The sequence below is a fragment of the Camellia sinensis genome, chromosome 2 (assembly GCF_055761805.1).
Source record: "Camellia sinensis isolate YWXY chromosome 2, ASM5576180v1, whole genome shotgun sequence".
Classification (NCBI taxonomy): domain Eukaryota; kingdom Viridiplantae; phylum Streptophyta; class Magnoliopsida; order Ericales; family Theaceae; genus Camellia; species Camellia sinensis.
In genome coordinates this window covers 145,339,721-145,411,809 of record NC_138962.1, presented here as the reverse complement: position 1 = coordinate 145,411,809, position 72,089 = coordinate 145,339,721, and the positions used below count along the sequence as shown (strand labels likewise).

The following is a 72,089-nucleotide window of genomic DNA, read 5'->3' as shown; positions in this document are numbered from 1 at the left end:
AGTTACTAAGATGTTGATTGGATCTAGGAGTTTCTAGAAGTTCTGTTAGAAGAGCACTTGATCACTGCTATTTCTAATTGGAACTCTGGCAATGTCGCAGGAGAATCCTTATCTAGAAAGGAAATTCATATGTGTTTATGTGGTTCTGTGCTTATGTAGAGTGAATTAAGTGTTGTCCATTGTATTAAGACGTGAGTGAGTTAGCTTCAGCACATTTGAAAATGTGCTAATCTCTTATGTTACCTTTATTAGGATGTCAGGATGTAGACGTAGTGGTGGTAGGCATGGCAGGCCTAGACAGTATGAAGTGTCGTTACCGGATCAGATTCTGACACAAGCAGAAGGGGTTGGTCAAGCCAATGTGGCCAAACCAGTTGGTCAGTAGACCATGAGCGCTTTGGCCCGTGAAATGGCAGAAGCCTTACGAGAATCCATGGACATGCTCAAAGCTGAGAATCAAGTCCAGGCCTAAGTAGCGAAGACAGGGTCGTCTTTCTTGAAGAGAGAGTTTTTCCAGTCGAATCCAGATGAGTTTTTGGGAGATCTTATAGAGCCTTTGAAAGTAGATGAATGGCTTGAGTAAATGGTGAAGACATTCAAGATGCTTGGCATCAAGGATGATGGGCTGAGAGTGACCTTGGTATCCTCCCAGTATTGGAAGTTCATGCGAGGACGCATCAAAATGACTTAGGAGGCCTTTGTCAACGCCTTTTAGGATAAGTTTTTACCTCCCACTGTTAGGGAGAAGTTGAGGGAGCAGTTCTTGAAGCTCAAGAAGCTTAACAACCCGATGGCTGAGTTTGAGGCCACATTCACTAGTGTGTCGAGGTTTGCACTGGAATTGGTAGCGATAGAGGAACGCCGTTGCTTGGAGTTTGAGAAGAGGTTGAGGACCAAACTCCTTTTTAAGGTGGTCACATCCATGATTAGGGATTACAAATGTCTTGTGGAGGCGGTGACTCATTTGGAGACCGTGATCCTGACAGAGAAAGAATAGATGAGGGGCTCCAGGCAGAGGAGTCAGGAGGTTCAGGTAGAGAATCGAGACAGTACAAGATAGAGGAGTTATAACCCACCGCAGTCCCAGGCAGCACAGTCTAGATCCACCTTTCTTGTGTCGAGTTCGAGTTCAAAGAGAGGTAGTCAAGGTGGTTTCACTTGTTTTAAGTGTGGCCATTTGGGTCATAAGTCTCCAGCTTGCCCGTATAGAGGAGGATGGTAGCTGTCTGCATTGTCTATAACTCGTTCTCAAAGCCAGAGTCAAGAGAGAGGGCAGTCGCCTACCTGTTATCAGTGTGGGCAGTCAAGTCATGTGAGGAAGTTTTGCCCTCAGTTGGGTGGCACAACTGGTGCATCTGGTCAAAGGCAAACACAGAGTCACTAGCTTGCATAGTCAGCATAGGCCTCGAGAGCCAACCAAGGAGCCTCTTCGGCTCAGTTAGTGCATCAGACTTATGCTCTGAGGAGTGAGCTGGTAGAGCAGAGACCTACAGGGCATGTGTATGTTGTTACCACGCCAAACTTAGTGCCAGCCCATCGGTAGTGAGATGTAACTTCTTGTTAAGTAATTCTATTGCTAATGTGTTAATTGATACGAATGCATCCCATTCTTTTATCTCGTTTGCATTTGCATCGACATTGGGGTTAGAAGTGGCTTGGCTAGCATCCCCACTCAGTGTAGAGTCACCAGTTGGCGGTGAGATTATGTTAGATCAGGGATGTCGGGCTTGTGAGATAGAGTTTTCCGGTCATCGACTGCTTTATGCATTCGTGTTGATTGATATGTCAAGTTTCGATGTTATACTGGGTATGGATTGGTTGTCATCCTATTGGGCTGTTATAGTTTGTTACCGGCAGAGGGTTACTATATATACCTCGAGTGGTGATTGTTTTTATTTCTTGGGGGACAAGCTTGATAGAGCGTTACCGCCAATGTGTGATCTGCGTGGTCAGGGAGAGCTTAGTCTCATTCTAGTTACATTCTTTGGTGTTGAGAGTGATATGGTTCTAGTTGAGTTACCGAGAGTAGTTTGTGAATACCTGGATGTCTTTCCTAAGGACCTCACTAGTTTACCACCTCACCGCGAGATTGAGTTCTCTATTGATTTAGTGTCTGGTACAACACCAATTTCCATGGCACCGTATAGATTTGCACCCGCTGAGTTGAGTGAGTTGAAGGTTCAACTCCAAGAATTCTTAGATAAGGGTTTTATTCACCCTAATACTTCGCCTTAGGGAGCACCGGCTCTCTTTGCCAAGAAAAAGGATGGCAAGTTACGACTTTGTATTGATTATTGAAAATTGAACCAGGTAACTGTTAAGAACAAATACTCGATGCCCCGTATAGATGACTTGTTTGATTAGTTGAAGGGGTCTTGTTGCTTTTCTAAGATAGACCTGAGATCGGGTTATCACCAGTAGAGAGTGAAAGAAGAGGATATCTAGAAAACGGCATTCCATACGCGGTATGGCCATTATGAGTTCTTAGTGATGCCTTTTGGGCTAACCAACGCACCTGCCATGTTTATGGATTTGATGAACCAGATCTTTCGTGAGTTCCTAGACCATTTTGTGGTTGTTTTCGGTGATGATATCTTGATTTACTCATCCTCTGAGTAGGAACACAAGGAACACTTGCGAGTTGTGCTTGAGTTTCTTAGAGCCCACAAACTGTACACTAAGTTCAAGAAGTGTGAGTTCTGGTTGAAGGAGGTGAAATTCCTAGGGCATGTGATTTTCGAGGAAGGGGTGACTGTAGATTCCTCTAAGATCGAGGCAGTGCAAGATTGGGAACAATCTAAGAATGCCTTTGAGATTTGTAGTTTCTTGGGATTAGCCAGGAATTACCGCTGTTTCGTGAAGGATTTCTCTAGATTAGCCTCACATTGACTAGACTGACAAGGAAGTGAATCAAGTTTGTGTGGAGTGAGATTTGTGAGAAGTCGTTTCAAGAACTTAAGATTAGACTTACCACTACTCCCATGTTGATCATTTTGGAGAGAGGTTTGGGCTATTCCGTATATTTTGATGCGCCACAGGAAGGTGTGGGATGTGTTTTGATGCAAAAGGGGAATGTAGTAGCTTATGGCTCACGTTAGTTGAAAACACATGAGAGGTACTATCCTTCCCATGACTTAGAGCTAGCAGCTGTGATCTTTGCTTTGAAAATTTGGAGGCATTATTTGTATGGTGAGAAGTTTGAAATATTTTCTAATCACAAGAGTCTGAAATATCTATTTACACAGAAAGAATTGAATCTGAGGCAGTAGAGGTGGATGGAGTTTATAGAAGATTATGACTTTGAGTTGCATTATCATCCAGGGAAGGCCAAGTTGTGGCTGATGTCTTGAGTAGAAAATCCATTGGCAGTGTAGCTAGTATTGCCATTCGAGAATGGGAAATGTTGGGCGCTATTGGCGAGTTTGACTTGCAATTTGGTGAGTCCATTGAGTCGGTAGCTTTGTTTACCATAGTTGCTCAACCTACACTTGAGAGTTGAGTTGTAGAAACCCTCTGGGAAAAGATATCTAGTGAGAATGTAGAGAAAGCCTTAAACGTGCATTCTGACTTGAGTGTTAGATACCTCGACTGTCTTGCCGTGCCGGAGTCTTATCGAGAGGAAGTACTCCGAGAGTTTCACCATTCACGTTTTGCGGTGCATCCGGGAGGCACAAAGATGTATCGTGACCTTAGTCGCTACTTTTGGTGGAGGGTATGAAGAAGGATGTAGCCGTGTTTGTATCGAGGTGCCTTACTTGTCAACAAGTGAAGGCCAAACATCAGAGACCAGCGAGTTTGTTGCAACCCTTGCCTATAGCCGAGTGGAAATGGGAGCATATCACGATGGATTTCGTTGTGGGCCTTCCGAGGATTCAAGGGGGTAATGATGTGATTTGGGTGGTAGTTGACTGATTAACCAAGTCGGCCCACTTTATACCTATGCGCGTGAGTGACTCGGTAGATTATCTTGTCGACCTTTATATTAGGGACATAGTGAGACTTCACAGGGTCCCTGTGACTACTGTTTCGGATAGAGATCCACGTTTCATGGCTCGGTTGTGGCAGAGCCTACAAAATGCCTTGGGCACGAGATTAACTTTTAATACTGCGTATTATCCTCAGACTGACGGTCAGGGTTGTGTTATTGACTTTGAGGGGTCATGGGAGAGGCACTCGCCTTTAGTGAAGTTTGCCTAGAATAATAGTTTCTAGCCGAGTATTAGCATGGCACCACTTGAGGCCTTGTATGGCCAACTATACAGATCTCCTGTATGTTGGACTGAGGTGGATGATGCACCTATGATAGGTCCAGAGTTGGTTTGGGAAACGATTGAGAAGATTGCACTTATCCGTAAAAGGTTGGTTACGGCTTAAAGTCGTTAAAAGAGCTAGGCCGTTATCCTTTGAGGTAAAAGATCACGTATTCTTGAAGATATTACCTTGACGGGGTTTAATGAGGTTCGGGAAGAGCGGGAAGTTGTCTCCTAGATTTATTGGGCCTTTTGAGATCCTAGAGCAGATTAGGAAGGTAGCTTATCGTTTGACCTTGCCGCCACAACTTTCCAAGGTGCATGACATGTTTCATATCTATATGCTTCAAAAGTATGAGCCGGATCCATCACACATGTTGAATTGGACCGAGTTAGAGGTAGATGGGGATGTCTCATATGAGGAGAGATCGGTGAGAGTCTTAGATACTCGAGATCAAGTCTTGGGAGGTAAGACGATTCCTTTGGTAAAGGTATTGTGGAGACATCACGGGGTTGAGGAAGCAACTTGGAAACATGAGTTGGAAGTCCATGAGAAGTATCCGGACCTATTTGTTAATGTTTGAGCATGTATTAAAACTTTTGTTGTGTTGATTTAATGGAAACATTGTACATGTTTTGGAAATGTGAATTGTATATTCAGTATTAAGAACTCATTTATCTTGTTTATGAGAATGGATGACCAATGGATGGGTCACAGTGATGAATCTAGACTACTATCATTGCTGCAAATGGGTTTAAACATGGTTCTGATGTTTAATTTTAGGGGAGGAGGTTATAGCGACTTTGGTCTAGACCCGACCTGTTGATGTTTTGAATTCGGGTTTCACTGTCTTGTATGGTTGTTCATGTCTTGCTTCCCCTTATTTCTCATTGAGTTTGGCTATTGGGATGTGTTAGTTGCGTTCGGAACAGGTTGATAGCTTGTTTTTCAAACTGTTGGTGCCCAGAATTTCGCTTCTTCGCTCAAGCATCACTTCTTGGCTCGAGCGGTCTTCATGAACTCTCAGTACTTTTGCATGTTTATAGAAATACTGGAAGTAGGCAGTCTTGGCTCGAGCGACACTTCTTATACTCAAGCGGTGGTCTTCTGTTTGCAAAACTATTGGAACTTTGTATTCTTCACTCGCGAAGCTTCTTGCGCTTGAGCAATGCAACATTTTTGTATCTGTATGCTCGAGCGACACTTCTTGTGCTCGAGCAGTCTGCATGTATATCAATCCATAAAAATCACTTTTTACATCACTTTATCATCTTTCTCTCTTTCTCTAAACATTTCAAAACCCTAAGTTGAGACTCTCTCTCTCTCTCTGAACTTACATTCTCTCTTCAAATACACCTAGATCCATTGGTTTCTCTACCCTTGTGCCTTTGAGAAAAAGGTAGAGCTCACGTAGGGCTTCGTTTTCATCCGAACAAAGTTAGGTTTCGGCGTCTTTGAAGTTTCTCCACTCTCTTTCATTTTCTAAGCTTGAGGTAGGGATTCTTCACACTCTTGTATGAGTTTTACCTTAATTATTTGCTATTTCATAAAATTATATTGATTTGGGAGGTTTTTGGTAAAACCTATGGTTTGAAATCAAAATGTAAAAAATGGGTTTTCAAATGGTTTCTTAGAAATGGTTGTGGTTATGAAACTGGAGTTGATATATGTTGAAATGAAATATTTTTCATATTGAAATTGATTTTCAAAGAGAAATGGGTTTTGCCCTAAAACGTAAATGATTGTGATTGTAAAGAGAAAATGGAATTGATGTTGGGAATTATGAAATTGAAATTATGTTGATGATAATGGTGGAGTTGGATATGTATTATCACTCCCATCTCGAGATTTTGGAAAAGTTTACCTTTATGAAATTATTTATCTATGTAAAGATATCTGTTTTGGGCTATCAGTAAAGGATAGCTATGAGTGTTGTAGAAATTGCATGAGAATTAGATGAACTAAAACTAATTTCTTATCCATTTGCATTGAGCATTGTTAGATACTAAATACATTATAAATGTATATGATATTGAGAAATTGGGTGAATGTGGGAAAGAGATGTGTATCACCAAAGCAAATTGGCCTGTGTGTCCAGAGTGAAAGTCCCAAAAAACGCGCATATACATGGGTGCCGATTCTCGTGAACAAAATATCCATAAAATGGCAATAGTAATACTTGTATAGGCTATGTTTACATCGGTGCCGTTTGACAATGTCCCACGGACGAAATATTCATGAAAGGTTGTATTGGTTTGAGATTTCCCCTTGTTTTCTATTGTAAAGAAAATAATTTTGAGAACTGTGATATAGACTTGACATTATATGACTTAAAATATATATATATATATATATAAAATATTTTGGCATGAGTATTGCATATGCATAAAACCTTATGGCTTTGTTAAAATTTATACATTGTGTTGGATTATTTCTACTAGATTTTGGCTCACCCTATATGGGAAAACCATTTTTAGGTGCTGGTGATATATCTTCGCCAAGGCAATAGCTTAGGAGGACCGCAGAGCTGAAGGCTCATTTTTGTTATTCTTTATTTAATTCTGTGTAAGCCCTGGGCTTTATCTGTATTGAGTTTTGAGCTCACTTTTCCTATAACCAAGCATCGACTTGGAAAGATGTAAGCCATTAAGGTATTTGTATAACTGTGTAGTCTTTTATTCCTCTTCAACCGTAAATGGTACATGTTAGAGATTCAGGGTTAAGACTTGTGAATGTATCATTGCGTGTGCTATCTTTTGTAACCATTAACTCATATGACTGGAAGGATATCTTATTACAATATGCATTGTTATTTAATAGTTGTCATGGGTTGGATTATTGTATTTATTTTGGGACGTGACAATATTTTTTAAAAGTCATGAAGAGTCCTATATAAACCAACTATCTCTTTATTTTTGGAGTTGAATACTCAAAAACAATATATGTACTTCCAAGAGTCCTATATAAATATAAACAAACTGTCACTTTTCTTATTAAAAATAAAAATAAAAAAAAGAAAAACCATCTCGCTATTTTTTACATTGATGATGATTGAAGAACAAAAAATAATTACTCTTTCTTATTTTCTGTGTCTGTTTCTATATTGATATACATAATATTTACAATTGTCTATCATGGATCAAATTACTGTGAATAATTTTGGTTGAATCTTAAAGTTGTATGCATTCATTTGAATATAGATAGAAGAAAGCGCATGCATTTTTAAAAATAGAGATTTAACTATGTTTTTCAATTTTCAATTTATATTTTCTCAATTTTGGTGATTAAAGATACTGGAACTTCTTCATATTTTATATTTAAATTATACTTTTACACAAAAACCTAATATCTAATAATCTAAATAGAATTAAAAAGTTAAATATTGGTAAAAAAAAATATAATAAATTCAAACATGATACTATTTTTTATTATTATATTTTTTTGTTATTATTATTATTTAATATTAATAATTTTTTTCCAAAAAGAATACACAACAAATTATTTTCTAAGTGTATTTAGATTAAGTGAATCTAAATCTAAAAGTAAAATTAAAAAATAAAAAAGTATTAAATTAAGTGAATCTAAAAAAATAAATAAAATGATTATTAAAAAAAACAATATCAAGACAAAAAATATGAAAACCAAAAAATTCAAAACAAAATTTTGAAAAAACAAACCAAACCAATCGCTATAAACCCCTCTCTCTCTCTCTCTCTCTCTCTCTCTCTCTCTCTCTCTCTCTCTCTCTCTATTTAGTTTTTATTTTTTAATCTTTCTTCAGTAATCTCCAATTTTACACAAATTATTCACAAATTCCTTTTAATTTTTATGTGAATTTAATAATCTAATTAAAAAAATGGTGCATACACACAAAAATGTAGCATGAAACATCTACATTATGACCTACTATTTAATTATGAATAATTAATTTCTCATTCTTACTTGTATTATATTATTACAAAAAATTTCACATATTACTTTTGTGATATCTTATATATGTCAATGTCAACTTATATAAATATATATATATATATATCAATGTAAATTTATATATATTACTGTACTCGTACATTGTTAATCTGTAATGCTATATTACCATCGGGTACTTTAATTTTCTAACATGTATCACTTTAATAATATAGTTATATTTGTTAGGAAAAAATTGTGTAATTGTGTATTATTCTCCTATCAATTTATGTTCAATACATATATACATCATGTCATAAAACAAGCGTCCACAACAAATATTTTCAATAACAAACTAAGACTTTGCAAAACACCTCCATCACGACAATAATTGTACTTTTTTTCCCCTCACAAAATAAATCACATTAGTAAGGGAAAATAGATTTTGAAATTTATAACAATACGATATCGCCTCAAACTTTTACTCATCAAAATATTTTTATTACAATGAGTTATAATGGTGAGTAAGAAGAAAAACAAAAAGATGGTGCAACAAAAATTACAGAAGATCTGTTACAACATACTTTTCAAACAAAGTTAGACAAGTTAAAGTAGAAACTGTCATATCTGTTGTGAAATTCAAGAAAAACAATGTGCCTCATATACACATTTTAGTCAAATTATAAGGAAAAAATCAAATGATGCACAAACATTATTGCAGCAACTCAATGATACAAAAAGTAAGTACATCAAATAAAAAAGTTTTGATCAATTTTTGTTATATGCTGATTACTTACAGATGCCATAATAAATTATTTAACTTGACAGTTTTATGAAAGTGACACTACAAATACTTATAAGTATGGATCTATAAACATCGTGAAAATAATTATGAAATTCTTGTATCGATCGAAATATTAAGTTATAATATCTTTCTATTTTCTTAAAACAACTATTCCACATTTTCTACAGAAATGAAAATATACTAATGATTAATGTTATATTTTTCATCATGCAAGATATTCGTGACATAGGAAACAAAACTCAACAACTCTTGATGTATAAAAATATATTACATATTGATATTAATGCATTCTTACACATATAGTATGAAAATAATATGCAATAGTGGGTTTAATGGATTTGTATTATGAGATGAACTATTAAACAAAATTGTGTAATTGTGCAATTAATTTCATACCTTCAATTATATTACAGGTATGGATTATGAAAAATTGAAGTGGGAAGTTGATAGAAATTTTTTTTGTGTAATACTATATATTTAAAGGATTTGCTTATTCTTTATTGTTTAAGATAAGATTGTGATCATAACAATCTAGCTATAAATTAATATTTATGTTTATAAAATTTCTCATTTATCATTGAAATTGTTACATCCCGAAATAAATACAATAAAACATCCATAATGATAAATAAATAACAATATGTATCAAAGTATAATATTCTTCCATTACATAAGACTCAATTACACAAGAAGGTGACACATGCAAATATACATTCATAAGTCCTAACCCTGAATCTATAGCATGTGCCAACAACAAAGATATGAAATAGAAGTTAAACAGATAATTGAAATGCCCTAAAGGCTACAACTTTCCATGACTGTACTTGGTTACATCAAAATGGGTTTAAACCCAATACAGATAAAGCCTTAGGCTTATACAAAATAATTACAATAAATAAACAAAACGAAACTCTTGCTCCAATTCTCCAAAGATGCTGCCTTGGCGGAGGCATCTCACCAATACCTGAAAATGATTTTTCCCATATAGGGTGAGTCAAAGCCCAGTAGAAATAATCCAACACAATATATGAATCTTAACAAAGATATAAGGGTGATATGCATATGCAATGCTCATGACCGAAAAGTCTCATCTCTCTTTTTAACACCATGCAAAGTCCGGGTTATTTCACAGTTCGTCATTCATTTTCATTACATTAGAAAACAATGGGAAAATCTCAAACCAGTACAACCTTTCACTGATATTACGGGTATTTCGTCCACGGGAATTGGCACCCATGTATACGGGCGTTTTTCGGGACTTTCACCTTGGACACACAAGCCAACATGATTTGGTGATACACACCTCTTTCCTACTTTCACTCTTTTTCTCAAGATCTTATACATTTTCAATGTATTAAATAAGCAACAATTTTCAATGCACATGGATGAGAAATTAGTTTTAATTCACCTAATCCTCATGCAAATTCTACAACAATCATAACTATCCTCCATCGATAGTCCAAAACAAATATTTCTAAATAGATATAAAATCTTCAATATAGATAAACTTTTCAAATTTCAAGATGTGGGTGATAATACATATCTAACTCCACCATCCATATCCATATCCATCTAATTTCACATGTCCAATGTCAATTCCATTTATTTATACAAACTAAACATCTGAGATATTTGGAGCAAAACCCCTTTTTCTTCCAAAATCCATTCCAATTATCAAAATCAATAATTTTATCACAACTTAACATCATTTCCACTCCCACAACCATTTTCAATACATTCATTTGAAAACCCCTCTTTTAATTTTAAACCAAAACCCTAGGTTTGTTAAAAATCCTCCAAACCACAAGATTGTCTCATAAAAACAAATATCTATGCTAAAAATCATAAAAGAGTGTAGAGGATCCCTATCTCAAAGCTAGAAGACGAGATAAACACGGATGAAACTCGGATGAAAATGAAACCCAACTCTACTTTGATGAAAACAAAACTCTAGGTGAGTTTTACCTTTTTAACAAAGAGAGTAGAGTGTAGAGATCAATTTTAGAGGAGAGAATGTGAGTTTTAAAAAGAGAGTGTGTAGATCAAGGGTTTTTTAGAAAGTTTTGAGAGAGATAAATGAAAAAGTGATGTAAAAAGTGACTTTTACAGACTAATATATGCACAGTCGTAAGACACAAAATATGTGACCGCTCAAGCACAAGAAGTTGACACTCAAGCTTAAAATACAAATTCCCAATACTTTTACAGACAGAAGACCAACACTCGAGCGTAACAAAAGCCACTCGAGCGCAAGAAGATTTGCTCGAGCGTAGAATACAACTATCACACCCCAAACCCGGGTAAGACCGGCCGTGGCCCACAGGGAGCCCAAGGCATACGTAAGCCTAAACATGAACCCAAAATTACAAAGAATAAATATGACGATAGCCCAAATTTAAATAAATTAAAACCCAATCCACTGACATGTCACAAGTATAAATGGTAAAACCAGCCATAACCAACTTCCAAAAATATATACTAAATGGGACACAAACCACCCATAAAATAAAATAATTCTAAATCAAACCCGACCACAATGTATGCACAAAACCCGACATAACAAGCTAAAACAAAATAAATGAATGTCCTAGAGGTCCATGCAATTGAGTCCCCGCAACACCATGAGTCCACTCTAAGTCTTTCTAACACTTGAAAATGATAAACAACTAAGTCAGCTGATAGCTCAGTGAGTAGCAACATGGATAGTAAATACAGTTTTGAAAACAGGGTTCAATTCTAAAATAAGATATATATCACATAAATTAGATTGGCATACAGTTTTGATAAAGATAATCTATTTCAAAAAGAAGGTTCTACAGTTCAATAGTTAAAATACTCATTCTGTCAAGAACATGATAAATGACATTTTTCCACTTAAAACATATTACAACATGATCATCAATAATTTTCTGGGTACCAAGAACAACAAGTAATATGCCACAAAGTTCTCAAGGCAATAAGCCCGTTAGATCCAATATCGAACTAAGAGTCATTCTCAGGGTGGCAACCTAGGCCATTTCTCTAAAATGATCCGATTGAAGGTCACCTAGCCTTGCCTAGGTCTTTTCCTTACAATCGTTGAGCACTAGAGTCATCATGACCCAACCCGAATATGTTCGCTAGTGGCCAGAGTCATCACACACAGTGGAATAATTTCCTTAGACTAAATATACAAATGGTCCCAATAATCAATACAATTTAGTTTCGCAAGACATGGTAGTTCACCATTATAAACATGAGACCAAACAAATAGTTTATAGTATGCCAAGTTTACACATGTTTCAAAAATAATTTAATTCCATTGATAATATAATAGATTATCAAAACGGTTTAGTTCTGAAACAACATTTTAATTTTCTAACAGTTCAGGGTAGGGGAACATTTATAAAAATTTGTAGCATGCAACTACTCACCTGAAAACAGAATAATGTAATCCTCGAGTAGAGTATAAAAGTCCAACTAGTTTCCTGAACCAAGTATGAAAACTACATATCACTACTAATTTAAAAATACTAAAGAATAAGAAACTAAGTAATCCCGAACTAAAGCGCACTAACACGGCTCAACCCAACTCACCGTACACTTAAATATTACGTAAGCTTATGTTCTTCAATGTCTAAAATCACTCAAGACATGGGTTCAAATCGAAACTTAATTGAAAGTAACTTTAAGATAAAACAGAATTTTAAACAAGTTTTACCAATCTAGTTGCTAACTTTGAAAATTTAAAAACCCACTCTACGTTGTTCGAAAAATTCCAAAACCCTCTAGATATCAAATAATATATCATAAGCTTCAAATCCAATTGGTTTTACTCGATCTACTTATCAAAATAATTATTTACAATCAATTATATCCAAACAGACCGCTTTCTGCAGCATTTTAAAGAAATCAATTGTTCTCTTTGTATAAATGAGCAATCAATGCAAGGCAAAAAATGTAAGAAACAAGACTCATAACCGGTTATAATGACGCTGATTTTGATAATTTTTTGATTTATACCCAAAGAGAACGACACTTCCAAAATTACTATTTTACACCAGTTTTCTAGACAGATTTGAACACACCAGTTAATATGGATTTTGACTCCCAAAAATTATAAGAAAATTCTGATATGCAATTCAATATGTAATTAATCTACTGTAAAACGTTCAATTCAAAATTCATCTGTTTGATATGGTTTCTTGATTTTTAAAGTTTGTGTTTGTATGTAGAATTTTTAGACTAAGCACTACTACAAAAATAGTTAAAGATCACACTTTGACAAAAAGAAATATCTCACTTTTATTGAAAGTGTGATGAAAAAAATTAGATTAATATTTTAATCACACTTAATTTGATTGAGTGTGATAATATTTATTTTTTATGTCATTTTTTCAATTAAGTGTGATTATATATACATTTTTTTAATCACACCTTCTAATTAAAGTGTGATTACAAATATACTATTACATTTTAATCACACTTTTTAAATAAGTGTGATTATATATATATATATAATCACACATTCTAATTAAAGTGTGATTATTTATATATTTTTTAATCACACCTTATAATTAAAATGTGATTATATACATTACTACTTTTTAATCACACTTTTTAAATGAGTGTGATTATATATATATATATATATATATTTTTAATCACACATTCTAATTAAAGTATGATTATATATACACTATTACTTTTTATCACACTTTTTAAATAAGTGTGATTATTTATATATATTTTAATCACACATTCTAATTAAAGTGTGATTATTTATATATTTTTTAATCACACCTTTTAATTCATGTGTGATTATATATACACTACTATTTTTTAATCACACTTTTTAAATGAGTGTGATTATATATATTTTTTAATCACACATTCTAATTAATATGTGATTATATATACACTATTACTTTTTAATCACACTTTTTAAATAAGTGTGATTATATTTATATTTGTTAATCACACCTTCTAATTAAAGTCTGATTATATATGCACTATCACTTTTTAATCACACTTTTTAAATGAGTGTGATTATATATATTTTTTAATCACACATTCTAATTAAAGTGTGATTACATATACACTACTATTTTTTAATCACACTTTTTAAATGAGTGTGATTAAATATATATATATATATATATATTTAATCACACATTCTAATTAAAGTGTGATTATTTATATATTTTTTAATCACACATTCTAATTAAAATGTGATTATATATACATTACTACTTTTTAATCACACTTCCTAAATAGGTGTGATTGTATAAAATATTTCAAATTGATTTTTATAAAAAATATACAATTTCCAAATTTTTAATCACACTTAATCTGATTGAGTGTAATAATATTTATTTTTTATGTCACTTTCTAATTAAGTGTGATTATATATATATTAATCACACTTCTAATTAAAGTGTGATTATATATATATATATATATATATAGGGTAAATTACACTGACACCCCCTGAGATTTATGTTTATTATAGTTTCCCCCATCACGTTTTGGAAATTACATCTCTCTCCCTGAAGTTTAAAGTTTCATTACAGATTCCCCCATCAGCAGTTTAATTTTTTTTAATTTTGCCCTCACTAGGTAAATTATATTGACACCTCTCACATTTTAAAAATTACAATCCCCTCCCTAAGGTTTAAAGCAAGATTACCAATTGCCCACTCGGTTAGTATTAGTCAGAAAAAAATTCATTGAAAAAAAATTAATTGAAAAAAAAATTTGATAGTAAAATTTGTTAGTAAAATTTTTGTTTAAAAACTAACATAAACTCATTTTTTGAATTTACGTTTTTTCCTCAAATTTACAAATTGAGACAACCATTTATAAATCAAAAAAATTATCAAACAAGTTTTATGACAGTTTTTTAAATTTTTGTAAATATAAATTGAAAACTGAAAACGAAATTGTTACCAAACAGGCTTTAGATGGTAAAAATGTCGTAAAATTAACAAATAATCAAATAAGTTACAAATATAAGAAATGACTTATCAAAAGATTCTTAGGCTATGTATGGTTTGATTTTTAGAAAAAAAAATTAAAATTAAAAAGTAATTTGGTTAAGAAATAAAAAATAAAAATAAATATCATTTTTATATAATTTTTATCTTTCGAGTAATTAGAAATAATTTTTTACAAATTAAATTGAAACAGCCATACGTATGTATATAACCTGCCCAAAAATTAAAATGATAATTATTTTTTACCCTTAAATGATAATTATTTTTTATTTTTTATTTCTTAACCAAATTAATTTTTAATTTTTAAAAAAAAAATTCTACAAATCAAACCATATATGGCTTAAGAATATTTTGATAAGTCATTTCTAACATTGGAAACTTATTTAATTATTTGTTAATTTACGATATTTTTACCATCTAAAGCCTATTTGCGCCGTTTGGTAACACTAAGGGTGTGTTTGGTAACGTTTATGTTTTCAGTTTATATTTACAAAAATTTTATAAACTGATTTTTGTTTATTTTTAGAAAAACATAAACTACAAACGTGTTTGGTAATTGACAAAATGTTTAAAAAATTTTAAAAATATAAAAAAGAGTGAGAAATGGCAAGTGGTGGCAAGTGGCGGCGAAAAACGGTGGTGGAAAGTGGTGACGGCGGGTGGTGGGTAGCTGGTGGGGGTGGGTGGTGGTGGAGGGCGGGTGGGTGACGGTGGCGGGTGGTGAGTGGTAGTGGCAGGTGGGTGGCGGATGGCGGGTGGTAGTGGGTGGTGGCGTGTGGGTGGTGGTGGCAGGTAGGTGGCAAGTGGTGGGTGGTAGTAAGGGGGTAATGGTGGGGGTGGTGGTGACGGGTGGGTGGTGGGTGGTGATGGTGAGTGGGTGGGTGACGGTAGTGGGTGGTGTGGGTGGTGGTGGTGGTGGGTGGTGATGGCAGGTGGGTGGCGGATAGCGGTGATGGCGGGTAGGTGGCGGGTGGTGGTGGTGGTTGGTGGGTTGGTGGGTGAGAAATGGCAAGTGGTGGCAAGTGGCGGCGGAAGACGGTGGTGGAAAGTGGTGATGGTGGGTGGTAGGTAGCTGGTGGTGGTGGGTGGGTGGGTGATGGTGACGGGTGGTGGGTGGTAGTGAGTGGGTGGTGGTGGTGGTGGCAGGTGGTGGGTGACGGATGGCGGGTAGTAGTGAGTGGCGGCGGGTGGGTGGTGGTGGCAAGTAGGTGGCGGGTGGTGGTGGTGGTGGTTGGGTGAGTGACGGTGGCGAGTGGTGGGTGGTAGCGAGTGCGTGGTGGTAGTGGTAGTGGTGGCGGGTGGTGCGCGCAAGCGGGTGGCGGATGACGGGTGGTGGTGGGTGGTGGCGGGTGGGTGGTGATGGCAGGTGGGTGGTGGTGGATGGTGGCGTGTAGGTCTTGGTGGTGGTGGTGGGTGGGTGGGTGGGTGGGTGACGGTGGCGGGTGGTAGGTGGTAGCGAGTGGGTGGTGGTGGCTGGTGGGTGGTGAGTGGTGTTGGCAAGTAGGTGGCGGGTGGTGGTGGGGGGGGCGGTGGATGGTAGTGGTGGGTGGATGGCAGGTGAGTGGTAGTGGTGGCGGCGAAGGGTGGGTGGTGGTGGCGAGTGGGTGGCTGGTGGTGGTTGGTGGCGGCGGTTGGTGGCAGGCGGTGGTGGGGGGTGGGTGGTGGTGGCGGAAGATGGTGGTGGAAAATTGTGGGGGGTGGTTGCTAGCGTTGGGTGGTAAAAAAAAAAAACTCAAAACTCAAAACGGAAACACATTTTTTGTGTTTTCATTTTTTGGCCAAATTTATAAACTGAGACCACTGATTCATAAATCAAAAAATTTACCAAACATGTTTTTATTTGAGTTTTTAAAATTTTTGTAAATATAAATAGAAAACTGAAAACGTAAGTGTTATCAAACGGCACCTAACGTTTTCAGTTTTCTATTTATATTTACAAAAATTAAAAAAACTCAAATAAAAACTTGTTTGGTAAATTTTTGATTTATAAATCAGTGGTCTCAGTTTATAAATTTAGCCAAAAAATGTGTTTCCGTTTTGAATTTTAAGTTTTTTTTTTTTTTTTACCACCCAACACTAGCCACCACCCACCATCATTTTCTACCACTGTCTTCTGCCACCACCACCCACACCCTACCACCACCTGCCACAACCACTCACCACCCACCACCTGCCACCACCACCCACCTGCCACCCACCCACCAGTCATCACCACCCACTTGCCACCACCACCCACCACTCGCCACTACCGCCCACCACCCACCTGCCATCCACCCACCACCACCCGCTACTATCATCCACTGCCCGCCACCACCACCCGCCACCTACCAGCCACCACCACTCACCGCCCACCAGCCACCACCCACTACCACCACTAGCCACCTGCCACCCACCCGCCACCACCAGCCACCAGCCGCTACTACCACCACTCACCTGTCACCACCCACTCACTACCACCCACCACTGTCACCCACCCACCTACCCACCACCGCCACCACCCGCTATCCGCCACCCACCTATCATTACCACACACCACTCGCCACCACCGCCACTATCACCACCCACTTACTACCATCCACCACCCGCCACCGTCATCCACCAATCCACCATCACCCACTCATCCACCATCACCACCCGCCACCACCCACCACCACCCGCCGTCTGCCACCACCACCACCCACCCACCACCACCCACTCGCTGCCACCCGCCACCGTCACCCACCACCACCACCCACCCGCCATCCGCCACCCACCTGCCACCACCATCCACCACCTGCCACCGTCACCCACCCACCCACCACTACCACCCACCCGCTACCCACCACCCACCGTCACCACTTTCCACCACCGTCTTCTGCCGCCACTTGCCACCACTTGCCATTTCTCACTCTTTTTTATATTTTTAAATTTTTTTAAACATTTTGTTAATTACCAAACATGTTTGTAGTTTATGTTTTTCTAAAAATAAACAAAAATCAATTTATAAAATTTTTGTAAATATAAACTGAAAACGTAAACGTTGCCAAACAGACAACCATTTCATTTTCAGTTTTCAATTTATATTTACAAAAATTTTAAAAACTGTCATAAAAACTTGTTTGACAATTTTTTTTTATTTATAAATGGTTGTCTCAATTTGTAAATTTGAGGAAAAAATGTAAGTTCAAAAAATAAGTTTACATTGGTTTTTAAACAGAAATTTAAAAATTTTACTAACAAATTTTTTTTTCAATTAATTTTTTTCCAATTAATTTTTTTTCAATGAATTTTTTTTTCCAACTAATACTAACAGATGGGGCAATGATACTTTAAACCTTTGGGAGGAAATTGTAGTTTCTAAAATGTGAGGGGTGTTAATATAATTTACCAGTGAGGGCACAATTAGTATTTAAAAAAATCAAATTGCTGAGGGAAATCTGTAATGAAACTTTAAACCTCTAGGAGGGAGATGTAATTTCCAAAACGTGAGGGGGAGATGTAATTTAAAAAAAGTTCAACACAAATGATTATTATCAAAATATTAAACTTTAATATAATATAATAAAAAAACATTTAATTCCTTGAAAAGTCCAACACATATGATTATTATCAAAATATTAAACTTTATTATAATATAAAAAAGGAAAAAAAAAAAGACATTTAAAAAAAAACATTTAAAAATCACAATTCACATATATAGATAATTGTAAACACAATCTGTGCATAGCACGGGTGATATGCTACTATATATTATATATTATATAAGGAAAATGAGATTTTTAACTCACAAGCTTTGTAGGAGCTCCAATGTGTCAATCTTAATTTTCTAATTTTTTGATTTAAAAAAAATAAAAACTCAACATTTATTGACTTCTCCCAAGTCTTTTTGACTCCCATACACACTCTTTCAACTTCTCCCATACCTATTTAATTATTTTGAAAATAATAATTATTCCTTAATTTATGAATTTCAAATGGAATGATAACAAAAATATTTGATAATCTCTCTATTCTAATTTCTCTCTTCGATTTCAATTTTTTGTGTTGCACTGGTGGACTAATTTATACATCAAAATCTTACTCAAAGCATCGAACAACTAACATTCACTACTACAAAAACAGTTAAAATCACACTTTGACAAATAAAAATATTTCACTTTTATTAGAAGTGTGATTAAAAAAAAATTAGATTGATATTTTAATCACACTTAATTTGATTGAGTGTAATAATATTTATTTTTTATGTCACTTTTTAATTAAGTGTGATTATATATATTTTTTAATTTCACCTTCTAAATAAATGTGACTATATTTAATTTTTTTAATCACGACTTCTAAATAAGTGTGATCTATGTGATCAAAAAAATTTGGGGGGGAGGGGGGGAATATTTACCGCCTAATTTTATTTCATGTTTAATTTTATTATTTTTATTTATTTATTATTTCTCTGTACATACACCGAAGGAAATACCCATCAACACTGTTTTCCCCTCTTTTCCACTCTCTTATTGTCTTGAACCCTAACCCTATCAAATAGAAAGCAGTGAAGGTTGAGCGAAATCAGAGGGCAACGGTGAGCTAGCGGGGGCTGCGACGACGACTGTACTTCACTCTCACTCTCATTCTCACGACAGAGGTATGTCTTCTCTTCCTCTCTCTCTCTCCCTCTTGCTCTCTTGCTCTCTTGTGCCGCCAACTACACTCCCTCGAACGGCAATGCCTCTTCATGTCCCTCTTTCGCACAGTGAATCGTGAGCGTCACTGATCATGACCCTCTCTTTGGTCACTGCCCTCTACCCTCTGCCCTCTCTCTGTTGGTCGATTTTCAAGCTGTGGCCTTTCTATCTCAGATTCAAGTATGATTTTCTTGACAGAAGGCACGGAAGGGTTTCTTCTTGCAAGTCTTTGATTCGTTGCAATCAGTGTACGTTTTGATCTCTGGTAAGGGTTTGAATATCAGCTTGGATAGTGTTTCACTTTCTTCATCTCTTTGTTCGTGTCTGGTAAACTCTCTTTGAATATATATCTATACAGTATTATATAAGAGGGAGTTGATTATGCTATAGTGTTAGTGGCTCTCTGGGTTCTTCAATATGACACGATGAGAAAGTAGAATTTTAATGTTGCATCTAGTCCTTCAGTCTCTTTGTGGGTTCTTCATATGACACAACGGGGCCACGAAATATAGAGAAATTTCTAAAATTAGGGTTTCTCCCAAATTGGTAGAAATTCATTTTGTTCCTTCCTAATTGAAAGGATTTTTTTTAGAGGAGAACAATTATTTGTCAATTAATTCCATTTCTTTTGCTTGTGATGACCAAATATATATCTTTAGGACTAGACTATTTATTCTTATGATGTTTGCTGAGAAACTCTTCACTTCATGCTCTTATTGGGTTTTTTGACAATAAAATTGAATTTTTTCGTTGACTTAAAATGCTTATGAATACACTTCATTCTAAGACATTCTCTCCTCATGCTTTGAACCTAGTGTCATTACAAAATATCTAACTCTCTTACTCCTGTTTTACTATATACACAAGTCCAAAAAGGAGATAATATGAGATTCTACATTTCAATCACTTCCATGTTTTTCCTTGGAAAACCAATTGAAACATGAGTATTTCATATTTTTTCTAAGTTCACAATTATTTTTTTTTTTTTTTTGGGTTTGGGGGTCATAAATTGTTTTATTTTTTTTGGCTTGTAGGGCTATGGCATGGTTGAATAAACTGCTGTAGGCACCTATGGTTCCAATACTGCAAAGATTTGTGTAATTATTCCCCCAGGGGACTTCAAGCTCCAAACATGCAAGCTAAAGTGGTACATTTGGGTTTCTAATTCTTTGTTGCTTGCCTCCTAGGGCTAGTGAACTTTTGCTACAAAGACTTGCTATGAATGTTAATAAATTAGTTTTCTTTAAAAATTTTATTAAACCTTTGACATTGGGAAGTTTTAGATGCTTAAGAATAATTTTTCTTAAATTTCTTTGTAGGTATAGTTATCATTTTATAGGTTGTTCAAATTTGTTGATTTTGAGTTTGTGTTCCTTGTGATTGAATTTTTTGTTTGATTACTCATGGTATGTGTTCTTAAGGGCCTGTTTTGTAAGTGCATGGATTTCAAATGTAACCATGTTCCTTTTGTAAATTTTGCTTGCTGCTCATCTATGTTTGACATTGGGGAAAAGCTGTGAAGAATAATGATATCCTCAAACATTATAAAATTAGGTGAATTTTTAATTATTGATGGTATGAAAATTTGTGTGTAAAAGAAAGTGTTGATTTTGTACTATATATTTATATATATGGGGCCAGCAGGATTTGACTGAAATCAGTGTAGAAATGTTGTTCAAATTGAAACATTGTGTGTACTCTTAGTTTAATTTCTTGGATTAAGGTTGATTAGGTTCTGTTATTTATTATTTGTGTGTATTCTTTTTTATGAGTCTCCTTGTGGATTACAACTCTGGGATAATTTGCCAGAATATACACAAGTTTCTCTCTCAAATCAACTAGTGGACAACCACATCCATTGTCGACTTTTGAATGCTTCAATTTGCAAGGTATGCTTATCCTTAATTTGGGTGGTTTTAAAATCCTTGAAACTGAACTTGATGAAGTGTGAGTTGAATGGATTAATTTCGTACTAAAGAATATGAGTTGAAATCCAACATGTAAGTATGATATAACTTCCGTTCTTTAAATTGCTAGTAAATAATTTTTTTAGTTGGTAAGGAATATATAATCACTTCAAGAACATAACAAATTTCATAAAATGTGTAAATTATACTTCATACAAAAGCATTTGTACAATGGAAGATAGTAAACTCAAGTACATCTTAGGAAAACGCACAACCTTCACAAAATATCACTCTTACACTCAAGAGTTTGAGATTGCTTCACACTAGATCAGTCTTGTATATCACTCTTGTATTGCATGACACCCAATACAATGAATATAAGGATGAACCCAATTCGAAATATGATAAATAAATAGTTTGTAATTTTTTTATTTTGCCTTTGGCATCATTTGATTTTCACGAATAGCAATTAGAAATAGACAAAGTTGGGTAGGTAATAGGTTACAAGCCAAATGTTGACTACCCTAGATACATTGTTCTCAATAAGAGTACAAAGTCAATTTAGAGTTATCTTTAAATATAGCTTCTAATTTGTGATTCTAAAATTGAAATAATATGAGATGGTAGCTTGAGACTCTCCATGAAAAGTTATTTATTGAGTAATGGTAAGAGTATATTTATTCTTGCATACGTGAACTATGTACATATTATGGAACAACTAAAATCATCTTGATTTATTGGGTGCTATGATCATAAATCTCCAATTTCTTTGGTTTGGAAGGCTATGTTACAAAACAGGCTTCTGAACATCACTGTCTTTAGAAATTATATGTTTACCATGAATAAATAATTTATTTAATTTTTTTAATGATTTTTCAAATATCATATGGTGGTTTTCTATGTTTTTTTGAAGATAGCATGTCCTTAAACATTTAATAGAAATTATATCTTCAGTGTTTATTGTTATCTTGCTTGAAAAGTGTGATTAGCGTTATGACGGTTATCCATTTTATTTTTTATTTTTTGTTTAGCAAAAGAAAATTTTATTGATGAAAAGACCATGAAAAGCACAACGCATGATACAACAAAAAAAAAAATACATATTGCATCATAGCAAAACCCTTTTATCTTAACTAGGTTAGCATGAAAGGCAAGCCCAATCAGACGCACTTTGCTATGATGCAATATGCACTTCTCTCTTTTCTATGATTGTTATGCATGATAGTGTATTCACGACTTTGCTTTGTGTATGGACAAATTACCATGAGTTAATTCTGGTTAAGTTGAAAACAAATTTGGGTCATGGAAGTTATATAACTATTCCAGACTTTCCCTCCTTTAAACTTGTTCTCTTTTGTGCTCTTTTCTTCTTTCCTCTTTCATCATTTCATCTCTTTCTTCTCTTTCTATCCACTCTCTACTTATATCTGAAAACAGATACACCAGCACATAATTCTTAAAATCTTGGTGGAATTGCTCAACACTCAAATATTGGAACTGTGGGGGATTGTTCATTTGTTTAGTCTTTTGGAGTTGACCCATCTTGACTTGGTATATTAATTGCGTTTCTTTCTCTACCTTGATTTGAGTTTTAATTTTTGTTGAGATTTAGTTTAGTTTACTCTCTCTATTGATGTGTTGCTATAATAATTTTTTGACAAAATCTTTTCAATGCTATGATTTACTAATATGTGTTTATATATACTGTTCAATCATGCTCCATATGTATATGTCATATTTATATATGGTAATACAAATATTTTATATTAGTAATAATCAAATTTGTTATTTCTTTCTATTGATGCAGGGGATGAAGAGTCAGCGTGATGATCAAATGTTCGATTTTGTCTTTTGCAAGACAAGAACAGTCTTTACAAAAATAGTACGTTTTTTCATATGCTTCTAACGGTTTCTAAATTAATTTGTTTTTTTATTTTTCAGGTCAAAAATTTATTGGAGAGATGCAAAATATGGTCAAAGAATTCAAAAACTTAGTTTTTTCAAGTTTTTTTTTTTTAATATATGTAATCACAGTTAAAAACTTTTTATTAATTTCTTTGTACATACTTTTGAACATTTAACTTTTATTTATGAAATATATGACGTTATTCCATTTAATATATGGTTGTGATTCAAAATATAGTATATAGTGTGTATTATATTCTTCAAATGCGCGTACAAAAATAATATTGATTATTCTTCAAATATGTCGAATTTTTTTTTTAATCACATGTTTTATTAGTTATTAATCACACTTAAAAGATGTGATCTAAATGTTATTAATCACACTATCTAAATGATTTTAATCACACTTAAAAGGTGTGATCTAAATGTTTTTAATCACACTTAAAATGTGTGATCTAAATGTTTTTAATCACATTTAGAAGGTGTGATCGAAATTTTTTTAATCACACTTAAAAAGTGTGATCTAAATGTTTTTAATCACACTTAGAAGGTGTGATCGAAATTTTTTTAATCACACTTAAAAAGTGTGATCTAAATGTTTTTAATCACACTTAGAAGGTGTGATCTAAATGTTTTTAATCACACTTAAAAGGTGTGATGAAAGCATTTTTTAATAACACTTAAAAAGTGTGATTAAAAATGACCCCTTTTAATCACACTCCCAAAGATCACACTTTAATAAAATTTAAAAGGTGTGATTAAAAACATACATCACACCAAAAAAGTGTGATTTTTATCTGTATTTGTAGTAGTGAAGAATTACACCCATTATTTCTCATCACCAACGACTGACTTGGCACCCAAACAACACACTCGTTTCTCCTATTCCTTTCCAGTAGCAAGCAGATTACACACATGAACCATCACAATATATAAATATAATAAAATAAGACAATACCTTAGAGTTGTTGAGCCACAATGATGCTAAAAGTTCTTTTCTCTCCCTCTCTCTTTTCTATCTCTTGCTCTCTCTTTCTCCCTCACTCTCACGTTGTTGCTTGGCTACTGCTATATATTGTATTAGGCAACCTAGGGTTACTTTATGTATCTAAACAAAAATGCTCTAAATTATTATCTTTTGTTTTATTTTATTTTATTTTCTCTCTGCATTAATTTAAATAAAATACAAATATTATTAGATTAAAATATGCTTATTAATTTGTCACTTATTTTTTTTTTAATAATAAATCTGGCTTCTAAATTAAAGACTTTCATCATAAATTTACTTTAGGCTTAAAATTAACTAAAAAACCCTCCAATAATATTTAATTTGCACTTAAAGATTCACAAGCAAAATATTTGAGATTGTAAAATAATTATTACTTAATTATTTATTTGATTTGTATATTCGTGTTCTCACAACAACTTCTCAGTACTTTTGCAGACCTGCAAACTACTGAGAGTTCACAAAGACCGTTCGAGTGCAAGAAGTGACGCTCGAGCGTAGGAGCAAAATTCTGGCAACAAAAGTTTGAAAAACAAGCTACCAACCAATTCCAAACGCAACCAATACGACTTAATAGCCCAACTCAAGAAGAAATAGTGGTAAACAAGGCAAGAACAACTATATAAAGAAAAGAAAGCCGAATCCAAAAGTCTAACGGGTAGGGTTTAAACTAGAAACGCTATATAAATTTTTTAACAAAGTATGTATTTGTTTCTTACTTAGTTGTATTTTAGATACAGATCAATTTATCCATACAAGTCTCCATACTTTGTATACATATCATATACCAATTTAAGAGACACGCATAATTACAGTATTAATAGTTAATGAAAAATCACGTATCACGTTCAACACACATGCCCAACTACTAGTTTTATAAAAAAGTGTGAGTCTCCTGAAGTGTCTACCTAGAAATAATTGACAATAATTTGAATAGAAAGACCAAGTGTAGACCGCCCGAACTCGCTCCGTGCGCAAGGGCGTGAATTGGGTTCATAGCTACTACAGTTCGGACTCCTGTCACGGTTTTGAATTTAGTCTCACAAAGTGCAATGTGAAACTGATAAATCACCAAAGAGTTCAGATCTGGTAATTGGTTTTGAAAAATCAATTTTAAACAAAAAGCGCTAAACATAGACTGCTTTGCCAGATTTCAGAGTCGCCACCTAAATATTTTGTTTTGAGAAATTTAGGAAACCCTGACTCGTGCCTAAGGCCACATGTCCGTCATCACTAAAGTTTTGCCTCAGCTCGGGAACTTGGTACGAGAGGGAAAGGTCCTAAAATAAGCACCCCCGCTCGCCCGATCAGAGGATCGGCCTCTACTAAGCATGATATGTTGTTTTTGTAAACACATGCGTTCTTATTCCGATTATTAGCCTAGTTTTACTATGTGATGGGCACAACACACAAGTATAGACTAAATCACTCAATTTGGAACAAAGCATCTCATGTTTGTTTTTCGAAAATGGTTTGAAGTTGCTACCCTCAAGTAGGCTAAAGTGTGGATTTGCCACTCTTAAGTAGGCTTAGAAAACATGATGTACCACTTCACAAAGTGGGCTTAAAACTCACATTTTGTTGAATTGTCCCAATTCAAGCAATAAATCCTCCATCCACAGGCATTCAAGCAGTTAATCACTTAAGCACATAGCCTCATGGAAAACATGCTATCATGGCAACACTCACACTCATGTAAGATGCTAAAGCGTAAACACTTACAGTGTACTCCGAGCCAAAACAAAAAACTAGTTAGAAAACAATGCATCCTCCTAACTATGTTAAGATGCCTAATGCAACACATGCAAAAATGTAACTAAATAGGCTCGGCTATCTATGATGGCATATGAATGCAACACTTGATAACATACGATAAACACGTATTCAAGTAATTGTATTGAAATACAACGCAGTTTGTATGATGCGCTGAGCCCGGTGCATACAAAACAAATGAATGATGCAAACATGCAAAGCATAAGGATACTAATTGAAATATGCTATAAACTAACCATTGTAAGCGGTTAAATAAAAGGGAGAAAGACGTGGGGTTGGAAGACATGCATACACACACACACCCTTATTACAACATTTTGCCCTCTCGACGGAGGGTCCGAATAAGCAATCTAACTAGCTACGCTAAGCTAAGCTACTTATTTCAAACCAACTAATTAACTACCTTAGCTAATTAATTATTATAACACAAATTGAATAACTAGCTAGTCTAAGCTACTTAGGACAAAGTACTTTAAACTAATTAATTACAACAACATGTAATTAACTACATCTAGCTAACAAATCGATAAATGGCCTCGCGGGCGAGGGAGATATGCATGCTCGATTGCGTCCTCCCGGAAATCCACCGCCTTGCCTCAAGACCCCTCTGTTTGCACTCTTTAGACCTCTGAAAATTGTGCCAACTTCCAAATTGCTTCTTTCTAATCTCAAGAACACCTTGAGGGGCCATCGGCCAGAAATAGCGGTAACCGGCTAGTACTTCCCTGAAATTCCTCCTATTGCTGCAACAGAGCATAAACAGAGGCAAGACAGTGTATTTGCAAGGAAATGTATGCACTTCCACACTCCTTATCATATCTCAAGCTCAAAAGAGTATGGCATTTGACTCTCGGGCCACCAACCAAGCATTCTCAATGCATGATGGCCAAAGAATCAAGCTTGTGCAAGCTTTAGTGAATGCACACATAAGACTCGAAAAGCCTCCACCCTATCATGCACAATCAAGGGCGTCGATGACCAAGAAATGTGACATGTTTCATCACTATAAGTATGAAACGTCCCACATTTCTTGTATTTGAATTAACGTCCAATCCAAACACATGCAATGCAACACACACATGTTATCTTGGCATGTTTTACTTGATTCATTTTGTTTACACATTTTAAATTACCAATTAATCCTTTAACCGATTAAATCCAATAGTGAGAGTCCTCTAATTTTGAAAGAGAATCTAAGCCACAAGCACCTTGAGCATGGAAGAAGCTTCATGCCGTTGGTTAGTAGAAACCCTCAAGAGAAGGCTAAAACCATTAGGCACAAACGCCTCAATTTCGTGCTCAAACCAACAAGGGCTTAAGACCACTTTCGAAAGTGATATAACAAATGAAAGATGGAATGCAATGGCACATATTCCAGCACTGAAATAGGATGTTGAATGACATCAAAGCATGAAAATGATGCATGCAAGACACGCTCAGATTCGAAAGCATTAAAGCAAGCAAAGAGCATAACACTATAGGCATACAATACTAAGCCTAAACGACCAAACCAACCCCGGACAGAGGTTAAACATGCCAAATCATGTTGAAACTTAAGCTCAAGAAGTAAGAAAAGCATGCTCATTTGATGGCACACAAATAAGGCATAAATCTCAACTCTCAAAAAGCACTTAAAGAGTGATTCAAGTGGAAGTATGGCAAAGATATAAGCTCTGAAATTACATACCAAATGATACCATATCACACAAACATCACAAATAAGGCATGCTAGGGGTCTCAAAACACAAGACTAGCAAAGCCAACTATGCCAAAACAATGCCAAAAACATGCTGGAGTGTAACCAAAATAAGCTAGAATGATAAGGCAAATTACCAAGTACACTAGGTTAATGAGCATGATGGCACTACAAGTGCAATAACCAAGCAAGAGGTGACCCAATCAACCAAAATCAGAGTTAAAGCATGTCAAATAATGGCCAAAAACATGCTGGAGTGAAGCCAAAACATGCTAGGATTATAGGCTAAGACATGAAGCATGTTAGGCTAGCAAGTAGGATTACACTACAAGTGTATGAAGCATGCAAGAGATGACCAAACCTGCCAAAAATAGAGTTATAGCAAGTCCAAAAAGTCACAAAAACATGCTCAAACTAAGCCTCAAGAATGGAGAAATACATGCTTATTTGGTGAGCCATCAACACATGCAAGTAAGACAAGAGGAGGGGGAACTACCCCCTCCTATTTGGGACCTCAAAACAAGCTTTCCACCACTAAAATTCCTCTGGAATTCAGTGGTTAAAAGGCTAAAACAAGATTGTTTGAAAGGCTTTAAAAAGGAGCACAAAGCAAAGCAAAGCAAAATAAGCCACAAAAGGGGACAGACAACCCCTAACTCAAACAAGGCCTCAAACAACCATTTTAAGCACTTAAAAACAAAGGTTTTTGTAGTTGAAAGCTAGGCCTAAAATAGCATGCAAAGGTGGCTAAGTAAGCAACTAAAACAAAGCTTCAAAGAGAAGATGGCTTACCCTTGAAGCACAACAACCACAGCAGCACTTCTAAGCCAAAACCATCTTTAAAAAGCTCCAAACAAACCTCAAGAAACCTCAGCTCTAAGGTAGCAGTGTTTGATCAAGAGTCCCTTTGCAAATGCACCAAGAATTCCCACTTTCAAGCCCTTTTAAGCACAAAAACATATATATGTGTATATATATATACACAGAGAGAGAGAGAGAGAGAGAGAGAGAGAGAGAATTCTAGAGAGAGAGTATATTTTTTGCTCTAAAAAATCTGAACCCCTAAGAAGGGGGAGGCACCTCCCCTTTTATAAAAATGCAAGCAAGAGCTTGCTTGAATCCCTCCTTACACATGTAGGGAGGATGCATTCTATGCCCAACAGCTAGCACAGCTGGCACCAAAAATATCTGCAAAAATAGAAAAATGGCCGCCGATCACTTAAAGTGGTCGACTGACTACCTCCCCTAGTCGACCGACCACCTCAAGTGGTCGACAAGGGAGAAAACTGGTCGACAGGGGAGAAAAGGGGTCTATCAAGAGAGGAGAAGGTGGTGGCAAGTTGCCGACCACTTAAGGTGGTCGACCGACCACCCACCCTAGCTGAACGACCACCACAAGTGGCTGGCAAGGAGAGAAAGTGGTCGACAAGGAAAAAAAGTGGTCTACACCTCTGCTTCTCCCTCCAGGAAAAGGGGGCACCAATGTTTGGTTTAAAACAAGTACAAAACCAAGAGAGTTCAGAGACTCAAGAGGCAAGGTGCGCAGCCGAAAACTCCAGGGACTCCAAACGAGCGCGAACATAGGCAATCACCGAACGCTCAAACGATGACGTCCAAGTCTTTAGGACGGTCAAAAATGGGGTGTCTACACCAAGGTAGCGTTTCGTTTAGTTTTAGAATCATGATTTGAGAATGAAATTGTATTTTGAGTTTGTGAGTTGTTGAATCATAATTTGAAAAGAGAAAATTTGTTTGGTTATGAGTTTTGAAAAGAATTTTGAATTTTGAAATGAGTTTTGAAATAAGAAAATTTGTTTGGTTATGAGTTTTAAAAAAGTTTTCAAAACTAAATTCAAAAACTTATAACTCATAATCAAACACACAACTCAAAACTCTATTGAAAATTTTATTTAAAGCTCATAATCAATTTTTTTTCATAATTAAATTAAAAAAAATAAGTTTTTTATTTAAAAAATTTGTAAAAAAAAATCAATTTTTTTTAAAATATGTAAAAATATATATTATTTTTTGTTAAAAAAAAAATTCAACTAGTGCTTTAAAATTACTTTTGATTGTATATTTAATTGGAATTTTTTTTAATTTTTTTGTTTTAAATTTTTTATTTATGTTTTAAAAGTTATTGTGGCAAATTAATTTTTTTTTAAATTTTTTTTGGTTAATTTTAAATAAATGGCCAAATAATTTGTCATTTTGGTATAAATTTTTTTTTCTATATTTAGAAAATATCAAAAAGAAATATAATTTTTTTTTTTCAAATAATAGGTTGTAATTGCAAAAAATAAAATAAAGCACTGTTCTGGTCAACCGGGCAAACGATTGGCCGGACATCCAAGAGTCGGATGTTCGGGCAGACGATCGGGTAGACCCAAAAATTTAAAAACTCTCTGGTTACCAAACATATTTTTAAATGTGATTTGGAATAATATTTTGAAAATTATAATCAAATAGAGAGTTAGAATATGAGGATGAAATCATGATTCTAGAATGGAACCAAACAAAGCCCAAAGTGAGACTAAACTTAAAGTGTATAAATCAAATTATTCAAATTAAAAGAATAAAAATAAAAATAAAATTTGAGTCGACGTAGATGAATAATTAACCTTTATTATTATTATTATTATTATTATTATTATTATTTGTTTGAATCACATAGTCATTGGCAACTACTCATTCGTTTGCTTATGTTCACTTCCCCAGTAAACACGGATTCTCAGATTTCTTTTTTCTTAAATGAAAACGACCTTATTTTCCTTTGCATTAAAATTATCAAACCCACTTGTCTCTTTTCATTTTCTTAAGATCGAAGAAAGCCACTTGAAATATAAAAACTGCATTACGTCATTTTATAAAATCACTGATGCAAGTATATAAAATGACGTGTTTGACAATTATCATAGCTTGAAAACGGAGCATTTATAAAAATTTCTAACAGTTTAGGATAGGGGAACATTTATAAAAATTTGTAGCATGCAACTACTCACCCGAAAACGGAATAATGTAATCTTTGAATAGAGTATAAAAGTCCAACTAGTTTCCTAAACCAAGTATGAAAACTACACGTCACTACTAATTTAAAAATATTAAAGAATAAGAAACTAAGTAATCCCGAACTAAAGCGCACTAACACGGCTCAACCCAACTCACCGTACACTTAAATATTACGTAAGCTTATGTTCTTCAATGTCTAAAATCACTCAAGACATGGGTTCAAATCGAAACTTAATTGAAAGTAACTTTAAGATAAAACAGAATTTTAAACAAGTTTTACCAATCTAGTTGCTAACTTTGAAAATTAAAAAACCCACTCCACGTTGTTCGAAAAATTCCAAAACCCTCTAGATATCAAATAATATATCATAGGCTTCAAATCCAATTGGTTTTACTCGATCTGCTTATCAAAATAATTATTTACAATCAATTATATCCAAACAGACCGTTTTCTGCAGCATTTTAAAGAAATCAATTGTTCTCTTTGTATAAATGAGCAATCAATGCAAGGCCAAAAATGTAAGAAACTAGACTCGTAACCGGTTATAATGATGCTGATTTTGATAATTTTCTGATTTATACCCAAAGAGAACGACACTTCCAAAGTTACTATTTTACACCAGTTTTCTGGACAGATTTGAACACACCAGCTAATATGGATTTTGACTCCCAAAAATTATAAGAAAATTCTGATATGCAATTCAATATGTAATTAATCTACTGTAAAAATTTCAGTTCAAAATTCATCTGTTTGATATGGTTTCTTGATTTTTAAAGTTTGTGTTTGTATGTAGAATTTTTAGACTAAGAATTACACCCATTATTTCTCATCACCAATGACTGACTTGGCACCCAAACAACACACCCGTTTCTCCTACTCCTTTCCAGTAGCAAGCAGATTACACACATGAACCATCACAATATATAAATATAATTGTACGGGGAGCAAATATTCCGGCAAGCCCGTACTCCTTTCTTCCAAGCTCCGTTTCTGTCTGATCACCTGCGAGCAAATAACGATGAGCTGCCCGGCGGTGTGTGGCCGGAAAAACCCTCCGACGATCAAGTTAGCACACACCTTAGGATAGAGAAAGAGAGAGAGGAGTGTTTGAGTGCAAGAATTTCCTTACAGAATGTTCGTCTGTCCGTATGGGGGGCGCTGATATGCTTATATACCTTCTGCACCCCATATCCACTCCCAGTCATCTCCTGACACGTGGCTCCGCTATCCCATCTGTCAGCATAAACCTTGCTGAACATCACCTAATCTCAATTACCTGCCTTCTCAGCTGGAGCTCGGCAGCCGAGCTTCTCTATCCTCGGCCATGCTGCGCTTCATGCCCAAGTACTCCAACAGCTAAGCTCAGATGAGGACCGAACTCGGCGGCATCTCGGCAAAGCCGAGCTCGGGACTACTCTCATTTGTCTGCGGTCGACCTACCTGCCGAGCAAACAGGTACCTCGGTCCAACCATGCCTTTCCTGGCGACAGACTTTTCACCTGACCGGCTTCGCAACCACGGATCCTTGCAGCTCGGTCAATCAACATGCTGCCTTAACCGAGCAGCTTCCATCAAGGCCGGGCCACAAAACTTGGCCCAACACCTGTTCAGCCCAAATCTGTCTGGCACAACACTGTCAGGCCCAAATCTGTCCGGCACAAATTCCGTATCATTAATCTCCCTCTCAATTGCCCCTTAATTCCGTCCGCTGAAGCGTGACTGGGATTACTTATCCTGACCGGGGTAATGCTTCCTCGGTTCTTAGTCTGCAAGACGGTGACCGCACCAAGAAGGCGAGCAAGGTCCGCTTCACGACTTCCTTCTTGGCGAGCAAGATCAGCTCGGCCAAAGAACTCCAAAGAAGGTGAGCAAGGTCCGCTCCGCGACTTCCTTCTTGGCGAGCAACATCAACTCGGCAAGGAACTCCAAGGAAGGCGAGCAAGGTCTGCTCCGCGACTTCCTTCTTGGCGAGCGACATCAGCTTGGCGAGGAACTCCAAGGAAGGCGAGCAAGGTCCGCTCCACGACTTCCTTCTTGGCGAGCAAGATCAGCTCGGCCAAAGAACTCCAAAGAAGGCGAGCATGCGACTTCCTTCTTGGCGAGCAACATCAGCTCAGTCAAGGAACTTCAAGGAAGGGGAACAAGATCCGCTCCGCGACTTCCATCTTGGCGAGCAACATCAGCTCGGTCAAGGAACTTCAAGGAAGGCGAGCAAGGTCCGCTCCGCGACTTCCTTCTTGGCGAGCAACATCAGCTCGGCAAGGAACTCCAAGGAAGGCGAGCAAGGTCCGCTCTGCGACTTCCTTCTTGGCGAGCAACATCAGCTCAGTCAAGGAACTTCCAAGGTCGGCGAGCACGGTCCACTCCGCGACTTGCTTCTTGGCGAGCAACATCAGCTCGGCAAGGACCTTCCAAGGTCGGCGAGCAAGGTCCGCTCCGCGACTTGCTTCTTGGCGAGCAACATCAGCTCGGTCAAGGAACTTCCAAGGTCGGCGAGCAAGGTCCACTCCGCCACTTCCTTCTTGGCGAGCAACATCAGCTCGGTCAAGGAACTTCAAGGAAGGCAAGCAAGGTCCGCTCCGCGACTTCCTTCTTGGCGAGCAACATCATCTCGGCAAGGAACTCCAAGGAAGGCGAGCAAGGTCCACTCCGCGACTTCCTTCTTGGCGAGCAACATCAGCTCGGTCAAGGAATTTCCAAGGAAGGCGAGCAAGGTCCGCTCTGTGACTTCCATCTTGGCGAGCAACATCAGCTCGGTAAGGAACTCCAAGGAAGCAAGCAAGGTCTGCTCCGCCACTTCCTTCTTGGCGAGCAACATCAGCTCAGTCAAGGAACTTCCAAGGTCGGCGAGCAAGGTCCACTCCGCGACTTGCTTCTTGGCGAGCAAGGTTCGCTCCGCGACTTGCTTCTTGGCGAGCAACATCAGCTCGGTCAAGGAACTTCCAAGGTCGGCGAGCAAGGTCCGCTCCGCCACTTCCTTCTTGGCGAGCAACATCAGCTCGGTCAAGGAACTTCAAGGAAGGCAAGCAAGGTTCGCTCCGCGACTTCCTTCTTGGCGAGCAACATCAGCTCGGCAAGGAACTCCAAGGAAGGCGAGCAAGGTCCGCTCCGCGACTTCCTTCTTGGCGAGCAACATCAGCTCAGTCAAGGAATTTCCAAGGTCGGCGAGCAAGGTCCGCTCCGTGACTTGCTTCTTGGCGAGCAACATCATCTCGGCAAGGAACTTCAAGGAAGGCGAGTAAGGTCCGCTCTGCGACTTCCATCTTGGCGAGCAACATCAGCTCGGCAAGGAACTCCAAGGAAGCAAGCAAGGTCTGCTCCGCCACTTCCTTCTTGGCGAGCAACATCAGCTCGGCAAGGAACTCCGGTCTTTCCACCAAAATGATTGTCAATTGCCCCTTTTCCTCGGCCTTCTGACTAACGACTTCCAAAACCAAACTCCCTAGATCTCTTCCACGGTTGTTCGCACCGCCATCCTCTGAGCTTTCCACCGGGATAGAGCATCTCGGCTAGAGCCTTGAGTTGAGCAAATCATCAACTCGTTTGGTCGGAGTAAATCCTCTCGGCTGAATCTTCTGAGTTGAGAAAATCATCAACTCATTTGGCCGGAGTACATCATCTCGGCTGAATCTTCAGAGTTGAGCAAATCATCAACTCATTTTTCCGGAGTAAATCATCTCGGCTGAAACTTCAGAGTTGAGCAAATCATCAACTCATTTGGCCGGAGTACATCATCTCGGCTGAATCTTCAGAGTTGAGAAAATCATCAACTCATTTTTCCGGAGTAAATCATCTCGGCTGAAACTTCAGAGTTGAGCAAATCATCAACTCATTTGGCCGGAGTACATCATCTCGGCTGAATCTTCAGAGTTGAGCAAATCATCAACTTATTTGGCCGTAGTAAATCATCTCGGCTGAAACTTTGGAGTTGAGCAAATCATCAACTCATTTGGCCGGAGTACATCATCTCGGCTGAATCTTCCGAGTTGAGCAAATCATCAACTCATTTGGCCGGAGTAAATCATCTCGGCTAAAACTTCATAGTTGAGCAAATCATCAACTCATTTGGCCAGAGTACATCATCTCGGCTAAAACTTCAGAGTTGAGCAAATCATCAACTCATTTGGCTAGAGTACATCATCTCGGCTAAAACTTCAGAGTTGAGCAAATCATCAACTCATTTGGCCGGAGTAAATCATCTCGGCTGAAACTTCAGAGTTGAGCAAATCATCAACTCATTTGGCTGGAGTACATCATCTCGGTTGAATCTTCAGAGTTGAGCAAATCATCAACTCATTTGGCTGGAGTAAATCATCTCAGCTGAATCTTCGGAATTGAGCAAATAATCAACTTATTTGGCCGGAGTACATCATCTCGGCTGAATCTTCAGAGTTGAGCAAATCATCAACTCATTTGGCCGGAGTAAATCATCTCGTCCTAAATAGAAAAGTTCTTCAGCAAAAGTAATTCACTTCATGGCCGGGGTGTTTCTCTTCCCTCAAAGTCCTCCAAGTGGTATGTTCCTTCGCTCGCCAAACCGATTATATTGTAGGGTCCTTCCCAGTTTGCCCCTAGCTTGCCTTCCCCCGGCACCAGTGTGTTGCCCATGACCTTCCTTAAAACCCCATAAGATAGCCGTTGGAGCGCCGGCACCCTTTTAGTCTCCCGTCGGCGAGCTCGATCCCTCAAGACAACCCGTAAGTCACCTGAACGAACGGAGTAGGAATATCTCGACGTCGTCGCTGGACGCAAAGGATGGTAGGTATTATCTTGCACGCTAGACTTCTTTACAAGCGCGTCTGAACCTCCCACCCTGTAACTTCTGGCGATAGAAAGGGAGGGAGTATGCCACTGGCTCTGACTGCCTGAACGGCGTGGTTGGGTGAGCTTACTGTGGTCTCCCACTCCAGTACACCCTTCCCATTGACATGTCGTTTCAGAGCTTCCATCTTCGTCGCCATTCTTTGGATGACGGCGTCTTGGTCCCTTAGCTTGTGTTCCAGTCGCCTAGCGTGCGATTCTCTCCGCCGCCAGTGACCGTTTGGACTCCGAGAATGACCAAAGCTTCTTCCGCGCTTATCTCGAGCGTCTCTTGAATGTCGTCCTGGAGAAGTCTCCAGGTCCGCCATAGGAGGAATGGCTGGATGTCCTTCTCTCCGTCTGCCTGACTCTGGGGTAACTCTGTCGATGGCAGACAACGGAATCTCGTCGTTGTTCGCCATGGACGGCGATCAGATGAGCCTGGAAGATAAGGTTTTGTCTGTCAAGCTTCCCACAGACGGCGCCAATTGTACGGGGAGCAAATACTTCGGCAAGCCCGTACTCTTTTCTTCCAAGCTCCGTTTCTGTCTGATCACCTGCGAGCAAATAACGATGAGCTGCCCGGCGGTGTGTGGCCGGAAAAACCCTCCGACGATCAAGTTAGCACACACCTTAGGATAGAGAAAGAGAGAGAGGAGTGTTTGAGTACAAGAATTTCCTTACAGAATGTTCGTCTGTCCGTATGGGGGGCGCAGACATGCTTATATACCTTCTGCGCCCCATATCCACTCCCAGTCATCTCCTGACACGTGGCTCCGCTATCCCATCTGTCAGCATAAACCTTGCTGAACATCACCTAATCTCAATTACCTGCCTTCTCAGCTGGAGCTCGGCAGCCGAGCTTCTCTATTCTCGGCCATACTGCGCTTCATGCCCAAGTACTCCAACAGCTAAGCTCAGATGAGGACCGAACTCGGCGGCATCTCGGCAAAGCCGAGCTCGGGACTACTCTCACTTGTCTGCGGTCGACCTACCTGCCGAGCAAACAGGTACCTCGGTCCAACCATGCCTTTCCTGGCGACAGACTTTTCACCTGACCGGCTTCGCAACCACGGATCCTTGCAGCTCGGTCAATCAACATGCTGCCTTAACCGAGCAGCTTCCATCAAGGCCGGGCCACAAAACTTGGCCCAACACCTGTTCAGCCCAAATCTGTCTGGCACAACACTGTCAGGCCCAAATCTGTCCGGCACAAATTCCATATCATTAATCTCCCTCTCAATAATAAAATAAGACAATACCTTAGAGTTGTTGAGCCACAAAGGTGCTGAAAGTTCTTTTCTCTCCCTCTCTCTTTTCTATCTCTTGCTCTCTCTTTCTCCCTCACTCTCACGTTGTTGCTTGGCGACTGCTATATATTGTATTAGGCAACCTAGGGTTACTTTATGTATCTAAACAAAAATGCTCTAAATTATTATCTTTTGTTTTATTTTATTTTCTCTATCCATTAATTCAAATAAAATACAAATATTATTAGATTAAAATATGCTTACTAATTTGTCACTTATTTTTTTTAATAATAAATCTGGCTTCTAAATTAAAGACTTTCATCATAAATTTACTTTAGTCTAAAAATTAACTAAAAAACCCTCCAATAATATTTAATTTACACTTAAAGATTCAAAAGCAAAATATTTGAGATTGTAAAATAATTATTACTTAATTATTTATTTAATTTGTATATTCGAGTTCTCACAACAACTTCTTAGTACTTTTGCAGACCTGCAAACTACTGAAAGTTCACAAAGACCGTTTGAGTGCAAAAAGTGACACTCGAGCGTAGGAGCAAAATTCTGGCAACAAAAGTTTGAAAAATAAGGTACCAACCTGTTCCAAACGCAACTAATACAACCTAATACCCCATCTCAGGGAGAAATAGTGGTAAACAAGGCAAGAACAACTATATAAAGAAAAGAAATCCGAATCCAAAAGTCTAACGGGTAGGGTTTAAACCAGAAACGCTATATAAATTTTTTAACAGAGTATGTATTTTTTTCTTACTTATTTGTATTTTAGATACAGATTAATTTACCCATACAAGTCTTCATACTTTGTATACATATCACGTACCAATTTAAGAGACACACATAATTATAGTATTAATAGTTAATTAAAAATCACGTACCACGTGCAACACACATGCCCAACTACTAGTTTTATAAAAAAAGTGCGAGTCTCCTGAAGTGTCTACCTAGAAATAATTGACAATAGTTTGAATGGAAAGACCAAGGTAGCATTTGGTTTAGTTTTATAATCATGATTTGATAATGAAATTGTATTTTAAGTTTGTGAGTTGTTGAATCATAATTTGAAAAAAGAAAATTTGTTTGGTTATGAGTATTGAAAAGAATTTTGAATTTTTGAAATGAGTTTTGAAATATGAAAAATTGTTTAGTTATGAGTTTTGAAAAAAGTTTTCAAAACTAAATTCAAAAACTTATAACTCATAACCAAACATATAACTCAAAACTCTATTGAAAATTCTATTTAAAGCTCATAATCAATTTTTTTTTTCATAATTCAATTCAAAAAAATAATTATTGAAAAAAATAATTTTTTATTTAAAAAATTAAAAAAAATCCATTTTTTTTAAATATGTAAAAATATATATTATTTTTTGTTAAAAAAATATTCAACTAGTGCTTTAAAATTACTTTTGATGGTATATTTAATTGGAATTTTTTTAATTGTTTTGTTTTAAATTTTTTTTTTATTTTTTAAAAGTTATTGTGGCAAATTAATTTTTATTTAAATTTTTTTTTGGTTAATTTTAAATAAATGGCCAAATAATTTGTCATTTTGGTCTAAAAAACCATTTCTATATTTAAAAAATATCAAAAAGAAATATAACTTTTTTTTTCAAATAACAGGTGACAATTGCAAAAATAAAATAAAGCACTGTTCTGGTCAACCGGGCAGACGATCAGGTAAATCCAAAAATTTAAAAACTCTCTAGTTAGCAAACATGTTTTTAAATGTGATTTGGAATAATATTTTGAAAACTATAATCAAATAAAGAGTTAGAATATGAGGATGGAATCATGATTCTACAATGGAACCAAACAAAGCCCAAAGTGAGACTAAACTTATAGTGTATAAATCAAAATATTCAAATTAAAACAATAAAAATAAAAATAAAATTTGAGTCGACGTAGATGAATAATTAACCTTTATTATTAACCTTTATTATTATTATTATTATTATTATTATTATTATCATTTGTTTGAATCACATAGTTATTGGCAGCTAGTCATTCGTTTGCTTATGTTCACTTCCCCAGTAAACGCTGATTCTCAGATTTCTTTTTTCTTAAATGAAAACGATCTTGTTTTCCTTTGCAATAAAATTATCAAGCCCACTTGTCTCTTTTCATTTTCTTAAGATCGAAGAAAGCCACTTGAAATATAAAAACTGCATTAGGTCATTTTATAAAATTAATTTAGTGTAAAAGGGGGTGAGCTTGCAGCACCGATGCAAGTATATAAAATGATGTGTTTGACAATTATCATAGCTCGATCAGGTGATCTATGCCGTCCAAGACGAATACCTTCAATTTCAATCTTGTATCGTAGGAATTTTTTCATATCAAATATGACTGTTGGGCCGCCGCCCAACAACACTCGAATGGAAATGCATGGACGATACATAAAATGTATTAGAATTCTTCAATTCAGGATACAGGGCACAAAAAAATTTAGTCAAAGATGGGGTTGCAACTCCTTAGAAGGTGTGGTACAAATCAAAAGTTGTGAGGGTGCAATTCTATATTTGTGTAATTTTTTTATCTGTTCTACTAAAGAGCAAGTTCCCTTTTTTTTTTTCTTTCACTTTTCCAACTATTTAGTCGAGTAAAACTTAAAATTTTAAAATTAAAAAAAAAATCACTGAAGAGGAAAAAAATTACCAAAAGAAAAAATGCCAGTACAAACCTACCCAACTTTGACATTTTCAAATATTATTAAATAATCTCATATATTCTTGACAAATGAAAAATCGCAACTCAATGCCAATCATTGAAATCCAACTGTACACAGCAAATATTTTCACATTGTTCAAGGTTTTTCATGGAACAGAAAACCAATCAGTGGTGCTTAATTTCAGTGCTTGCTTTGTTTTGGCATCACCACTTCTTGCTGTTTGCTTTTGCATAAGGTATTTTCTCTCCAGAAAGGGAACGATGCCTGTGGCTCAGATCTTTCTCTCTGCGTTCATTTCGACGCTGTTCAACAAGTTAGCCTCTGGTGAGTTGTTGAACTTTGTACGCCGAGAGGGGATTCATTCTCAGATTAACAACTGGACTGGAATGCTGTTGAAAATTCAAGCTGTGCTCAGTGACGCAGAGGAGAAGCAACTGAAGGATAAAGCTGTGAAATTGTGGCTGGACGATCTCCAGGATCTGGCTTATGATTTGGATGACATACTGGATGAGTTTGAAACCGAAGCTCTACGACACAAGTTGACCACGGACACACAGACTCAAGCCAGCACCAGCAAGGTAAGAGCTTTGCTTCCCAGTTGCTGTACTGGTTTTAGTCCTCGTGCTGTTATGGTTAATTCTCAGATGAGGTCCAAGATAAACGAGATAAGCTCCAGATTCCAATATATTACTAAACAAAAAGGCGAACTTGATTTAGAAAAGGTTAGCAGAGAGAACTCTGTGAAAACTTGGCAAAGGCCGGACACTACATCCTTAATACATGAACTTTGCTTTTATGGTAGGGATGAGGATAAAGAAAAGATAATTGAGTTTCTCCTACGAGATGAATCCGGTGATGATAACAAAATTGGCGTCATTCCTATTGTGGGCATGGGTGGTGTTGGGAAGACCACCCTTGCTCGGATGGTATACAATGATGTGAAAGTGAAGAGCAATTTTGTTCTGAAAGCATGGGTCTATGTCTCTGACAAGTTTGATGTTATGAGAATGACAAAAACAATTCTCGAGGCTGTCACCTCTGAGACTTGTGGTTTTAACGACTTGGATCAAGTCCAAGTTCAACTAAAGCAGGCTTTGACTGGAAAGAAGTTTTTAATTGTTTTAGATGATGTCTGGAGTAGGAAACCCAGTGATTGGCATCGTTTAAAGAGCCCTTTCAATGACGGAGCCCAAGGAAGTAAACTCATGGTAACAACGCGTAACAGATATGTTGCATCAACGATGGGAACTGTCAACTATCATCTCCTAAAGGAGCTGTCAGATGATGATTGTTGGTCAGTGTTTGCGCAGTATGCATTCAAGAATAGAAGTATTAATGGGAACCCAAATTTGGTGTCAATTCGTAGGGCAATTGTGGAGAAATGTAGAGGCTCGCCTTTGGCCGCCACTGCTCTAGGTTGCCTTTTACAATGCAAAAGAGATGATGAATGGGATGATGTATTGAATAGTAAAATATGTGATTTATCAGATGAGGAAAGTGAAATCCTCCCAGCTTTGAGGTTAAGCTACCATTGTCTCCCTTCGCATTTGAAGCGATGCTTTGCATATTGCTCAATACTGCCCAAAGGCTATGAGTTTGAAGAGGAAGAGCTAGTCTTGTTGTGGATGGCGGAAGGCTTCATTGAGCAACCAGAACGAAAGAAGCAAATGGAAGTTGTGGGAAGTAACTACTTTCATGAATTGTTGGCGAGGTCTTTTTTCCAACCGTCAAGTAGTGGTAACAACTCGCGGTTTGTGATGCATGACCTCACCAATGATTTGGCTCAATTTGTTGCAAGAGAAATTTGTTGTAGATTGGAGGATAAATTGAAAGATCATGAGCAGTACAAAAATCTCAAGAAGGCACGCCATTCATCTTTCGTACGTGGTCCTCATGACGGCATCAAAAAATTTGGGACCTTCTGTGAAGCTAAGCAATTACGCACCTTCCTACCATTTAACTTATCGCACTATATTACTGGTTCCAACTTGACAGATAGTGCTCTTCGTGATTTGTTGGCAAAGTTAAGACGCTTACGGGTGCTTAGTTTGAGTGGATACAAGATAGAAGAACTACCAAGTTTGATTCGAGATTTGAAACACCTGAGGTATCTTAACCTTTCCTACACCGAAATTAGAACTTTGCCTGAATCACTGGGGATTCTTTACAATTTACAAACGTTGATCCTAAGAGAATGTCGATATTTGAAGAAGTTGCCTAAAGACATGGGAAACCTGATTAACCTACATCATCTTGATATTACTGGTACAGAGTCCTTGGAAGAAATGCCATTGGGAATATGCAAGTTGGCAAGTCTCCAAACATTATCAAAATTTATTGTTAGCAAAGACAACGGGTGTAGGATAAAAGAGTTGGGGAACTTGATTCATCTTCGAGGGAAGCTTCAGATATCAGGGTTAGAGAATGTGGTGGATCCTCTGGATGCAAGGGGGGCCAACTTAAATGAAAAGTGTGAGTTACATGTATTATCAATGAAATGGAGTGATAGCTTGGATGATTCACTGAATGAAACAGCTAAAAAAGTTCTTGACATGCTACAACCTCACAAGAACTTGAAACAGCTCCAGCTCATAAGCTATCTTGGTTTGACATTCCCCCCTTGGATAAGAGATCCCCAGTTCTCCAACATGGAGCACATAACGTTAGAAAATTGTAAAAATTGCACATCCTTACCAAGTCTTGGACAACTACCGGCCCTGAAATACCTTTGTATTAACAGAATGAGTGCAATAAAACATGTTGGTAGTGAGTTCTATGGACAGGGATGCTCAAAGCCTTTTCCATTGCTGGAGACTCTAATTTTTTGGGGCATGCCAGAATGGGAGCATTGGTTCCCCTTGGGAGATGGTGCAGAATTTGAAGAACTCACTAACCTCCGTCAGCTTGAAATAAAAAGTTGTCCTAAACTCTTGGGGAGGTTGCCCAACCATCTTCATTGTTTAAAAAAACTTGAGATTAAGAGATGCCCGCAGTTCATTCTTGAACTACCAAGCCTTCCAATGCTCTGCGAATTATGTATTGAATGTGCAAAGGTAGAGATGAGCAGCACGCTAGTACTCCAGTCACTCACCTCCTTGTCCATTTGGGGTGTTCAGCTTCCAAGTCTTCCAGCCCTCCTTGAGAAAAGAAACATGCTTGAACTCAGCTCACTCACCCACTTGCAAATTGGTTATGTTTCAATTCCTGAATCCATTTGGGATCCAAATACAACTGATGAAGTCGTTCTGGCAAATATAATATCTAAGCATCTGAGTTCTATAACTTCATTGCAATTTAGACAGATTCGAAATATGATGTTCCTGCCCAAATGGTTTACCCAAGGGTTGACGGGACTCGAAAGATTGGAGATTGATGAATGTGGAGAACTCGTGACTTTGTGGCAGAATGAGGGGAGACTACAGAACTGTCTCCCTGCCCTCCGACGTCTTGTGATTTGGAATTGCCCTCAACTTGTTTCCTTTTTTGAAGAAGAAGAAGAAGAAGAAGAAGAAGAGGGGCAAGAACAGGTGCACCAGGGGCTGCCTTGCATAATGGGGCTTGAGTATCTGGAAATATATAAGTGTGAAACACTGGAGAAGCTACCACAGGGGCTGTACACTCTCACATCTCTTGGAGAGCTGAAAATCCAAAATTGCACAGGTCTCATCTCTTTTCTGGAGACGGGTTTGCCGCCCATGTTGAGAATACTCGAGGTTAGGAATTGTGATGCTTTACAGTCCTTATTTGGGAGGATGCACAATAATAATAATAGCAGCCTGGAAGTATTGCGGGTTTTCGATTGTAAAACACTCACATGCTTATCGTTCAAAGGTGGACTACCTTCCACACTCAAAACACTTGTTATTTATAATTGCGGAAAGCTGGAGTCAATACTAGCAGAGGGAATGAAAATTAATTGTCCATCTCTTGAATCTATAGAATTGTGTAATTGTTGGAACCTCAAAGCCTTACCGGATGCCTTGCATGATAATAATCTCAAGAATCTACGTGAATTGGAGCTAACAAGGTGTTCTATTCTAGAGTGCATCCCTGAAGTATGGTTTGCCACAACCAATCTGAGAGCATTGAGAATCAGTCAATGTGAAAAACTAGAGGCCCTGCCACACCGTTTGTACAACAACTACAGTTCTCTTGAACGGCTGTACCTAGGAGATACCCCTGCAGCCGGAGAAATCTTCTCCAGCATTGTCAACGAAGAGAGTTCTCTTACCAACCTTACTTCACTTACCATTACCAGTATCAAGATCAGTAAGCCCCCATCAGAGTGGGGTTTGCACAGATTCTCCTCTCTCAAAGGACTCCACATTGGAGGCCCAATTGGAGACAAAGATATGGTGTCCTTTCCAGAAGATGGAATGTTGCTGCCCACCTCTCTGGTCCAGCTGATCATCTCAAATTTCCCAAATCTGGAAAAACTATCTTCCAAGGAGTTTCAAAGCCTCGCCTCTCTGGAAATCCTTTCTGTCCAGAATTGCTGTAAGCTCGCATCCCTTCCAGAGGAAGGGCTACCTCCCTCACTTATGAAACTGCAGATCAATGGATGTCCGATACTCCAACAGCAGTGTAAAAAGGGTGAAGGCCAATATTGGCCCCTCATTGCTCACATTCCCACAGTCAGTGTCATGTATCGCAGAAGCCGTTTTGACTTGGAGGATATATATTGAAATTGAATAAACTGTGATGAAATTCCCATGGCAATTGAAGTCAGCAACTTTCAGGTATGTCATATCACAAAACATGTCAAATTATATATATCTTTTATTTATTTAATCAATACCACCACCAGTCTCACATCCTTGTAAAGCAGAGGTTCCCCCACACTTTCTTGTAAACATGGAAAATTACAAAAAGAAAATTCCATTTGCAACCTATCAATGTTAAAACATCATCACAAAGATTATCTTAAAATTATGATGTTGTTTCCAATGAACCCTGCAGAATCTTTCTTTCAAATTTTTGTCTTTTCTTTTCTTTTTTCTTATTTCATTAGCCCTCTGTTATGTATATGGAAATATATTTCCCCTACATGGGTGAAACTCCATTCTCATTGTCCTTATTTTTTATTTATTTATTTATTTTTCTTAAGGAAAGAAGATACATGATAAGCTCACGTTCTTTAGCACCATCAGCAGTGATGTTGTATACTTTAATCCAAGTATAAAACCATTCGTCTATTTTTATTAAGTAAAACCAACAGAAAAAGAGTATTTTAATTATTAAACTCAATGCAAGAATATATAAAATGTCTAAAATACTTATTTTTATTGAGCTCAATAACTAAAATACCATTTTCCCCCCTCGATTTTACTTAATGGAATTAGGCTAATAGTTTAGATTGAAAACAAATCAAAAGTTTAAAGTTTACTTGACAAAATTGAAAACTCAAGGTTTAGTTTGTTATAAAGGTCAAACCTTGTTTTTCTTTTTTCTTCTTCTTTTTCTTTTCTTTTTTTTTTTCTTTTTTTTTTTTTTTTTGTAATTTCCCCAAGATATATATATATATATATATATTTCATTGCAAACAAGCTGCTTAATTTTCAATTTTATATGTTTGAGAGAGAGAGAGAGAGAGAGAGAGAGAGAGAGAGAGAACCAATCAAACATGTAATAACGACAGGTTATTAGTTTTTGTTAAGTTTTAAAGTCTTGTCTATTTTGTTGCTACGGACTGCATACTCTCCGTTTCATGGTTATCACTAACTCATTTATTTTTTTTATGTTCTCAGCATTATTTATTCTGCTCAAAGGGCATACATTAATGGCAGTCCAGTTTCAAGGTTCTTTATGAAGTTCGTTCTCTTGTTTCCGCTCTTCTGTAGCTTAATGTAAGCATCATTAACTCCAACTGCGTTCTAAATTCATATTTTATTTTGTTTTATTTTGTTGTTTATCATTATTCACAAATTGCTACTCTAGAAACTGTAAGTAAATTTGCATACATATCCTTGCTCCCATTTTAATCCATCGATCATTAAATGTTTTAGATATGGGACTTCTTTGGTCTTTGTTCTACAACTATAATTCTTGAGTGAACTAAAAATTATTTAGGCATATGCTTTGCTTCACTTGTATATAAATGGTGTAGCATCAAAACCATCTTTGACCAAATCCTTTAAACTTTGGCTATTTTCTACACATTCACACAATCATTATTGTGTAAGTGATTTTCTGACCACACTGCTCGCTTAGTAACCAGCTGGAGAGCACCGGCAGAATAGATGGCACCTGGCTGACCTGCAACAGAAAGAGAAGATTCCGGCGGTGGTTCGTCCACCCGGGGGCACTCCGACGATCAAGTCAGTATATCTCTCAAAGATAAATCAAGTGCTAAACTCACAAGCTTGAGTATCAAAAGCATACCTTAGACCCATGGGGGTGCCTCTCTTTTATAGCCAACATAAACCTAGTCCCAATAGAAGCCTAACTTCTATGGACTCAGGATTACTGCTAATCTTGGACTCCTAGTAAGATTAGGATAAACTCTCTAACAGTCTTATCTTAATACAAACTGAAGTATTCTCTCATTCTAGGACTCTTGCCCCTCATCCGCTTATCTCGGATTCTGATATCTTCGGAGGTAACCTCAGCCTATCCGAGATGACCTCGGCATAACAACCAGGACACGTGGCACCTCGGCTGACACGTCGGCGTCGCCTTGGCCACGTGTTGGTACTCAGAAAATATATCCCCACAACTGCCCCCTAGGTTCTATTACCTCGGCATTCTGAGGTGATGGAACTTACACTGTTCGTTCATCTGTGCCCCTCTGTCCAAGATCAAACTCGCCAACCTCAAAGTTTCCTGGACTTTACTATCCACTTCTGTCAAGTATCAAGCTTCATGCTTTCCAAGCTGCTCGAGATCACTCCTCCTAGCCGAGGTTCTTGTTCATTAATTCGTAAACTCCAAGAGCTTTGCAACTGCTCCACTCACATTCTTCGGTGGGTTCCTGACTTCCAGTCATCTATTTGACTCCAACGATCTTCATATCGGCGTTCATTTCTCTTGGTAGGTTCATAAACTCTTTTATTTAAGCTCAATCTTTCGTAACTCTTCTGAATCTGTTTACTTGCCCTCTGTTGTCTACTATTTTTGTGTATTTTCAAGTTTTGAATTGTTTGAACTCCTGGCATTGTTCTTGCCATATCCGCTTTCTGTTGCTAGCATTGTGTCTGGGCCATTACTTTTTTGTTCTTCACATACTTACTTAGTGCCTGTGCACTTGACTTTATTCTTGAACTTTGTCGTCTTCTTGACTCTGATTTTTCTCTTTTTCATTCAATCCTCTGGCTTTTTCTCTTTCTAGCTCTTTTGCTTAAATTCGTCATTGTTTCAAGCTTTCAAGCTCTGCAACTGTTTTCGTTCCTCTCCTCCGGTAAAGCTTACGTCATTCTGTCATTTTCGCATCCGTCGTCAGACTTCGGCAATTCTCATTCCGACTTCCCTCTTTCTGGTAAGCCACTGTTCCTCCTGCTTTTATTTCTTGTTGCTTTCCAAGAAGCTCTGCTTCATTGTTAATCACCATTGCTATTTTACCCGTTGTTTCCAAATCATCTTCTTGAATACACACTGTTCACATATCTGTTGATTTCTGCCATTGTTCTTGGCTTGACACACCTGTGTAATCTTTTTGTCTTGATTTCCTGATAGTTTCATCACCATTCTTGATTACGAATTACATTCTTGTTTCTGTTTTCTGTGTCTTTTTCCAGATTCTTGCTTTCAATCCTAGCCTTCAAACTCCGAGGTGCCAATCGCCGATAAGAGCTTTGATCAAACTCTTCGGGAGATCGATGCTGAACTCGAGGCCGAGAAGGCTGCTAAAAAGTCTTTCCAACTGTCTTCTATATCCTGCCATTGATGCCGAGTAGTTTTGTTTCCTTTTTTTACTCCTTGTACCTTGTACTTTGTCCTTCTTTGTATGCTTTTAATCCGGCCGACGTGCCATTTTTATAGTCTGAATGATTTATTTTTCAATATTCAGGCCGAAGTGCCTTCTTTCTTCTTTAAATGCATTTCTTTAATTTCTTCTTTGAATGAATGTCTTCTTTTTTCTGCTTCTTGTATGATTCTACACTTAGAATAATTTGCATGTCTTCAAAAGTACACCTTGACTGTGCAATCTCGTCGGGTAAAATACCTTTGTCACAGCTTCTAATCTTGCTCATCTCGGCCTTGTCCTAACACTTGAAAATATTGTAACAAATATTTTCACAAGTGTTGCTTAGGACTTGTCACTTTCTCAATGTCTTCTATCAAGACTTCAGTTTTCCTTATTTCAAGTTTTGACAACCTGGTAGTCTCGGCAAGTACGCAGATATTGCTTGAGCTTGACTTTAACTTGTAAATTTTTCTCAAAAATTTCAACAAGTGTTTTAACCATCATCCTTTATCAAAACCTTGGCTTAACTTCAGCTTGTAAATTTTTCTCAAAATTTCAACAAGTGTTAAACCATCTTCCTTTCGATACGACCTCGGTTTAACTATAACTTGTAAATTCACACAGAATTTCAACAAGTGTTAAATATCACATCGGTTTAACTTCAACTTGTAAATTCACACAGAATTTCAACAAGTGTTAAATATGACCTCGGTTTAACTTCAACTTGTAAATTCACACAGAATTTCAACAAGTGTTAAACATCATCTCGGTTTAACTTCAACTTGTAAATTCACACAGAATTTCAACAAGTGTTAAATATGACCTCGGTTTAACTTTAACTTGTAAATTCACACAGAATTTCAACAAGTGTTAAACAATGGTTTCGGTTTAACTTCAACTTGTAAATTGTCCACAAATTTCAACAAGTGTTAAACAATGCTCTCGATTTAACTTCAACTTGTAAATTGTCCACAAATTTCAACAAGTGTTAAACAATGATTTCGGTTTAACTTCAACTTGTAAATTGTCCACAAATTTCAACAAGTGTTAAACAATGATTTCGGTTCAACTTTAACTTGTAAACTTTTCTCAAGTTTCAACAAGTGTTAAACATCATCTCGGTAAACTCTTCTCTTCTCGGACTTAATCATCTTAGGCCGAGATCTTGTCTTCTGGGATCTGGGATCGGCTTACTTAGGCTGAGCTCTTATCTTCTCATATCCAGTGTTATCTCGGCTTGACAGGTGAGGTCACTTTGGCATTTTGTCGCTTTCTCTGGAGGTAATCCCTCAAATCCTCCTTGGTTCATCCAGGAGCTCGGCTATCTCCGGATTTCAGCCTCTTTGGTACACTACTTCCTGTGTCATTGCGAGTCCTTTTGGACCTCCCTCCATTGGTCGCGTCGAAACAGAGGTCCTTCCCCTGAACATGCCGATGTTCTTTGGAGTCAACTTCCTTGGTGCGATGTGTCCTCTGTGAATCTCCCCTTCTTGATTCTCCTTGTCCGACCTCCCTTGAAGGCCGGTGAGAATGTTCCTTGGTCCTATCGTGCTGAGGAGTCGTAGGAGTTGTCTTCTGCCCCCCTGCCTGGGCATCTTTCTTGGCTGCTGGAATGGGCGTATCTTGTGACGGGAACGGTGGCTGGAGGTCGTCCTTGTTATAATACTTGCTTCGGTCTGATTTCTTTGGCACGTCGCCCTTCTGGCAGACGTCCTCTTCTCCGTGATTCTTATCACGAGTTTCTTCGTTGTAGTTGTCTTCTTTGACGCCAAGGTCAATATGTTTCCCACTCTCAGTAGGGGTGTCGTCCCCAACCCTCTCTTTTGGTCTGTCGTTGGCCATCTATTCTTCTTTCGTTCCCACAGACGGCGCCAAATTGTGTGAGTGATTTTCTGACCACACTGCCCGCTTAGTAACCAGTTGGAGAGCACCGACAGAATAAATGGCACCTGGCTGACTTGCAACAGAAAGAGAAGATTCCGGCGGTGGTTCGTCTACCCGGGGGCACTCTGACGATCAAGTCAGTATATCTCTCAAAGATAAATCAAGTGCTAAACTCACAAGCTTGAGTATTAAAAGCATACCTTAGACCCATGGGGGTGCCTCTCTTTTATAGCCAACATAAACCTAGTCCCAATAGAAGCCTAACTTCTATGGACTCAGGATTACTGCTAATCTTGGACTCCCAGTAAGAGTAGGATAAACTCTCTAAGAGTCTTATCTTAATACAAACTGAAGTCTTCTCTCATTCTAGGACTCTTGCCCCTCATCCGCTTATCTCGGATTCCGATATCTTCGGAGGTAACCTCGGCCTATCCGAGATGACCTCGGCATAACAACCAGGACACGTGGCACCTCGGCTGACACATCGACGTCGCCTTGGCCACGTGTTGGTACTCAGAAAATATATCCCCACAATTATTTTATGAGTATAACTGCAATTTCTTAAATTATTGAGAGCACGTTCATGGTCACAGCTTCAGTAAAAATTTTGAACTAGTCATATTTCAATTTTTATTCACTTCGAAAATCACCATGAAGATATTCAATGTGAATTTTGAGATTAAAGAAAAAAGGGGCATGCTCAGATTAAAATTACCAGTAGACAGTAATGCTTCTCTGTCGAACCGTTTCAGAATTAATCTTTAAAAGTCAGAAAACATGAGTTGTGATTCTTGGATATAGCCTAAAGGTTTTGATTAGCTTGTGAGTCTTGACCAGAAAACATTCATGATTTGCCAGCAAAAGTGTTTGTCAAGTTACTTGAAAATTTTCAAGTAGTGAAAGGGTGAACTATCTTGCAAGACAATGAATGCATGGCAGGAAAAACTGTGAGTACCCATCCATAAACTGATAACTACACTCTTGTACTTTATCACCTTCAAATTGAGATGCAGAATATTTTAATTATTAGCCAAACAGTCTACAATTTTTCTTTTTCCTCCTTTGCATGAGAGTGGTAACCTTCCTCATTTAGATCTCTATCAAAGCTTGGACACTATCTAGCTTAAATTTCTTTGCAGGTTCAGTTAGTCACTTATGTAGCCCTTGTGTGGGAAACATGAGCAACCCCTCTAAATTGTCACTCACCAACTCTACAAGCTATGCTCGATTTGGAGGACTGGATTTGTAATGAAGGAATTTGAGGTTAAATTTTACAAAATTGTAGGAATATACACTACTAGAGGTCGAGCGATAATTCTACGGTGGAGAATTGAATAGAGCAACGAAAGATGTATTTTTCTAACATTGTTGTATCAGTAGAATTTTTCAGTTTCAGGAAGGGATTTCAAATAATTATTTTCACAATTTTATTTCAAATCCATCAATATATAGCTTTAAATCCATTCCCGTAATCTAGATCTGAAATATTAAATCAATATGAAAGCTATACCCCATGAATGAGTGATGATAAACCCATTAATTTCAATTTATAAATTCAAATACAATCTTAAATTTCTTGCATGCCTTTCATTCACAACCTGAGCTAGAAGAGGCCTTTGACTGCATTTATGGTGTGGTGTTTTCTATTTATCTTTTCTTCATCTTGTGCTACTTCCCCTCAACTCCATGTAAATTGGAAGACAACAAACTGCATTTTGTACTCTGTAGCAAAATATGGTTCTTCTCCTGCTCTGAATCTCTAGTTCTTGAAATGTGCAATTGATGGAGACCTAGGTATGTTATCACATTTTCACAGTATCATGGCTTGTAATGTTGTGGCATTGGCAAATTTGTTTAGTTTCCTATTTTTTTCATCTTGGTTTTTCATATATGCACACAACCAACACCTAAATGCTTATGTCATATTGGTAAGAGGTTGCAGGGATGGAAAAGAGCCTTGTTATCTAGGGGGGTAGGGGGCAGGCTCGGGAGGGGGGAGATACACTTTGGTGCAGTCCATGATAAGTTGCATTCCTTTGTACTTTTTGTCTTTGTTCAAAATTACGGTTTAGGATTGCTAAACAAATTGAAAAGCTAATAAGGGGTTTTCCTTGGGAAGGATATGATGAGGGGAAGAGGGATCACGTAGTTAAGTGGGAGGTTGTTTCGCTTCCTAGAAATAAAGTGGGCCCTGCTATTGGGAACATCGTGGCAAGGAACATTGCTCTCTTGAGTAAATGGTTATGGAGATTTCCCATCCAAAGTGAGTCATTATGGCATTCCATCATTAAGTAAGTATGGTGTTCATGCCAATGGTAGAGATTCTATTGTGGTTAGTAGAGTCAATTGTCGCTCATCTTGGAAATCCATCTCTCGCATGTTTACGCTTATGTCTAGATTTCTTTCTTTGAAAGTGGGAACAGGGAAAGTGTTCGTTTTTGGGAGGATGTTTGGGTGGGGAATTCTTCTTTTGATAGAGTTTTTCCACTTCTTTATAGAGTGGTCCAATCTCGGAAGGTTTCAATTGCGTTGGTGGCATGCTCTAATTTGGCACCAATCTTATGGAACTTCAACTTTTTTAGAAATCTAAGTGATAGGGAATCTCTTGAGTTGGTATCTTTGTTGTTATTGCATGAGGGGGTTTCTTTGTCCCCTTCCACTTGTGATAAGAGGGTTTGGAATATCAATTCTTCTGGGGTCTTCTCATGCAATTTTTTTTTTTTTGTTGTTGATAAAATCATTGACGTGCCCTTCGTTCCTTTGTTTCCATTTCTTAAGAAAATTTGGAAGGCTGTTGTACCTCATAAAGTGAAGTTTTTCATGTAGTTCTTGGCCTAGGGAAGCATTATGATCAATGATCTCTTCCAAAGGAGAAAACCTAATCGCTCCATTTTTCACAATGGTGCATAATGTGTAAGAGGAATGCGGAATTGGCAAACCACTTATTTTTTCACTGTCCATTGGCTATTTCTTTATGGCAGCGCCTTTTTGGGCTTTGTGATTTACAATTGATAGCTCCGAGGGTCTACACCTACATGCTTTTAATTAATTTTGGCAGTTTTGGTGGCAATAGGAAAGCCAAATCATTGTGGTCTTGCAGTGTATTTGCCATTTTTCGGACCATAATGCACGAATTTTCAACGACAAGGGTGCAGATGAGGATTCATTGTGGGAGGAGGCGTGTCACTTGGCCTCGTTTTGGGCTTATGTGTCTCCCCCATTTAAAAGGATCCCCCAATTTTTGCTATCCAAAGACTAGGGAGCCATTTGTCAGTTCTAGTCTTAGGAATGTCTGCTAATGTCTGCTTACTCACTTTATTAGTAAGTATTTTTTTTTTTTTTGTATGAGGACATTTGTTATCGCTTTTTTATTCAATAAAGTGTCTTTTTGTTGCTGCTAAAAAATAAATAAATAAATAAAAATAAAGAGTCGCATTCTTTATGCAAAATCACTTTTTATTGTTGTTCTGGAAATTGCACTTCAAGGTTTTAATGGCTTTGTTTTAATTGTGAATGCGATATACGGATTAAAAATATAGACAATTGTGAATGCGATATATGGATTAAAATATCATTCATTATATTTTGAAATTTGGAAAGAGCATTCTTAAGGCCGAAGGGCATAACATTCCACTCAAAGTGTCCAAAGGGCACTGTGAAGGCAGTTTTGTAGCGATCTTTTTCAGTGATTTGGACTTGCTAGAATCCAGATTTCATGTCAAATTTTGAAAAGATTTTGGCTTTGTAGAGGTGATTTAAAAAGTCTTTTTTGTTGGGGATAGGGTACATGATCCATTGTAAAACCTTATTGAGTGGTTTGTAATTGATAACAAGGCAAGATGTGCCACATTCTAGTTCTACATTTTTGTTGACATAAAAGGCAGGACACGACCATGGAGATTTGATGGGGCGGATCAATTTTTTGTTTAAAAGGTCATTGATCTTTTTACAATGTTCCATAAGTTGTTTATCCATTTGGATAGGTCAAGCTTTGGTGGGAATATGTCTTTCATTAAATTTTCTTTCATATGGTAAATCAACTATATGTTGCTTGCAATGCCAAAAGGCATAGGGTAATTTAGAACATAAATCCTTGTTGAATAAAGTTTGGATTTTATGAATAATAGATTTAACACGAGGTTGTTGTAATTCTTGATCGACAACTTTGTAAGAAATTTCTTTTTGGAGTAAAAAAATTTGTTTTTATTTATAAATAAGATTTGTTTTTAAAGTATTGATTTCATGTTCTTTTTGAGGAAATAAGAATTTGAAAACTATATCTTGATTTATAAGAATAGTAGAAATACCTTCATTAGTAATAGTAAAAGGAGCGATCATGGTGAGGAAAGGGGTTCCTAGAATGATTAATTGAGACACATTTTTGACTAATAGAAATTCAGTGTTTAGACAAATATCTTGATTGCAAATTTGGGCATGAGATATTTTATAATTTATTTCCATAGATCCACCATTAGCGGTACTCAAAGTTTGATAAGTTTTTTCAAAATATTTAAAAGGTAAGAGGCCTTCTATAATGCAATTGAGATCAGCACCAGAATTAACAAGTGTCATTGTTGTTAAAATGAAATCATGGATTACTACTTTAATTTCAATACACCATTTTTGAAATGTTATATTATTAAGGAGTAAATTGACAGAGTCATTGATGACAAGTGGTTGTTTTTCAGGATTTTTGTTAAATGATTCCTGGAGATGTGGTTCATATGGAAAGGATGTATCTGTAAGGAAATCATCAACATCAGCTGAATTTTCTTCAGGAGCAAGGACTCTGGATTGTAAATTTTGAACATCAGTTTTGAGGTTACGGATTTCATTTTGGAGATCTTGGATTGTTGACACGATCAAGGACATCTTTAAAATCGTAGGTGTCATATTTTAATTCTTGAGTAGTATTTGTAGTGGGAGCATTTCTTTGTTTAGAATTTGAATATTTGAAATAATTTTGAGTATATGGAGTTTGGAATATTGGAGGAGAGTTTTATCATCTCTAAAGAAAACGTGGTCAATTGAAATGGAATGGGTTTCTTCAAGAATTTTTTCATAACATAGTGGAGAATGTTGTCCAGAATGTGGAGGATAACGCCAATTGGGTGGAAAATAGGCAGAAATAAGAGTTTCTGGTTTAGTAGAGGGTTTTTATTGCAATTGTTCAATATGGCTAATAATCAATGGAATGATTGGATATGATGTGTCATGAGTATAGTAGCCATGATTGGCAGTAGCAGTAGTGACAGATGTTGTATAGAGGCCATTAGCAGTAATATTAGCAGATGAGATCTTAGAATTGGGTCCTCCTTTGGAGGAAGTAGCTTGAGAATTTCGCAGATTATAGGCCATCCAATAATAATATTGGTGAAGGCGGATTTTTCTGCGTCGGTGATGGTTAATAATATTTTGTAATCAATGCACGTATTATTAGTATAATTTAATAAGTCAATTGATTTATTTTCTTTTTCTACTATTTGTATAAATTATTTTAAAACATTTAATTTGGGAAATAAATCTAAACCATCAATATCTTTAAAATTCTTATATTTTAGTAAACTTTCAAAAAAAGGAAATCAATGTTAAAAATAATTATAAAAAAAACTTTTTAAAAAAAAATTCAAATCTACTGTCAAAATGGTTTAGTATGAAAATGAATTTTGATGTTTTGATTTCCATAATCTTTGCTTCAGTTATTGAAAAGTTTGAAAAAGGCAATTAATGTTTTGCTTTTTTTAGAACAATTAGGCCATGTTTGGTTTGAATTTGTAGAGTGATTTTGGAAAAAAATTTCTAAAAAATTTGTTTGGTTTGTAAATTTTTTAAAACAATTTCCAAAATCACTTTCTCTTTCTTACCTATCAATCAATCACTTTTTATCTCTTCTCTGTCATTCTCAACCACTTTTTCTCTTACACACATCTACTCAATATAACAAAATATCAAATCATTCTAAACTTCCAAACTCTAAAACTAATTTCAAAATACACAACCAAACAAATAAAAAAAAAATTCTAAACTATCTCCTCAAAACAATTTTTAAAAATTACTTTCCCAAAATCAAACCAAACATACCCTTAATGCTCTCTAGAAAATAATGACATTAGAAGGACCTCTTGGGGCGCAAGGCAATGATTGTAATGACCTTGCACTTGCGTCGACCTTGTTGTTAGCTTTAGGAGTGTCAAACTTGGGTATAACATCTAAGATCTTTCCACTTAACCAAATCCCTTTGGTTAATTTTTGGGACAATAGTCTTTATTCTTTTGAGACCATAAGGACAAAAACAATTTGAAAGACAATATCATCCCTACCTGTATGTTTACTTGCCTATCACCGCTGGTGGCTTTTTTGGCGATAGCAATGATCAGTGGTAGTGTTTGAGAAATAAGAGAGAAACTAAAAATAGAACAAATGCAAAGGTGAAACTATTACAAATGTCCTTTTCACTCGTAAGTACAAAAAAAAAAGTAAAAAACTTGTCCTTTTAGCCTCAAAAGATCCAACCTTGTTAGAGATGACCACGAGGTAGGTTTGTAGTCCCCCCCACCCCCATTTTGTATTATATTGGGGGTGGGACAAATCAGGCTGATGTTGGGGGCGCGGGTAGACGAGAGCGAGTGGGGTGGGCTAATTTTGTAACTTAAAAAATAAATAATATTGTAAATTATGGATAGTAGTTTATAATTAATGAAAATTAAAATATGTAAGCTAAGAAAGAAATGAGTAAAAGTAAATGTTAAGTGTAATATTTTGGTAGTTTAATCTTTTATATTGAAAAAAAAAATAATAATTAAAAGATATATAATATATACATAGGAACTGGGAGGGGAAAATAAAATCTATTGTAACACCTTGATATTTCATCATCAGTTCACAATACTTACCTAAGAACATTATAACAAATGACGATGAATTAAAGCATTAAATCATATGATTCATGTCTCAAAAGTTATATCTTCCCCCCTGAACTATTCGTGTGCTTACATCATTGTATTAATACATTATCGAAAGAGTAAATAGTTCAAAACACAAGAAATAATACAAAACAAGATGCCCTAAGGGCTTACATTTTTCTCAAGGATTTTCCTTGATTACACAAAAGATTGAGTTATATTTCCAACACAAAAATAGCCCAAGCTTCTACAGTTAACATTCATAGAGCCTCCATGCTCCCAACCATCCATCCCTTGCCAACTCACATTGGCGGAACATGTAACGTCCCAAAATAATAACGACAACCCATCTCATGATATCCAATAGAAAACATAAACCTTCAAAATATTAACCTTTCATTTATATTTCTTTACCGTACAAAAGATGACATATGCGAGTATACATTAATAAATCCTAGATCCTGAATCTATAGCATATGTCATATATGAGTGAATTAAAAAAAAAAGGTAATACAGATAAGTTTATGCCCTAATGGTTACATCTTTCCAAGACATTGCTTGGTTACAACAAGATGTATCAAGTTCAAAATAATTAAAAAGCCCGAGACTTGTACAAAATATAATTACAACAAGAGGAACAAAAATGAGCCTTCAGTTCCACGGTCCTCCCAAGCTAAGTTCTTGGTGGAGGCATATCATCAGCACTTGAAAATTGTTTTCCATATATGGTGAGCTAAAACCTAGTAGAGATACTTTAACACTATGTGTGAAGCTTAACGAAATGATAAGGAGAATGCATATGCGTGCCATTTGCCAAAACAATATGTTTTTTTCATCTCAAAACAATGCAATGCCATTATCAATATATTTCAATTCATAAAAAAAATACACTTTTATATCAGAAAACAGGACAGTGGATACAAAACACTAGGAATCTCTAGATACGTATCTGCTAGTAGGTTATACAAGCACTACTGTAGCTTGCTTTTCGTGCTTCTCGGAGGGGTTTAGTCTCATCGGATATGATAGCCCTATAGTTTGGACTTCCATGGTTCTGAATCTGGTTTCACAAGTGTAATATGAAATAGATTTAAACAAACGAGTCCAAATCTAGCAAATTTTTGGAAAATCAATTTACAATCAGAAATGCTAAAAATGGATTGCATTTCCAGATTTCAGAGTCGTCACCTAAATGTTTTTGGAAAATTTAGAAAACCCGTGACTCATGCCAAAGGCCACTTGTCTGTCATAACCAAAGTGTCTCGGCTCGAGAATTTAGATATGAGAGGGAAGGTCATGAATTAAGCACCCCATTCACCCGATCAAAGATCAACCTCTACTAATCATGATGTGACTCTTATGTACAGTATATGGTCATGTTCTGATTATTATACTAACATTCACTATGTGAGGCACACAAGTATAGACTATTCCGCCCACTTTGGAATGCTTTGATTTCATGTTTGATTGAAAAGTGTTTTGAATATGTGTCACTTGAAAAAGTGAGCCCATATATACATTAATCAAATCATCCCAATTTTAGACAAAATAACCTTCATCCACCGGCACTCAAAGAGGTATATCAACTAAGCACTTAGCCTCATGGTAATATGCTTTGAGATGGCAACACAAACATAGATGTAATATGCTAAAGCAAAAAAATGCTCGCCTAGTACTCAACTGAGGCAAGCCAAATAGAAGAAAAGAGTTAGAAAAATGCGTGCTCTAATATGCAAGTGACTAATGCAACACATACAAAATGCAACTATTGAATTCGGCGTCATAATATGACATACAGATCAATTCAAAGCATGCGATAGCGCACGTATTCAATTAAGTAGGAAACGACAACAATGCTAGAATGATGAACCGAACCCTATGCATGCAAAAAATGGATGTTTTATACATGGATATGATATGAAACCAAAATATGATATTACATGCCACCATTGTAAGTGAGTAAATAAAAGAGAGAAAGAATCAGGATTGGAAGACAACACAATATTACAAGTGTTACAATTTGGGCCTCGCACAAGAGGGTCCGAATGAATATCCTAATTAACTAATTATTACAACACAAAATTAATTAACTAAATTAACTAGCTAGTACAAATTCAAAGGAATTTAACTAGTTAATTACAACACACTAATTAATCTAAGAGCTATAAGCTAATGAACATGAACGTGAGTTAAAGAACCACATATGCACAACCAAGAACATCCTCCCGAAAACCTCTCTATTTTCTGCCAGATTCTGTTCTGTTTGCAGTCAGAAAATAATTCTCTTTTTGCCTCAGCTTCTACTCTGTTCTGCCACCAAAATGCCGCTGCCTGTACAAAAGTAGGTGGCTAGCCGGCCTTGGAAAGTGGTCAGCCGTACAGGGAGATGATCGGCCGGCCGGCCACTGCTTTTGGGTACTGCCCTGCTGCCACAGAATGAAACAGAGCAAAAACAGAGTGTTTCCAGGGGATGATTATCCTTTTTGCCTCTCCCTATTATGAAACTGATCAAGAAAGGAGTAGACTTGATTTACAAACCATCAGTTGTCGTAAAGTTGTTGCATGATGATCTATGAACTGATAGGACAAAAGATCAATGAAATGAAAGTAAAGGACCAAGACAACCCCCTCTCTATCATGGAGTTACCTCAAAGAAAGGGGTGGACATTGCTTCTTGAACCATTGAACGTCACTAAAGAGTACGCAATGAGTCAAGATGCAATAAGTTCAATATAATGTCCGATTGAACCCAACTCACTTTTATTACCCTCTTTTACATCTTTAACTCAAATTTTAGCCTCTTTTACATTACCTTTCTATTCCTTATTCATTTTGTCCCAAAAGTGTTAACTACGTCCACTAAACGCAACAAGTGATAAAGAAATGTGTCCAACGAAAAGGTTTTGTTTAGCATAAGAGAGATGTAATGCCTTGGTAATGAACCTCCAAAGAGATTAAACTATTAAGCATGGTAATAAGTCTCTTTCTCAAGCTTTGAACAACAAACTAGTGTTGGATACGACTCTCAATCAAAGCAAGCAAAGAAAGGAAGGAGAGTGCAGAGGTGATTATGCAAAGATGATTATTAAAGTGAGACTCTTTAGATGAAAAATAAGGAATGAAAAAGCTATCAACTCGAATAGATTTGTGTCTAAGGCCTAAACCCCCAAATCTAAGAGGATTTACAACAACACAAGCATAGTATTCAAAGAATAAACTAAATAAACAAACTAAACAGTCCCTAAATAGCACAAAATAGTGTGGAAATTAGTTTGAAAAGAGGGGAAAATAGTAAACAAAAAGGAAGAGAAAAAAGCTAGTAATCAAGCCTAAAGAAGGGTGGCTAACCCCTCAACTTTTTGGAACTTAAAATCACATATTTTAGCCTTTGAAAACTCTAAAAAATAGTGGCTAAAAGTTGAGAAACAAGTGTGGAAAACAAGGATCTAAGCTATGGAATAAGGCTCAAGAAAGGGTGGTTAACCCCTCCACCTTTGGTAGCTTTTAAATCACAAGTTTCAGCACTTGAAACCAGTCCAACACAGTGTAAAAACAACAAGAAAAAGAGAAGGAAATAGTAGTTTAAGTAAGGGAGAAGATTGCAAAAGTTATACCTCTTGAAGAAAAGATATTCTTTGGTTCACAAACCTTAAAGTGATCACCCTCAAGAGCTTAAATTTTGGCTCAATAATCTCAACAAGAAACCTCTAAATATTGGTTTAGGAAGTGTATGTATAGTGTATGTATGTTGCAAGATAGAGAGGGAGAGTGTTGAGCAAGTTTTGGATGCTTGGAGAATTTTTCTAACCTAAAATCATGAGGGATGGTCAAGTATTTATAGAAAAATAGGTTCCCCTGTCAGAAATATCTGTAATGAGCTAGCTGGTGCAATGCATGCACATGGGGGAATAGCTGGCAACAAAATATCTGTCTGCTGGGAAACATGGTCGGCCGACTATGTAGGGGGACGGTTGGCCAATGAAAATTGGCCTGACGGCCACCTGTTGGCTAGCAGGCCTCTAAGTGGTCAGGCTAGAAAAAAATAGGTTTTGGTCCAAATGAAGTGCAAGGTTTTAGGCTCTGAAACTCAAAACCGAAGCTTTTTGCTGAAGAAATCGAACGTTTGTACAACGTATTATTTCATTATCGAGTGTTCAACGTTGAGGTGCCCAAGTCTTAAGGGTGGTAAAAAATGGGGTGTCTACAACTACCAAAGCCATTTTACCGGTACTAATCGGAAGGATCGACACCTAACCGTGCGAGTTTCTAGACTTTCACCAAGGACACACAAGCCAACAATATAAACCACAACCACATCCCCTAACCAGATTCACTAAGGTATACACCCTTTTTTCTCAAAAACAATACATTTTCAATGTTCAAATATAAAACAATGTTCAATGCAAAGTGAATGAGTAATTAGTTTCAATTAACCTAATTCTCTTATAGTTTCTATAGGAATCAAAGCTATTCTCCACTAATAGTCCAAAATAGATATTTTTACTCAACAGATAATTTTCCAACAATAGACAAAATCTCATAAATTTCAAAATGAGAGCGATAATAAATATCCAACTCCACTCTTATCATTAACAGATACATTTTTCCATATCTTTTCAAAACCAACATTATTAATTTTTCAAACGAAACCTCATTTATTTTCAAAATCAAATTTAAGGAAGAAGTTTCCAACACAATCCAACAATATACACACTTCCATAACCCTTCTCGAATTTATTTGAAAAACCCCTCTTTTACATTTCAAAATCAAACCCTAGGTTTAACCCAAAATTCCTAAATCACTAAACCTTTTTCAAAGAGCAAATAACTAAGCTAACGATCATACCAAAGGTTGAAGGAATCCCTAAAGAGTAGAAGAGGAAGAGAGCAAGGGTCAAACTTTGACGGAGCCAAAAACAAGATCTTCTCCAATTAAAATGAAGCTTTCGACGAGGTCTACCTTTTTCTCCAAGGAACTGTGGTGGAGAAATTAATGGGTGAGGGTGTATTTGAGGTTTTAGTGTCACGCCCCGAACCCGCCCCTAAAAGTTCGGGCATGACCACTTCAAAAACGGACACTTAACTCGATGTATATAAGATATGGGGCCTGAACGGAAGCATTTAATCTTAAATAACAACGTACAAAACATCCATTGAGCCATCACTACTATGCCAGGATCACAAACAGAACATATGGCAAATAGACATACAGAGACATGCCTCGAAGAATTAAGCTATGCGCACATACATATACAGACCCAGTCCTCAAGATTGGAGTACAACAGAAACATTGGAGGGTAAAAGAATTATATACACTTTGACCTTGAACAGACCATCAGGGTACAAAACTAAAAGCTTAACAAAATTCTGTAAAATAAGCTGCCTTCATTTTGGTGCCTGGACACTCTGAGGTTGACCAAGGAGGAATGGAAGCCATGGGTTAAGACTGACCTCCAGGTGGAGCGCCTACAGAAACAGACATAGCATAAAGTGAGCCAAGCTCAGTGAATAGTAATACATAAATAATTTATCATTTAACGTGAATGGCAATGGACATGTATAAGCGCAGAGAGCATATAGTTAACTTGTCCTGTAATTATTTCCAGTGTGGCCTTAGGTCTAAACTTTAAACAGAATGGTTTCAAGCCCTTGAACAGAGTGGCATAAAGCCCTTATCAGAATGGCATAAAGCCCTTAACAGATTGGCATAAAGCCCTTAACAGATTGGCATAAAGCCCTTATCATGTATGTATGAACTCAAGAGGTGGCTCGCACGGATTCTAGAGGTGACTCGAATGGCAGCACTTAGTCCCGTGCAGCACTTTGTTTCATACTAACGGATCATACAGAATGGCCATAGGCCCGGATATCACAAATTGGCCATAGGCCTCACAAATGTTACAAAACAGCTATAAGCTTCACAACTCTCATAGAACGGCCATGGGCCTCATGACTTTCACATCGGCTTTACGCCGAGTTCACATATGTATGATGGACTCAAGAGGTGGCTCGTACGGATTCTAGAGGTGACTCGCATAGCAGCACTTAGTTCCGTACAGCACTTTGTTCCATACTCGATAGGTTCACACATTCACAGAGTGGCCCTTGGCCTGATGGGTTCACACATTCACATAGATTCATAACTTCACAAATTCTTTTGATGTTTCCATAGCTTCACACTGTTTCCCTGAGTCACTCATATTATGTCATAACATAGCAGAAACAGAACGGATAAACAGAAACAGGGCATTCTCAGTTCCTAAGATTACCATTATACCGTAGTGTACCTACATTCCATTTTCTTGTCATGAACCAATACTGCTAACTCGCAGATAACAGAATGTTAACATTAACTATTAACAGTAAACAACGTATGACCTAATGATTCGTTTAGATTTTCTCATGGTTCATTGCAAATCGACATACTTGTCTTACAATTAGCAGAACGTTCATTCTAACGATGATCCGAAGACAAAGATACCATTACATTAATAGGTCAGAACAACCAACTTCACAGTGTTACGAGTTTGTATGCAATTCTTATACGGAATCATAGGTAACTTACAAGTTGATATATTAACGATAATCATGGACCTTAACCAAAATGCAAGGTAGGTGCAGAGTCGTACCGATGTACGCCAAAATCTTTCAATGTTCACATCGAAATCGTTGTTCAAGAATGATCCTAGGTTCCTTTTTATTCATCAAGCACGACATAGTTCACTTACGGAGGACAGACTTATTTCATCATCGTTGTTCAAGAATGATCCTAGGTTCCTTTTTATTAATCAGAAGCATACACATTTATTTCATCATCGTTCGTGTGCGTTAACATAGTTAACCTGCAATTAACAGAGTGTTCATGGTGGCCATTAGCTGTAAATAAAGCATACTACGACAGTACTACTACTCACAGTGTTGTGATGACGTGCTTGTTCCTCCCGTAGTGTGCCTTCTGAGCTTAGATCTTTCCAATTCTCTCTAGATTATTCAATCTCTAATCTTGTTGGAGTTTCCCCTCTAGGTCTTCTCTCACTCAATCCTTCCTTGTTCCACTCTTCCCTTCACTTGTCTCCCAAGGGGGTTTTATGAGAAATCCCTAAGTCTTCTTCCAAGAGGCTTCTCATAGACATATATATATATATATATACATAAATTGAATAAAGACAAAAATCAATCGTTCAAACATCCGAAATTGAAATTTCCCAAACATGCTCAATATTACATAAAAATTATGCTGATCATATATATATAATCAATTTCAGTTAATTAAGCCCCTAAGGCTTCCAATTTCTGCTTCTAACTTAGAGACGTAACGGATATTTTCCCTTGTTGAACAGATGGATATCCTTAAACATGGGGTTTACTTACTTAGCCTTGATTTCACATAAAATTTCACAATAAGCATTTGAATGCACAGAACGTGGGATTGATATGATACCAGAAACACATATGAGGGTCGGGTTATTACATTTAGAGAAAGAACTAGAGAGAGAGTGAAGAAATTAGGGTTAGAGGTGTTTTAGAGAGAGAGAGAGAGAGAGGAAGCGAAAAGTGACAAAAACTCATTTTTCCCGAACTGATATACGCATAAACTGCTCGAGCGACCAAACTACCACTCGAGCATCAGACATAATAAGTGACACCACTCGAGTGATCAAAACACCGCTCAAGCGCATAATGACCCCCTCCTAGAAGTTTTGCAGATTGCAAAAGACCACTTGAGCGTAGGAAAGCTCGCTCGAGCGAATATACCCTACTTCTAGAAGTTTTGCAGACCTGCAAAAATACTGGAAAATCTGAAGGACCGCTTGAGCGACCAAAACACCGTTTGAGTGAACAAGAAGAAAACTAGACAATAAATCTTTTGAAAAACTAACTTCCAACCAGTTTCAAACACAACCAATCAACTCAATTCAACTACTAATAACATGATAAAGGGCATGAACTACAAGTTGATCAAAAAACATATGATCATGCCATGAAATTGGATGAGAAAAATACAATTATCTTCTCTTTTAAAAAATTGGGAGTTCCTGCCTTCCCCATAGTTCTTCCTTAAATGGGTTGGCACAGAAGTAGCAGATATTTTCACTCATAACAAAGAATTCCATTTCCTCGAACCAAATTCTATTAGATCTTCCTATACCATAATTCACTAATCTCGATGAAATAGTAGGTAACTACATAAGGCAGCTTTCCCGCTCTATTTTCTCTACGATTTACGGGTATTGACTTGTGTACGGAATCAAACAAGAAGAGGTTGCTTGATGGGACATCTGCTAGAGTAAAACTTTCTGCTGGAATGCATAAGAAACAGAGTGGGAGCCAATGCGAACATTAGATCATAACCAAAAACCATGGAGTGTAAATAGGCAATGACGTCCCGTTACAAGAGCCGTTTAACGAACAATATATATATATATATATATATATATATAGGTTAGTATACAGAAAAATAGTCCCACATTTGTTAACTCTCAAAATGGCAGGGCGATGGGCACCCAAGACCTTTCCCTCTCCACTTTTGCCGAGTCCTAAAACAGCAAGCTTGTGGACATCCAAAATTTAGTTTTCCACATTCGTCGACTCTATAAACGGTAGGCTTGTGGACACCCCAAATGTAACGCTCCAAATAATAACAATAACCCACCTCATAATATTCCTTACAATAGATCAATAACATCATATTTAATATTCCATTCATAATCCTTGATCATACAAAAGATGACATATGCATGTATATATTCATAAATTCTAGATCCTGAATCTATAGCATATGACATGTGTACATGAATTGAAATAAACGGAGAATCAAGTAATTCTATGCCCCAATGGCTACATCTTTTCAAGTCAATACTTGGGTACAACAAAATGAGTTCAACTCACTACAATTAAAGCCCAAGGCTTGTACAAAAATAATTACATTAAATAAACAAAATGAAACCCTTGGCTCCAAGTCCTCCCAGGCTATGTCCTTGGTGGAAACATATCATCAACACCTGAAAGTTGTGTTCCACATAAGGTGAGCTAAAGCACGGTAGAGATACTTTAACACAATATATGAATCTTAACAAAGTCATAAGGTGAATGTATATGTAATGCCCTTTGTCAAATGTTTCACATTTCCATCTCAATACAATGCAATGTCTGGTTATATATATTAATTCATGAAAACAACCTTTTATATCAGAAAACAGGGCAGTGGATACAAACCACTGGGAATCTCTAGGTACATGTCTACCAGTAGGCTATACAAGCACCACCAAAGCCATGCTACTGATACAAAGGAAGGATCAGCACCTAATTGTGCGGGTTTCTGGACTTTCACTAAGGACACATAGACCAACAATAACCACAACTACACCTCCTAACCAGATTCACCATGGTATTCACCATTATTTCCCAGAACAATACATTTTCAATGTTTAAGTATGAAACAATGCTTAATGCAAGATGTATGAGAAATTAGTTTCAATTCACCTAATTCTCATGCATTTCTATAATAATCAAAGTTATCCTCCACCGACAGCCCAAAATAGATATTTATGTTCAACAGATAATTTTCAACAAAAGACATAATCTCAACATTTTCAAAATGGGAGTGATATTACATATCCAACTCCACCATCATCATCAACATACACATTTGTTTCATTCTTTCAAAACCCAACATCATTTCCCTTTTCTTCATCGAACCAAATATTCATGATTTTTGAACAAAACCCCTTTACTTTCAAAAATCAAATTTAAGTAAGGAAATCCACCATTTTAACATATCCCATCTATAAACACACCCCTACAACCTTTCTCAAGAACTCATTTGAAAACCCCTCTTTTATATTTCAAAATCAAACCCTAGGTTTAACCCAAAATTCCCAAATCACTAGATTCTTTCAATGAGCGAATAACTAGGTTAAAAATCATATGAGAGGTTGAAGAAATCCCTACCTTAAGAATAGAAGAGGAAGAGAACGAGTGTGAAACTTTGGCAGAGCTAAAAATAATGTCCTCTCCGATTAGATTGAAGCTCTCAATAGGCTCGACCTTTTTCTCTAAAGGACTAGGGTGGAAAAATCAATGGATGATGGAGTATTTGTGGTTTGAAGGCAAGATCTAGAGAGAGAAATGTTTTAGAGAGAGAGATGAAGTGAAAAAGTGATTCAAAAAGCCCTCTTTCTGACTGATAAATGCGTAGACCACTTAAGCGACCAAAACACCACTCGAACGTTAAACACAATAAGTGAGACCGCTCAAGTGACCAAAGACACAACTCGAGCACACAATGACCCCCTCCCAAAAGTTCAAAACTATAAAAGACCGCTCAAGCATAAGGAACACTGCACGAGGGAAAATACTCTACTTGCAGAAGTTTTGCACTCTGCAGAAGACCGCTCGAACACAAAAAAGACCGCTCGAACGAACAAGCAAAAATTTGGACAACAACTCTTTTGAAAAATGAAATCTCAACCTGTTTTAAATGCAACAACAACTCCTAAACAACCAAACTCAACTAGCAACAAGATGAAAATGGAATGAACAATAATTAAGGACATTGATTCCCGGATTCAAAAGCAAGAAATGTGTGACAATTTGTTCTAGGTGACCATTCGAGCGGTGGAAGTACCGAGTGAGTGTAGATAATGTACTTCTAGTAGTTTTGTAGGCCTAGGTACCGCTCAAGCGAACAAGTGGTCGCTCAGCGGTCTGCACGAATTCAGCAACTTAAAAGGTTACTTTTTGGACCATTTTTTCACTTTTCTTTTTCTATCTTCTTTCCTCTCCCTCTTATTCCGAAAACCCTAAGTTTCTCTCTCTAAATATCCCTCATTTCATTAAGATCTAAGCCTAAACCTCTTGCAAGAAGTGGAGTATACATAAAGATCTTACTTTCTACGGATTGGATTTCGGTTTTACGAAGGATTCTCTTTGAAGTCTAGCTTTCTTGCTCTTTGCTTGAGATAGGGTTACTTTTAACTTAGTATCTCTTTATTTTGAAGATGATTATGTGGTATTGTTGTGACCATAAGACTTGATTTGATGATTGTGTAACAATTTAGCTCTATATTTAACAAAAAGGAATTTTTTCCAACTTTGATTAAAAATTGCAAATAAATTTTATGAAATATGAGTACTGATGTTGAGAACTACATTATATTTGAAGAGGGGGTAAAAGCCTCAAAGTTATTAAAAACCCTAGTCTTGATTTTGGTGGAAATGTTTCTTGGATGGAATTGACTTTCAAATCTCAGAATTATGTAAATAATTAGAGTTTAGATTACATGATTAATGTAAGCTGAGTTGAGATTGTGAATTATGAATTAGAAATTGAAAACTCATGTATTCTATTTTCATTTTTTATCTCATGTTGTATCGGATACTTGATTATTTGGAAGGTAGTTTAAAGGGGGAGGTAAATAGAGTATGAGTCCAGGTAGAGAGTCAATTTTGAGAACATTGTGTTGTGTTGGAACCCGCGCGGAGAGTCAAGGTGCCTAATTTCCCTATCTTGAGCTTATTGCCGGACGAATGTGGAAAAACATTTTTGGGTGTCCACTGGTCTTGTTGTATAACAGTCGGCAAAATTGGAAAAACGGATGATTTTGGGTGCCCACCACCTGTCTTACTAATAGCTGGCATATGTGGAGATAGTTTCAGTTATGAAGTTATACGTATATGTGGTATAGGACTCCTACGAGGGATTCATGGCATATTTACCACTCCAGTGTTGAGAACGTTTTTTCAGTAGAACAGAAATGTACTTCTCTTCTTACTCATTTATTTTGAACATAAACTTTAAATGTTGTTTGGGTTGTAATAGTACCATGTAAATGTTCAAATGATTAGATATTCTGTTAAATGTTTCTGTGGCTTGCTTTTCGTGCTCCTTTCGGATACGACTAGCCCCACAGTTTGGACTCCCGTGATTCTGAATCTGATTTCGCAAGTACAATGTGAAATAGATAAACACTAATGAGTCCAAATCTGGAAAATCCTTTGAAAAATTGATTTTGAATCAAAATGCCAAAAATGGACTGCATTACCAGATACAGAGTCGCCGCCATATTTTTTTTTGGAAAATTTAGGAAACCTAGGACTCGTGCCAAAGGCCACTTATCCATCATCACTAAGAGTGTCTCCGCTCGGGAACTTAGGTACGAGAGGGAAATGTCATGAATTGATGAGCACCCCACTCGCCAGATCAAAGATCGGCCTCTACTAATCATGATGTGATTCTTATTTACAATATATGCTCTTGTTCCGATTATTAGGCTAACTTTACTATGTGACGCACACAAGTATTAGACTAATTTGCAAAAGTTGGAACACTTTGATTTTAATCTTGTTTGAAAATGTTTTGAATACGTGTTACTCAAAAAAGTGAACTCATAAGTACTTTGATCAAACTATTCCAATTTAAACAATTAGCCTCTATCCACAAGCATTCAAACATTTTATCATTTAAGCAATTAGCCTCATGGTACTCATGTTTGTCATGGCAACAATCACATGCATGCTATATGCCAAAGCGAAAAACACTCACCTAGTATTCAACTGAGGCAAGCCAACAAAGAAAATTTATTAGAAAACGTGCATGCTCTTAATGATGCAACATAACTAATGCAACACATGCAAGATGCAATTAATAGGTTCGATTTATTTAACATGTCAAGTGAATCAATTTGATAGCACGCGTTTTTAAGCACACATTCAAGAAAGCGATAAATGACAAGGCGGTTAGAATGATGGACCCAACCGTATGCATGCAATACAAATGGATGCTTGGTACATGGAAAATGCTAAAAGAAACATGATGATATTCTATATTATCCATCATAAACGAGTAAATAAAAGGGAGAAAGACGTGGGATTGGAAGACATACACATTATTACAATTTGCCTTCTCGTAGGAGGGTCCGAATGAATAGCCTAGCTAATTACCACAAATTAACTAACTATTAAAAACCAAATGGGCTAAATTAGCTATACTAGCTAATTATTTATAAATTGGAACTAACTAATTAATTACAACAAAAAATTAATTTAGCTAAGTTATTACAAGTCTAAAGCTAATTAAAACAATTGAACTCAAGCGAGGGTAGTGAACCATGCATGCCGATGCAAACATCCTCCCAGAAACACCATCGTTTTGCTGCCAGGACTGTTTTGTCTACAGAAAAGCCTCTATTTTTCCTCTGCTTCTGCTCTGCCTTGCAAGGAAACAACATTGCCTACTGACACAAAAGTGGTCGGCCAACTAGAAGTAGTGGGTGGCTGGCTACAAATAGTGGTTGGCTAGCCACGAATATAAATATGGCCCTGCTGCAACAGAAAGTGAACAGAGCAGAAACAGAGTGTTTCCAGGGGATGTTCATCCTCTCTGCCTCTCCCTATCACGAAATTGCTCAAAGGAGGAGTAGAATCGAGTCGCAAATCATCAATAATTGCAACGTTGTTGCATGATGATCCATGGCTCGATTGGACAAAACTCAATAAGAGAAAATAAATGACCAACAAAACCTCCTCCCTATCATGATTTTGATCAAGGGAAGTGGTTGACATTGATTCTCAAACCATTCTCATCACTAACAAGTACGAAACGGCCCAAGACTCAATGGGTTCGACTAACGCTCGGTTGAACCCCAAACCATTTTATTATCTTGTTCCATTTTAGCCTCAATTTTATTAGTCACTTTTAATTACCTTTCCATTCATTAGTTAATTAAGTCCGATAATGAAGATTAAGTCCACTAATGGAGAGAGGTATCAAAAAAAGAGTTGTTTCGGGCACCAGAGAGATGTCATGCCGTTGGTAATGAACCTCCGACAAGATTAAACCATTAATCACAGAGACCTCTATCTCAAGCTTAAACAATCAATTGGTTGAAACAACTCTCAAGGAAATGAAAAGCCAAGAAATAAGAGAAGTGCAAAGATGATTAAAGGTGATCACAACTATGGAAAGCACTAAATAAATGCCATCAACTCGAATAGGTTGGTGTCTAATGCCTAAAACACCAAACCTATGAGGACTATTACATTACAAGCAAGTTATACAAAGCTCAAATGAAATGAACAACTAAAAAACAGCCCTTAAACAGTCCTAAAACATTCAAAAAAATTGCAGGAATTAAGACAAAAAAAGCTAAAAACAACTAGCTAAAATAACGAGGGGAGGCTAATCCCTCCATTTTTTGGGACTTCAAAACCTCATTTTTAGCCTCTGAAATTCAGTGGTAAAAAGCTCAAAAAAAGTTGATGGAAGGATGGGAAACATAAGGGAAAAGGCCTAGGAAGCAAGGTTCACAGAAGGGTGGTAAGCCCCTCTACCTTTAATGGCCTTATACCACAAGTTTCAGCCCACAAATACAGGTGAAAAAGTGTCCAAAAATAGTAAGAAAAGATAGGAAAGAAATAGTGCAAAAGAGTTAGGATGTATACCTCTTGAAAAGGAATGATCCATTTGTTCACAAACCACTAATTTCACACCCTCAAGAGCTAGAATGCAAGCTCTAACACCTCAGAAAAGAACCCTCAAGGTTTGGTTTAGAGCGTCTAGGCAAAGGGTATAGAAGTTGCAAGGGAGAGAGAGAAATGTAGAGCGAGAAATATTTGCAAAACTTTGTTCTAAAAATTTTCTAACCCTAAATCATGAGAGAGGGTCATCTATATATTGAAATATATGAGAGACTCTCGGAAATATCCATACAAACACAGCTGGTATGGTGCATGCATCAGTGGAGACAGTTGGCCAAAAATATCTGGTTTTCACGCAAGCGGCAAGTCCCTAGATGGTCAGGCTTGAAAAACTGCTATTTTGGTCCAAAAACAAGGCTCAAGATTTTGTAGGTTTCTGAGGCTCAAAACTAAGGTTTCCTATTGAGGAATCGAGCATTTGGCCAAGCGTATAAATTCATCATTGGGTGATCAAATCAGTGGCACCCAAGTCTCAGGGTTGTAAAAAATGGGGTGTCTACAGTTGACCTTCTTTGACAGGGCTCGAAGTCATGAAATGACGTAAGTAATGTCAAAGCCCAGAGACAACCCATTTTGACAAGGCTGTAAGACTTGGGCAAACAATCAAGACATAAAATAAATTGGTTGAGCTCGAAAGCTTCCTACGTATCCCTTTGCAAGGAATCAAACTAGTGTAGTTCAAGGGCAAAATGCAAATGATATGCACAAAGAATACAATTGAAAACTGGATTTATACGCTTTGCGAAGCCGGTATTGAAATCCATGATCATGCATAACAATGCAAATGAGAATGATGCAAAGAGCATGACAAGATCGTGCGATAGATGCACATGAGTACGATAGATGCACAAAGTAAATGAGTGCGATAGATGTACAAGTGAACAGGTGCGAAAGATGCACAGAGTGAGCGAGTGCGATAGATGCATAAAGTCAATGAGTGCGATAGATGCACAAAGTGAACCGGTGTGACAGATGCACAAAGTAAATGTGTGCGATAGATGCACAAAGTAAATGAGTGCAATAGATGCACAAAGCAAACAGGTGCAATAGATGCACAAAGTAAATGTGTACGATAGATACATAAAGTAAATGAGTGCGATAGATGCACAAAGTGAACATGTGCGATAGATGCACAAAGTAAATGGGTGCGACAGATGCACAAAGTAAATGTGTACGATAGATGCACAAAGTGAACAGGTGTGATAAATGCACAAAGCAAATGTGTGCGATAGATGCACAAAGCAGTGCTAACAAAGTGAACACACTAAACAGTGCTAACAAAACGAATGCACAA

At 36.9% G+C, this 72,089-nt stretch overlaps 1 protein-coding gene across 1 annotated transcript; it reads left to right on the top strand.

Moving 5' to 3' along the window:
- Positions 1-39,611: 39,611 nt before the first annotated feature.
- Positions 39,612-54,469, top strand: LOC114295616 (putative disease resistance RPP13-like protein 1). The gene is made up of 3 exons (XM_028239890.2): positions 39,612-44,367; positions 45,376-45,474; positions 54,104-54,469. Exon 1 carries the CDS (start codon positions 39,697-39,699, stop codon positions 44,311-44,313), a length of 4,617 nt encoding a protein of 1,538 aa, XP_028095691.1. The 5' UTR covers positions 39,612-39,696; the 3' UTR covers positions 44,314-44,367; positions 45,376-45,474; positions 54,104-54,469.
- Positions 54,470-72,089: the final 17,620 nt, after the last annotated feature.

Coding starts and splice junctions, on each gene's coding strand:
- LOC114295616 (XM_028239890.2), top strand. CDS start 39,697: ATGAAAAATCGCAACTCAATGCCAATCATTGAAATCCAACTGTACACA.